Source organism: Salvia miltiorrhiza, chromosome 4, assembly GCF_028751815.1.
Source record: "Salvia miltiorrhiza cultivar Shanhuang (shh) chromosome 4, IMPLAD_Smil_shh, whole genome shotgun sequence".
NCBI classification, from domain to species: domain Eukaryota; kingdom Viridiplantae; phylum Streptophyta; class Magnoliopsida; order Lamiales; family Lamiaceae; genus Salvia; species Salvia miltiorrhiza.
The window spans coordinates 45829936-45902024 of record NC_080390.1 but is presented as its reverse complement, the minus strand read 5'-3'; the positions used below and the strand labels follow the sequence as shown (position 1 = coordinate 45902024).

At 35.8% G+C, this 72089-nt stretch overlaps 6 protein-coding genes across 13 annotated transcripts; all 6 read left to right on the top strand.

Moving 5' to 3' along the window:
- Positions 1-14380: 14380 nt before the first annotated feature.
- On the top strand, positions 14381-25224 carry LOC131023759 (auxin response factor 8-like). The gene is given in 15 exon segments (XM_057953330.1): positions 14381-15251; positions 15484-15602; positions 15711-15809; positions 15904-15960; positions 16068-16223; positions 16300-16384; positions 19794-19884; positions 19972-20136; positions 20200-20322; positions 20713-20788; positions 21763-21910; positions 23126-24078; positions 24158-24348; positions 24707-24844; positions 24846-25224. Coding segments are annotated over 15 exon segments (2667 nt in total). The 5' UTR covers positions 14381-15184; the 3' UTR covers positions 25045-25224.
- Positions 25225-37953: 12729 nt separating this feature from the next.
- On the top strand, positions 37954-39157 carry LOC131023509 (uncharacterized). The gene is made up of 2 exons (XM_057953051.1): positions 37954-38476; positions 38538-39157. The coding sequence occupies exons 1-2, from the start codon at positions 37954-37956 to the stop codon at positions 39155-39157; spliced, it is 1143 nt and encodes a 380-aa protein (XP_057809034.1).
- Positions 39158-43037: 3880 nt separating this feature from the next.
- On the top strand, positions 43038-50950 carry LOC131023760 (auxin response factor 8-like). Of its 5 annotated transcripts, XM_057953331.1 has the most exons (14): positions 43038-43696; positions 43972-44024; positions 44307-44419; positions 44524-44622; positions 44723-44779; positions 44875-45030; positions 45105-45189; positions 46257-46347; positions 46444-46608; positions 46689-46811; positions 48412-48487; positions 49106-49253; positions 49484-50534; positions 50615-50950. In XM_057953331.1, the coding sequence occupies exons 2-14, from the start codon at positions 43982-43984 to the stop codon at positions 50754-50756; spliced, it is 2349 nt and encodes a 782-aa protein (XP_057809314.1). In that variant the 5' UTR covers positions 43038-43696; positions 43972-43981; the 3' UTR covers positions 50757-50950. The 5 variants fall into 5 exon arrangements, with proteins under 5 accessions (XP_057809314.1, XP_057809315.1, XP_057809317.1 ...); XM_057953332.1 differs by lacking the exons at positions 44307-44419; positions 44524-44622 and having other exon boundaries at positions 43038-43663; XM_057953334.1 differs by lacking the exons at positions 44307-44419; positions 44524-44622 and having other exon boundaries at positions 43038-43663; positions 43967-44024.
- Positions 50951-52417: 1467 nt separating this feature from the next.
- On the top strand, positions 52418-60275 carry LOC131023761 (auxin response factor 8-like). 4 transcript variants are annotated; one of them, XM_057953336.1, is made up of 14 exons: positions 52418-53650; positions 53924-53981; positions 54265-54377; positions 54482-54580; positions 54681-54737; positions 54839-54994; positions 55070-55154; positions 55778-55868; positions 55965-56129; positions 56211-56333; positions 57453-57528; positions 58348-58495; positions 58802-59852; positions 59931-60275. In XM_057953336.1, exons 2-14 carry the CDS (start codon positions 53939-53941, stop codon positions 60070-60072), a joined length of 2349 nt encoding a protein of 782 aa, XP_057809319.1. In that variant the 5' UTR covers positions 52418-53650; positions 53924-53938; the 3' UTR covers positions 60073-60275. The 4 variants fall into 4 exon arrangements, with proteins under 4 accessions (XP_057809319.1, XP_057809321.1, XP_057809322.1 ...); XM_057953338.1 differs by lacking the exons at positions 52418-53650; positions 54265-54377 and having other exon boundaries at positions 53963-53981; positions 54482-54594; XM_057953339.1 differs by lacking the exons at positions 52418-53650; positions 54265-54377 and having other exon boundaries at positions 53964-53981; positions 54685-54737.
- A 129-nt stretch (positions 60276-60404) lies between these two features.
- LOC131023762 (pentatricopeptide repeat-containing protein At5g06540-like) lies at positions 60405-61930 on the top strand. The gene has a single exon (XM_057953340.1). It carries the CDS (start codon positions 60416-60418, stop codon positions 61904-61906), a length of 1491 nt encoding a protein of 496 aa, XP_057809323.1. The 5' UTR covers positions 60405-60415; the 3' UTR covers positions 61907-61930.
- Positions 61931-65066: 3136 nt separating this feature from the next.
- On the top strand, positions 65067-68439 carry LOC131023758 (protein LEAD-SENSITIVE 1). The gene is made up of 2 exons (XM_057953329.1): positions 65067-65541; positions 67500-68439. Exons 1-2 carry the CDS (start codon positions 65445-65447, stop codon positions 68201-68203), a joined length of 801 nt encoding a protein of 266 aa, XP_057809312.1. The 5' UTR covers positions 65067-65444; the 3' UTR covers positions 68204-68439.
- Positions 68440-72089: the final 3650 nt, after the last annotated feature.

The window sequence follows — 72089 nt, the reverse complement described above, 5'->3', positions numbered from 1 at the left end:
CTTCTCTCCTTAATGACATGTTTACCGTTTTTCCTACTATATTAAAGTGATATATTTTTTTATATATATTTTTATTTTGTGTGTTTTTAAAGAAAAAAATAAGTAAATGCCATGTTGTGTGTTTTACATGTTTTTTGTAATCATAATAGTAGTTTAGAATGTATAACGAGAAAACTATTTTGGTTCATTTTGTACCTCTTTTCTTAAATATATATATATATATATATATATATATATATATATCAATTTTAATATAACTTTTTAGGTGAATAATTAGTTATATATATTTAACATATAATTTCAAATATGGCTTTTTTATTTTTGCTTGTGTATGAAAATATTTCTTTATTTATGACGCGTATATTCTATAATAATAATGTGTAATGCTAATTTTTATTATTAAATAATTATCGAATAATTTAATAACAACAATTATCATTATATTTTATATAAAGTTGAAAATTTACGTTTTCAAATTTGAATTTTTATTGAGTAATTGATGTGGATTATTTTATTTTATTTTTAAAACATATTTTACATTTGATTGTATGTGATTTGTTTATATTTATATTTATTTAAATATGTCGTTTAATTTCAATATTCGCTGTGCAATGTACGGGCGAACATACTAGTTTACATTGATGTGGCGATAGAGGTGAGCAAACCCAAACCGAACCCGCCAAACCCACCCGAACCGAACCGACCCACTATACATGTACGGTCCGAGCCGGGTCAAATTTATAGGATCAAATTTCTTTTGGGTCCCGGACCGATCCACACATTCATAAATTAATTATTTATTTTATATATTTAATATTGATAATACTCCCTCCATCCCAATAAAAGAAAATGCACCACTTTCGTTGGGACGGTTCAAAAAAGACTACGCATCGCTTTCGTTGGGACGAAGGGAGTAATATTAATAAAGTTTAAATTTAAATTTAAATTTCTACTGTTCTACATTGAGTAAATCTGGAAACTGAAATAATAACTCCATATTTTAATAACTCATATTTATGTATGTGTATATTATGAATATTGTATATATGAATCTTGATTTTTTATGATTTCGAAGCTTCTTAATTAACCATTGTTATGCAAAGAATTGATTGATTGGTGAATTAGCTAGAATTTGATTGTATTTCGCAAACTCTAGCTCGATTATTTATGTACGTCATGTATATATGAATTTGAAAGTATGTGTATCGGAATCTGTGTGTATCAGAAAATTAAGAAAAAAAAATATTACATTGTCGACGGGTCGGACTCGGACCGAACCGGACCCGTTGCTCGGGTTCGGTCCGATCCCGAGTCGGTCCACACTCAAGATTCGGTCCATCAAACCCGACGGATCGGTCCTGGTCCAACCCGCTGCTCACCCCTATGTGGCGGTACTATTTCTGGTTACAAGAACAATTGTGTGTGCTTTCATATTTCAAGTTTCTCTCACTCTAACCTCAAATGTTCGAAAGGAACGAATTTGTTTGGTGTTGATCAATGATAAGTTGATTGTTAATTTGGTACGTATTCACCTTTCGTTAAAGAGTTCATTAATCTTTTTTAGTATTTCTAATTTGCAACCCGTATAATTCGACTGAATATCATTTTATATCACTATAATTTATAAATAACTTTATATTTGGATATAATTGTGCTAGATATTGATTGGTCTTGATTTGACATGATTTACGTGTTACTTCCTCCATCCACTAATTCAAGGCCTAGGAGAGGAAACACGGATTTTAAGAAAAAATGTATTTTTATTAGTTGAGTGGAGAAAGGGACCCACATTTTATTAAAGTCGAAGCAATTCGGATATTCATTAATATTTTAATTTCTCTTTCTTCTAATAGCAGCTGTCGGTTTTTTAAGTCACTGGGGACCCACCATTTACAATTAAAAATTGATGAATCAAACAATTAACAAAAGGAGTTTAATTTTCATTTGATAAAACTGAAAATTTATGGAAAGAAAACCTCCAAATTTCGGCTCCCTCCAAATTCAGAAGTTGATTACCTATTTAAACACATAAAGCACTATTCCAGCCTTATTTACACTGGGTTCGAATGGGAAAATTTACAGAAATGGAGTTCATGTCGAAAAGAAAAATCCTAACTATGGAAGAACAAAATGCCTTGGCTCATTGGCTTCTCGCAAATAGCAGCAATAGGAAAACCAATGATGGAGTACAAAAGGAGGCAGCTTCTATGTTTGGTGTAGGGATGCAAACGGTACGCCGTTTCTGGAGCAAAACAAAAAAGAAGCTTCAGTTAGGTACACCTATAATATTCACATCAACTCGCCTGACCTAAATGTGAATGACTTAGGTTTTTTAGGGCTATACAATCATTGCAGGATGACAAGATGGCAACAACTGTTGAAGATCTAATGCAGAATGTGTTGACATCTTTCCAAGAGCTTTCATCAGTTACACTAAACAATGTCTTCTTGACATTGCAAGGGTGTTTAAGTGAGATTATGCAAGTTAAAGGAAGCAATGACTACAAGATTCCACACATAAACAAATCAAGACTCTTGAGGATGGGAATGCTGCCCGAATGCATAGAAGTTGATGAAGGACTTATCAAAGACAGCCTAACTCATGTGATGCAGTTTGAAGTTGATGCAGGCACAAATTATGGCATTGAGGACGTTATGCATAATTTTTTTTTTGTTCTGTTTTTGTGTGCGTTTACAGTAGAAACAACTCAATAGGTTGTTTATCATGTAAACAAAGGGCTTTAGTCTCAGCCTTTATTTTGTAAAAAATGAAGCATCAGGAACAAACCAATTAGTTAGATCACCGGTCTGGGCTATCGAATTTCCATCACATGTTGTACTTTGTCGGATCCAACCTGCTCGCTCGGTCTTCGTGAAATCCATTAGATCGTCGTCTAATAAATCCTCAGAGGCATCAGAAGCAGTGCCCACCTCGAGCGCAGGATCGAAATCTTCGTCATCTTCCTCAGAATCATCATCGTCTCCTGCTGCAGCCGAGACTTCAGCTTCGTGCTCAGGTTCCTCATCTGTCCGCACCTGGTTCAATCTCTCACATACTTCATTAAGCCTTCCGGTTTGATTCCATGCAGATTCGTCTAGCGGTTGTCCATCCCATGTAAAATATTATGGTGGAGGCGAGCTCTGGCGACCATGAAACGGCATATCATGATATGGCGTCTCATACTGACTGGATTGTGCTTCATATACGTGTCCCGAAGGCTGAGCAAAATCAAAAGTAGGGATGTAGGCTTCTTCAACCGGACCGTTGTGGTGCTCAACGTACACCATGGGATAGTCGGCAGTTGCCAACAAGGCTTCAACGTCATCGTCCGTGGTCAAGCCACATTTCGTCTCCCAACCAAATAGATTGGTCGCCAAATAATACAATTGGTAGCTCGAGCTCAACGAATACGTTATCATAATATTGTTGATGCTGCATATCAGGCTCTCAATAGTTTCGTTGAGGAGGGGAAGGACCTCTGTAGCCCCACCAACGTAGTATATACCATCGACGACTCCGTTGTATCTCACATATATGTATCTCACGGATTCCATCTATAAAACCACGTAAAATATAGTATTAAAATATGCTTAACCGCATAAAAACTTCATAATGAACCAGAAAAACAAATTAGCCGCCAGTAAATCATTAGCCGGCGGCACTAGCCGCTGACCACCTTGAGGTCGGCGGCTAGTGTCGCCGGCTAATGATTTTAGGGTTTAGGGTTTAGTGTTTAACACAATCACTTAAACTAGGAACGAGTCTAATATCTCATACAATAATAGCTTGTATTTGTAAAATAATAACTTCTTCTCATAAATATAACATAAAACATGCAAACTATAAATTATACGAAGAATATGAGAAAATCACCTCTTCAAGTATAATTTGAACACAAATTGCACCACCTATCGCACAAAATCACTTGTCAAATCTTGAGGGTTTCAATTTCTCAATTTCTTATCTCAACTCACGAATCTATGAGTATTTGGATTTATGTTTTCTCATTCACAAATGCAGCCTTATTATAGACTAGTATGAGATTCATTTGTACAAATTCACGTGAAATGTATTGTTCATTCAGTACAGTTCAATCTATTATTCAATGTGCAATGGAATGCCTGCATAAAGTGTGCATTAAAGTCTCATTACAATCCAAATTTTTGGAGTCACCTTCTCTCTTATTTCATGTCGACATGTACTTTTTTAACTAAAAATTAACAAAAAAATACAAATACACAAAATAAGGATACTTATGTTACTTTCAAACATTCATAACTGGGTAAAAAATTGCACAACTATATATATTACGTCACAAATAAATATTTTATAGCAAAAAATCAATGTAGCCGCCACGAAACCTTAGCCGGCATCACTAGCCGTGGGTGAAAAAATTCACACGGCTAGTACGTCCGGCTACGAAGTTCTGGCGGTTAATACTTTTTTTAGCTATACAATATTTTTATGTTCAAAGTCCAGTAGTTTCGAACGTTTTATTTAAAAATTGCCTATTACTCCCTCCGTCTCACAAAAATATGAACAAAGAGAAATGCACGGGTTTTAAGAAATGTTAGTTGAGAGTTAAAGTAAGTGGAAAATGGGTCCTACTTTAAAAGGTGTTGTGAGAGTAATGAATTAATTAAGGAAAAGTAGTGGTGGGCCATGATGTACTAAAATGGAAAGGTTCATGTTTTTGTGAGACGGAGGGAGTATTATATAAAAAAAATTAAAATTTAAATAAAAACTCTAAATTAAGGTATTCGTGTTATAATATAACATTACAACGAAGGCTAAAAAATTCACTATTATGTATATTATGAAACAAATTTTTTTTCTGAAACAAATGGTGTAATTAGCCGCCAGAATTTCATAGCCGCGAACAGTAGCCGCATATTTTTATACCGGGGGCGGCAATTATATTTTTATAGGTTAGAAATTGACCGGGGACGACAATTATGACCCGTAATCTACTGTTTTAGTCGTCTGGGAGGGGACTAAAACTAGTGGGGAGATCGCCCTAGATAAATAGGCCATATCAAGATCAATATCTATTCCCGAAATCACTTTTATCACTTAATTAATCCACATTGTTTGTTGGAGTTTGTTTAATTTTAATTGTCTTTTAATTTGTGAAGTATTCATTAGATTACCAAACCACTCACTTTACCATTTAGTCCCTTATATTGTAACTACACCGTACACTTGCAGCGTAACAAAAGCGACCATTTTCACCCATGCACTTAGTCTCACAAACCAACTCTTAACTTATTTGTCAGTTATCAATAGGACTGAAAACAAATCAAGTTGCTCACAAATTATTTGGAGCTCGGCTCGAAAAAATCTTGTTTAGTAAATTCGTTAAATGAACAAACCAAACTTGAACATTGTAATATTTGACTCGTTACCTCGTGAACAAGTTCGTTAAATGATTCAACTTGAAAATATAAATTATTAGTAGTTACAACTTATATTTATCTACTATAATTAGTAATAATTATATTAAATACTCCATCCGTCCACAAAAAAAATGTGTGGTGGAGTGGAGGGCACGAGTTTTAATAAAAAAAGTTGGTGATGAGGATAAAAATATGCATCCTTACAATATAGGAGGAGAGTAACGGAGTAAAGGAAAGACCCCTCAGGAAGCAGCGCTGCAGAGCCACATAACAGCCCTTTTCGACTTCAAACAACGCTGTCTCCAACAAGACGAGCCTAATTTCACGGAGATGATCTTATCCCAAGAGAATCCAACATCCGCGTCCAATTATGTCGAAAATCAAGATTACGATGAATATGCGAAGATCAACATGAAGAAGTATAGTCCGATTATAACTCAAATACAAGTCATTTTCCTACTAGAATTCTTAATACTTTGCCTATAAATATATGTAAAACCCTAGTGTAAAATATCTACGATCATTGTTTACTTGTTCTCAGAGCCTTACTCTAAAATCAATATAAAGTTATGTGTTTCAACGCTTTTCTCGTGTTCTCGTTATTTTATGTTACGAGGTGTTATTTTTGGGCACAACAGTTGGAAGATTTTATTTTAGTGTTAAAGGGTAGTATTGGGCCTACCAAAATATAAAAATAAAGGGTGTGTATTTTGTAAATATTGAGTGTGAATGAGTATAAAGGAGATTTCTAAAAAGTAATTAATACTATATTTTATTAATCTGAATGATATAATTTATTTTCAATTAAAATAATCAATATTTTGAATATAAATATAAATTTAAAAAGTCCGTATAAGCTAGTGAGCCTTAAAATATTCAGTAAACAAAGTTTGAGATTTGACTTGATTCTAAATAAACCAAACTTGAGCATGACACTATTCGGCTCGGTTCGATTGATTACACCCCTAATTATCAATCCTGCTAAGAAGACGTTATAAGTTTATTAAAAACAACTTATAAACTGCTTAGGAGCTTATAAACACTTGAGAAGTGCAAAATAAGTTTTTAAACAACTTATAAGACGTAAAAATAAGTTTAAAAAACTTATAAGCTCTTCAAAATATAAGTTTTTAAACCCCAACTTATTTTTTCAAAAACTTATAAGCAACCATCTCTTCACAAAAATAATTTTAATATTAATTATTATTACTATCATTACCATTATAATTTTGTAACTTCATCTACAATTTTCTCTCCTACCCATGATTTTCTCTCTTTAGCTCACAATTATTTCTTTAACTTATAGTCTCAATTATCAAAATACCTTAACAATTTATAAGCTAGCTACTGATACATTGCATCTTATAAGTTATTAAAACTTATAAGCTCTCTAATTATCATTTGATGTCAAATGTAAACCTTCATTATTAATAATCTAGTGTAAAAGCATCCGCAACGGGGTTCAACCGAAGGGGCTTTAGCCCCACTCCGCTGCCGAGCCCCCATGCTCGATAGGCGGTTCAAAGAAACGAGCCCGACTTGTTAGCCATACGCCATATTAATCTTTTTTTAAAAAAAAAATTCGACCGTTGCAACTTTTTATTTACTTCAATCATGTCATTGAATGACTAGTTTTCTAGTTTTTTTTAAATCCTAAATTTCTTTATAAATATCAACTTATTTCATTCATTTTTTACACAAATTTAATTCGATTATGTTCTCTTACTCCATATTTTTATAAAAAAATATGTATTTTTCTCCAACTCTTCCACTCATGAGGCTTCGGAATTTTATATCGACAAAAAAAATTAGATGTGTAGCATATTTCACCAATCATACTAAACTCAATTTATAAAGTAAATATTTCCTCTATTCTAGCTATCTTGAGACAAAACTTTTGGACTCGAGATATAAGAAATTACTCCCTTCATCTCATTACAAATATCCTACTTTCCATAATGAGATGTTCCAGACTTCCAGTACAAATGTCTCATTCCTTTTATGGTAACATATTATCTCTATATACTTAATATTTAGTGACAATAGACACTTGTAGCCAAAAGCATATAGTTTATGACTTTGGTAGCCACCACTTTTAAAGAATGACTTTGGGGGTCAAAATGGAATGAAAAGACAATCTCACCCTTACTAATTGCTAAATAAAAATAAAGAAAAATTGAATTTACTCCTCACCCACCTCCAACTGCCAACTCAGCAAAAGTTACTCCTCACCCACCCCTCTTCATCTTCTCTCTCTCTTTTCATGGCTTCCATTACTCTTTCCATGGCTTCCATTAATGAAATTGCCGATCTTATTCTTCATCGTATCTTTGATTTTCGTAGGTTAAGATGGTTCGTATAGCTAAATTAATGTGATAATAAATGCTAATGTAAGGTAGGTTGGTGAAGAAATGGATGAAAAGTGGATTTGTGTTCTTCTTCCTCATTGTTTTCTTTTTTGGTGGAAACCCACGAAAATTTTCCCCAAAAAAATAGCGATTTTGTTATTTGAAAACACTTGGGTCGGACGAAATTTTTTGGGCATTCTGATTGTATTTAGGTATGTATGTTAAATTCATGGCAAATGTATCAATTGTATGTCTTATTATTCGATTTTAGTGAGCGGTGAACAGTAATTTTGCAGAACACAGTTGTATTTGTAAATGACACAGTTTAAAATATATTGATATCAAATTCATGATTTGTTGTTTTGTAATGAAAAAATTTAGTTTATACACGTCTAAGACCACATTGAGTGTGAAAAATATAAAATAAATGGTTGATTTTGAGGACACAGTTTGGGAGCTATGAATGTGTTCTTAACTACACAGTTGGGAGCTCAACTGTTCTTAACTACACAGTTGCATCCACAATAAAAAAAATGTTGTGCATTGTTATTAATTATTTGAATTTGTTATTAATTATTTGAATTTGTTAATTAATTATTATTTGATTTTGTTAATATATTCATTAACAAATTATTTGAATTACAAGCTCGTAAAAATCTTAATAATTTATTATTAAAAATTAATAAATATTTAATTTTGTTAAATTAGCTAGTTAATTAAGTGACTAATCAAGTATATTATTTATTTTTTTATTAATTAAGTTAAATTGTATAATTTAAGTGATTAATTAAGCTCATTTTTATTGAATATAATGCCTATTAATTGAAATTGCATACTTAATTTCACTTAATTGCATAAGAATTACTAAAACATGCCCCGTTTGTGGCCGACTGTGTACGTAGTTGTGCACTGTCATCGTGCACCGTAGAACTCTTGCTATTTTCCCGATTTGAAGGACATGGGGCATCGGAAATTTGGATTTTTAATCTCCTATGTCAAATTCAAGGGTTAACACATCAAATGGAATACTTGTTTTTTATCAAACACGTATCAATTACTATGATGCTATCATATGTACTCTAACACGTACTCTTAGTATACTTAACTCTCATGCGATATATGTCCAATATGTTTGAGGGGGTAATGAAATTGAACACTATTAACTCATTTTTATTGAATATAATGCCTATTAATTGAAATTGCATACTTAATTTCACTTAATTGCATAGGAATTACTAAAACATGTCCCGTTTGTGGCCGACTGTGTACGTAGTTGTTAAACTGTGTACGTAGTTGTGCACTGTCATCGTGCACCGTAGAACTCTTGCTATTTTCCCGATTTGAAGGACATGGGGCATCGAAAATTTGGATTTTTAATCTCCTATGTCAAATTCAAGGGTTAACACATCAAATGGAATACTTGTTTTTTATCAAACACGTATCAATTACTACGATGCTATCATATGTACTCTAACACGTACTCTTAGTATACTTAACTCTCACGCGATATATGTCCAATATGTTTGAGGGGGTAATGGAATTGAACACTATTGACTCATTTTTATTGAATATAATGCCTATTAATTGAAATTGCATACTTAATTTCACTTAATTGCATAGGAATTACTAAAACATGCCCCGTTTGTGGCCGACTGTGTACGTAGTTGTTAAACTGTGTACGTAGTTGTGCACTGTCATCGTGCACCGTAGAACTCTTGCTATTTTCCCGATTTGAAGGACATGGGGCATCGGAAATTTGGATTTTTAATCTCCTATGTCAAATTCAAGGGTTAACACATCAAATGGAATACTTGTTTTTTATCAAACACGTATCAATTAATACGATGCTATCATATGTACTCTAACACGTACTCTTAGTATACTTAACTCTCATGCGATATATGTCCAATATGTTTGAGGGGTAATGGAATTGAACACTATTGACTCATTTTTATTGAATATAATGCCTATTAATTGAAATTGCATACTTAATTTCACTTAATTGCGTATGAATTACTAAAACATGTCCCGTTTGTGGCCGACTGTGTACGTAGTTGTTAAACTGTGTACGTAGTTGTGCACTGTCATCGTGCACCGTAGAACTCTTGCTATTTTCCCGATTTGAAGGACATGGGGCATCGGAAATTTGGATTTTTAATCTTCTATGTCAAATTCAAGGGTTAACACATCAAATGGAATACTTGTTTTTTATCAAACACGTATCAATTACTACGATGCTATCATATGTACTCTAATACGTACTCTTAGTATACTTAACTCTCATGCGATATATGTCCAATATGTTTGAGGGGGTAATGGAATTGAACACTATTGACTCATTTTTATTGAATATAATGCCTATTAATTGAAATTGCATAGGAATTACTAAAACATGCCCCGTTTGTGGCCGACTGTGTATTCCCCGATTCACTGTGTACGTAGTTGTGCACTGTCATTGTGCACCGTAGAACTCTTACTATTTTCCCGATTTGAAGGACTTCGGGCATCGGAAATTTGGATTTTTAATCTCCTATGTTAAATTCAAGGGTTAACACATCAAATCGAATACTTGTTTTTAATCAAACATGTCTCAATTACTACGATGCTATTATATGTACTCTAACATGTACTCTTAGTATACTTAACTCTCATGCGATATATGTCAAATATGTTTGAGGGGGTAATGGAATTGAGCACTATTGACTCATTTTTATTGAATATAATGTCTATTAATTGAAATTTCATACTTAATTTCACTTTATTGCGTACGAATTACTAAAACATGCCCCGTTTGTGGTTGACTGTGTAAGTCCCGATTAACTGTGTACGTAGTTGTGCACTGTCATTGTGCATCGTAGAACTCTTACTATTTTCCCGATTTGAAGGACTTCGGGTATTAGAAATTTGGATTTTTAATCTCCTATGTTAAATTCAAGGGTTAACACATCAAATCGAATACTTATTTTTAATCAAACACGTCTCAATTACTACGATGCTATTATATGTACTCTAACACGTACTCTTAGTATACTTAACTCTCATGCGATATATGTCCAATATGTTTGAGGGGGTAATGGAATTGAACACTATTGACTCATTTTTATTGAATATAATGTCTATTAATTGAAATTTCATACTTAATTTCACTTTATTGCTCATGAATTACTAAAACATACCCCGTTTGTGGTTGACTGTGTAAGTCCCGATTAACTGTGTACGTAGTTGTGCACTGTCATTGTGCATCGTACAACTCTTACTATTTTCCCGATTTGAAGGATTTCGGGCATTAGAAATTTGGATTTTTAATCTCCTATGTTAAATTCAAGGGTTAACACATCAAATCGAATACTTATTTTTAATCAAACACGTCTCAATTACTACGATGTTATTATATGTACTCTAACACGTACTCTTAGTATACTTAACTCTCATGCGATATATGTCCAATATGTTTGAGGGGATAATAGAATTGAACACTATTGACTCATTTTTATTGAATATAATGTCTATTAATTGAAATTTCACACTTAATTTCACTTAATTGCGTATGAATTACTAAAACATGCCCCGTTTGTGGTTGACTGTGTAAGTCCCGATTAACTGTGTACGTAGTTGTGCACTGTCATTGTGCACCGTAGAACTCTTACTATTTTCCCGATTTGAAGGACTTCGGGCATCGGAAATTTGGATTTTTAATCTCCTATGTTAAATTCAAGGGTTAACACATCAAATCGAATACTTGTTTTTAATCAAACACGTCTCAATTACTTATAAATATAATAAAAAATTAATTTTAATTGAATATATTTGAGTTGAATATTGAAAAATTAAAAAGAATTCACAATTATAAAATTTCATATTATGAAAAACAAAAACACAAAAATAAGTTAAAAAATCTATATATTATATAAAAGAGCAGTTTAACGGTAATATTTTACCGCCATATTTTCTCTCTCTCACACTAACTATTCTCTCTCCCTCGATTTAAATAAACGTGATTAACTGAAATAACTATGATTAGAGTCAGTTTTCTTTCCCTACAAAATCTCGACTAATTAATAGTTATCAAATTAATAACCCATAATCCCATAATTTTTGGTAACTGCAATCTCTTACCCATTATTATCTCTCCCACAAAATGTAGTTGCTTCTCACTCATCGAGCATAACCTCTGCGGCACTGCCATCTTCTCCCTGCTCACGCGTTGAAGGAACGACGCAGCCGTTAGAGCATCTCCAATGCATGGTGTCTTAGATGGTGGTCTCCACCTAAGACACACCCCTCTCCAATGCATTGATGCTTAGAGGGTGTCTTATATCCTCATTTCCACAAAATACATATTTCTACATTTTTATTTTTAAATTTTTAATTACATTAAAATTAAACTAAAAAAATTACTAAAACTTAAAAATCCTAAAAATTACGAAAAAGAATAAAAAAATGCTATAAATTCAAAAAAATAAAAAACAATAAATTCAACATTACAATAATTAAAATAAAAATTACATAATTTTAAAAATAGAAAAAATTAACATAATTAAAATTACAATAAAAAATTAGAATTTTAAAACAAATCAAAAATTAAAATTTAAAAAATATGTAAAAGAAATTATAAAACATTTTAAACGCATTCTCTCTTATAAAAAAATTTAAACGCAATCACTCCATGGGCCCCACCTACCCCAACCCAAACCCCATCCCCACCGTCTGCAACTCTTCTTCTCCATAGATACAGCAACTCCATAGATACAACAACTCCATACAGCAACCGAAATTCACTCTTCTACATAAAATTTAAACGCATTTTTCAATTTTTTTCTTTTAAGGGGACGCGTCCGCTGGACGCGCCAAACATCTCTCGCCTTCGCCCCGTGTCTCTACTTCGCCTCGGCTTCGAAACTGACCGGGTCTTCAGCGCGGGCGGCACTCCAGCGACGCGGATCGACGCGGGCTTCGCCTCGCCCGCTGGAGATGCTCTTAGAGCCGCTTTTTCCATCTAATTTCATCGCCTATAGTGTCGAGTCGCTCAACTCGTCGGTGACCACCGCTTTTCTCTTTCGAGATTTCCGCCTCCGTTAATTTTCTCCGCCCTCTGAGTCAGCGGCCTCCCATCCCTCGATCTCTCTTCTCTATCTCTTATCCCGCTCGCCAAAACCATTCGGCTACTCATCTCTTCTCAAGCCCGGCGTTGCTACACTGAAATTGGGGGAGTCGGCGCTGTCGTGGTTTCTCTAAAACCCGGCGAAAATCAGTCGCCGTTCGTTCCCTCTGTCGAACGAGCCCTAGGCCCCTAGCTCTCTGCCGACTCAGGCGGAATTGCCGCGCCACTTGGCTCCGGCTGCCGCTGTTCCGTGAATCGACGAGAGTCGCCATCGATGTTGGATCTCCCGACTAAACCAGAGCCTCCGCTGCTGTGGATCGACGCTGCTGCTGCTGCTTCTCCGGTACTCTCAACGGGGAAGGAGAAGAAGTCTCCGTTCGGGCATCCGAGTGCCGCCGCATGCTCAAGGGGGAAGGAGAAGAAGTCTCCGTTCGGGAGAGAGGTCGTCGTTCTCCGTTCATTTCGGGAGAGACAGAGGTCGCAGTTGAGAAGAAAAATAAGAAGAGTTCCGATTTTTCATTGTGTTTTTTAATTATTAAGGACAATTTTCAGTTTTTTATTTTGTTTTATTACAAATTTTTTAAGTCAAATTTGATTTAAATTTTATTTTATTTTTATTCACTAATTAGTAAGGGCATGCTTGTCTTTTCATTTCATTTTGACCCCCAAAGTCATGGTTTAAAAGTGGTGGCTATATAAGTCTCAAACTATATGCTTTTGGTTACATATGTCTTTCTCCCTAATATTTAAATAATTTATATCAATCCACTTTATCTACTAATTACACAATTTTTAATTTTCGTGCCTAAAATTAATGAGACATTTATAATGTGACCGATGAATTAATATTTTGTATGTTAAGTGTGGTAAGTGAAAAGATTAATAAAGAGAAAAATTTTTATTATATAACAAATATACTCCCTCCGTCCGCGATATCGTTTTCACATTTGCTATTTCGGTTCGTCTACGATATCGTTTCCACTTCCATTTATAGAAGTAGGGTCCACAAACTTTCACTCACAATAATAGTGGGACCCAAATTTCACTCCCTACAATATCCACTACTATCTATTACTCCCTCCGTCCACGAAATGAGTATCCATTTGTGGACGGCAGGGTTTTAAGAAATGTATGGAGTGTAGTGTGAATAGTTTAAGGGTCCCACTTTTTGAGTGTATTAATTAAAGAGATGTGTGGGGTACACTTGCCAAAAAGAGAAATGAGTACTCATTTCGTGGACGGACGAAAAAGGAAATATGGATACTCATTTCGTGGACGGACGAAAAAGGAAATATGAGTACTCATTTCGTGGACGGAGGGAGTATTATTCATCACTTTTCTTAAAATCCGCATTGTCCACAATGTAAAAACGATAAATAAAAATACTACGAATCAAAATAATCGCGATAAAAGATAGTCGGGACGGAGAAGAGTAAAAAAAAAAACTCTTGTTTTTTGAACATCAAAATACATATTGGAAACGAAGATGGATAAGAGGAAATGAAAATATGAGGACAAAGTGGTAGCGCATAATTGGATGAGGAATTGAGATAGGTGCAGTCCACAAAAAGATGGCGAGGCGAATGGGCTTTGATACCACCTTTCACTTTCACTACATGTCCGTACTGTGAGAGCGACCATGGTCCCACGGACCAGTGATGCCACATGCTCCTGTCACCATCATTTTCCATGCGACGGCCACGATCCGCCGCACGGCTCAATCGACGGCTCATATTTTTCTCCTTTCCATTTGCTAGAGAGAGAGAACGGGGACAGTGACTGAACCTTATTGCATAGTATCTAGCATTTTAGATACTCCCATCTCTTTCTCTCTCGGCACCACTGCTACCAGGTCGAACTCGGTCGGGCGGGATATAAAAACAGAGCAAGTCTGCAACACTCTTTCGGTTTTCTCTCTCTCGGAGAAAGTTGCCAGATAGCGATTGACCATCAAAAGTTATCGACTTTCTAGCTCCTACTTAGTCTAGCTGCATGACCCAGAACCAGAATATGGAAAAAGAGGGGATTTTCCCATTTTATTGCTTCAGTCTTGATGATTAGTTTAGGAGGGATTTGTGCGCTTCTTTATGAGGTTTTGGATTTGTTTTAGTGGGTTTGCTGTGAATTTGGTGGTGGTGGGTGAAGTGGAATGTGAGCGAAGAATTGAGATGGGGAGGAGTAGAATTGGGAGCGTGAGAACGTTGGAGCCCAGGAAGATTGAATTTTTAGGAGCTGAAATATTGAGGGTCGGAAGTGAGGGTTTTGTTTGAGCAGTTTAAGGGATGAGTAGAAGGATTGTAGGTTTTATTCTAACTAGAGATTGTTCGACTATTTTTCAATGAGTGAAGTCTCAGATAAAACTATGAAGCTTTCAACATCAGGGGTGGGTCATCATGGTCATGAAGGTGCCCATTGTTCTTCTCTTTTATGTGCTTACTTTTCATTTCGCTTTTGAGCCCTTTTCTTTTGAAACTACGTTTTTTCCGCAGGCATATTGTTTTCGTCTAGTTTTTAGCTGTCTATGCATGAAATTTTAGATTATTTCTTTTTCTGGGAAGGACTCTATGTGTCCAAGATAAAGTTATCTTGCTTTAAGCAGATTAGCTTGACTGAATTGTGATTATTGATTGCTGGTAGTGTATGAGGAGAAGAAGTGCTTGAACTCGGAGCTATGGCATGCCTGTGCTGGTCCGCTGGTGTCCCTGCCAATGGTAGGCAGCCGCGTGGTTTACTTCCCTCAGGGTCACAGCGAGCAGGTTTCGTTGAATTGATCTACTGCAACCTTCTTTCTACGAATGTTAGTTTTGCATCAAGTACTCGGTTCAGGTTAGGTTTAATAGATATTTACTGGGAATGCTTTGCAGGTTGCTGCGGCGACTAATAAAGAAGTTGATGCCCATTTCCCCAACTACCCGAGCTTGCCCCCTCAATTGATTTGTCAACTCCATAATGTTACAATGCATGTGGGTTTTCTTCAGTAGATTTTTGTGTTCCCATCTTGTTAACTAACTCGTTTATAAGCCTCAATTAGAAGTTGGTTTATTTGTTTAATTTCAGGCAGACATTGAAACAGATGAAGTATATGCCCAGATGACATTGCAGCCCTTGACTCTGGTAGTTTCAAATTTCAAACTATGATAGAATGATTGATTGCTCAACATTGTTGTCCTCGACTTATTGACTCAGAATTTGTAAACATAATATATATTGCTTGGATACAGCAAGAACAGAAAGATGCATACCTTCCTGTGGAGCTGGGAATGCCCAGCAGACAACCAACTAATTACTTCTGCAAGACTCTGACTGCAAGTGATACTAGTACACACGGAGGCTTCTCTGTTCCTCGTCGTGCTGCAGAGAAAGTTTTTCCACCTCTGGTACCATATCTCATGGTCTGATTGTTCTGATAGAAACTCTGGCATTGAACTGTTCATAATTTTGTTGGTGCTTCAGGATTTCTCACAAACGCCACCTGCACAAGAACTTATTGCCAGGGATCTCCATGATGCGGAATGGAAGTTTAGGCATATTTTTCGGGGTAAATACCAGCCACTGACTTGTTAAACTGTCTTACTGCTTGAATTTAATGCTGTGAGATTTAGTGTGAAATGCAATTGCAACCATACCTTAGCATTGTAAATGTAAATTCGAGTGCTTTTGCAATTTGACCTTTATCCCTAATTCCGTATCTTGTAATGAGAACTGCATTAGAGAATTACAAAACAAATTATGAAGCAGTATAGACTTTATCTATCATTCGCAGCTCTCCATAGTGTCATACAATTATGCTGGGATATTTCAGTCGATCAGTTTTTCCCTACTGACATATCCAAAGCAATGATATGTCATTTTGTTGCTTATGTAAGGGAATAAGCTATATTTGTATATAATGGATGCATAACCTAGTCCTCCCTATTTGGTCATGGGGATTCATCAGAATAAAGTTGGTAGGGAAGTTCAAAATATGGGACAAAAGTTGCAATTGAAGGTGGTGGTCAAACTAATAGAATCCATCAATGCTTTGGAAATTAATTCACATGGATGTAATTCTCATCTGGCTATATGCCTCTGCCTTTGATTCTGTGATCTGTGGATAGCGGAGAAACTTCTCAGTGGGAAGCAAAAGAGCCATATCTGTATTACCTTTGTGTTCTAGAGATCTCTGTGTCTAGCATTTCTTCTGGTACTTAGAAATTGCGGTGTTGGCAATCGTTCTCAGATAAACATGTCTTCAAACTCAAGCTGAATCAGAACTAGAGTCCTACGAACTAACAATAAGCTTATTGCAAATTTCTGAACACAAGGTAATAAGTTTTCAGTCGTCTCTGTGCATGATAACATGGTTTGAAGTCACTAGTGTTAAAAATTTTACTGGTGAAAACTTGAAAGAAACGTAACTAATGGTACTCCTTAATCACTACAGAAATGTTTCCATGTCAGGATCTACTAGGACACCATACACCTGTGCCGGAGGAACTGTCTAAGTTGTTAAACTGACATCTTCTCATTTCAAGTTATGGTCAATGGTATGCCAGAATCTTGGTTTCAACCTGATCAAGGGAGGTGACCCTTTCTCCAGCTTTTTGATCAATTCGGCAGTCAATATTTTAGTGTAATTTTTTTACAGGGGACCGTGCTTTGTTCTGAAGTTCAAACCCTATCCAATAAAGGAATATTTTAAGAATGTTTGGTGCTATTATTGGTATTTATATGGTGTCAAGACTAAACTAATACAGATGGTAGTATAAAATTAGTATGGGAAAAGCTCAGGATCCCGACTTTGGAGTGTTGACACCGGGTAGTATTTTGATATGAAAATGTAAATATTAGGTTGAAAAGTACTAATATTGATGGCTAAGTGATAAATTAAGACAGATGGTAGTATTATGGGGAAAGCTCAGGATCCCTACTTTGGAGTGTTGACACTCAGTGGTATTTGATATGAAAATGTAAATATTAGGTTGAAAAGTACTAATATTGACGGCTAGGTGACAAATTAAGTGTCTTTCACTGTTGGCTGGTGGTCACCTCTACATAACGATATAGCATCGTTGGTTGTCTGCCTAACTCTAATTTGGTGTTTATTTCTAATTGTAGCATGGTCCACAATCTATTAGTGGTAATTATGAAGTGGCCGTTGTCTTCTAAAATATAAGGGACTCTTAGGAGTTCAAATGGTTAGGAGTACGCTCATTCCAACTTGGATTATGAAAGACTATCCACTGTACTCGTCACTTTGTATTTGTCTCCCTCTTGTTTTTGGAATGCCTAAATAATGTTTTGTTTCTAAAATCACTCCACGGGACGTTTGCTTAGTTTAAATGATACAATTGCTAATGGCTTTACTAATTCTTCAGATGGAAACTGAAATCAATACAAGTTCTGCTAAACATATAATTCAGAAGTGTATTTCGCACTTGGATATCTATAGATGAAGTATTGACCTGTTTTGTTTTCCCCTGCTTTATAAAGATCTTTCCGGTGTGCTTACAGAGAGAAGCAAACAAATGATGAGGTCCTCATGAAAGATAAAAGAAAGAGGAATGAAAGAAATCAAGGATAACTCCGTGATTGTTTGTAAATCTAAGAACACCTAAGAACAAGTTTAGGCAATGACTAAGTGATGCTGTTCTTGTGTGTAAGAGGTAATCTGCTTCTACTTAACTTGGCCTTGTACTTCCTGTGCAATCTGAGAGACCAAAAGGCAATTACTTGGCTTATTCTTTCTTTCTTTTTTTCTTCTTTTTCCCCTGCTAGCATATTTATAATTCAGAGCATTGCAATGGTTCATGCAAATTATATGACTCATTATTTCCTTTCTTGCCCGAAATCTAGTATTTGTAGTTGGTAATGGTAGCATTGCAATTGCTCATGCAAATTATATGACTCTTTTGTAATCCACTGATATTTTCTTCTACTTTTATATCCTTTCTTTTAAAGTATCAGATTATGTCAAAATTATCGGTATTTTTATGATTTGGGTCCATTTGAATTTTTCCAAGGCTCTAAAACTTTTATCAAACCTAAAGCAAAAAATATGTAACGCGATTTTCAAAGAAGAAGCATGAAGTTAATGTTAGAGCCCAAGACATTTTGAAATGTCATTGTGTTACTTATTAAGTTGTCAAATCTATGGCTAGCAGGATGTGAATTTCCTTTCAATCATGGTTTGAATATAAAATGAGTAATTTTGGATTTTGTTTGAATCCTTGAGAAGTTATTGAAATGTCATCGTGTTACTTAACAAGTTGGGAAAACATCATGTTTCTATTCAAAAAGAGGATGTTTCTCTTAGCGATTGTATTTAATAAAGTGCTATATTTATAACAAAAGCCTTCTAGAGTTTCCCAACTTCGGATTCCTTTCCTTTTTCTGGAAGCTTAAACCTCTATTTCTACTCCAATTTATTTTGTTTTTGCTTTTGCGTCTTCGTAAAATTTCAGACACTATGTAGATGATGGTATTAATTTTAGAGATTAATCATCTAGTTGGTAGAATTTTATTAGTGTTAGAAGATAAGATCACATATGATGATAATTATATTCAAGTGAAATGAATGAGCGCAGGGTTTGCAGAGGAGAGGTCAATGGCATTCTATAGAGCCCTAACTCAGTCACACTAATAATGAAACTTAGATCAGATATCCCTATTTTTCTGGGACTTCAAAAGTAAATCCTCTTGGTTTCGACAAATTAGGGAAGCAAAGGAAAAATCTAAAATGTTATTGGCATTTTGTCCTTCATGTTGCCCTGCTGTCATGATTTTTGAAAACTACTCCATCAATCCATCATGAGAAGTAAACATGTTAGGAGAAGTTCAAACTACTTTGTAATTTCTTGGCTGATGTCGTGATGACATGTGTGCTCTATAAGCTTAACCTTATTCTGTAGTGAACTCAATATTGAAGGAAATTCTACAATTTATAATGTGGTTGTTACTTCTCTCAGGTCAACCGAAGCGTCATTTACTGACTACTGGCTGGAGTGTCTTTGTCAGCGCCAAACGTCTTGTTGCTGGAGACTCTGTTCTTTTTATATGGTAACATTTACCCTGTTGATTTCCAATTCCAATTTTCAAAATTTGCACTAAAAAAGCTTAATGCTTGCTTCACCAACCTGGTTCTAGGAATGATAAAAATCAGCTTCTTCTGGGTATCCGTCGTGCCACTAGACCCCAGACTGTGATGCCATCTTCCGTCCTCTCAAGTGACAGTATGCACATTGGACTGCTTGCTGCTGCTGCCCATGCTGCTGCTACTGATAGCTGTTTCACTGTATTCTACAACCCGAGGTGGTAGTAGTTTTTCCTTTAAATTTTTGTTTTAGCGTTGCTCAAAAAACCATTTCTCATCAGGGCCAGTCCGTCAGAGTTTGTAATTCCTTTATCGAAGTATGTCCAAGCCGTATATCACACACGCGTCTCTGTTGGAATGCGTTTTCGGATGCTGTTTGAAACTGAGGAATCTAGTGTCCGCAGGTAACGTACTCGCATGGTCAATATGATTAGCTCTTATAATTGCTAATACATTATGTAGGCAGTTAATTAATATGTACGTTGTCTGGATGTTGATGTCCAAAGTCATTTAGGATGCTAAAATGAGTAACTCTCACTTGTTTCCTTGATTGGAGTTTTCATTGAATGGCTCGCAAGGATGGCTGTAGGTTTCATATTGTTTTTTTTTAACCATATTTACTCATATTGTCGTTCACTATTGATAGATTTCTGGGCTGAAACAGTAGGTTATCTCACTCAAAATGGCACTTACACCTAAATCTGACCAATACCGGACTTAGTTAAGATGAATTTTAATGAAACTTTCTTGTATGAAATCTTGGTCTTCTTACGTATCAATCACCACAAATCCAGATACATGGGCACGATTACTGGCATTGGTGATTTAGATCCTGTTCGTTGGTCGAACTCTCACTGGCGCTCTGTTAAGGTAAACAACATCTACTTTATTTTATTATTTTATTTTATTTTATTTATTTTTTATTTTATTTTTAAGGATGCAGTCTAACACTTCGCTGAGCCCCACTTTCCTGGTTTTCATTTTGTTCGCGATTTGATTCACCATTTGTTCTGTATTAAATGCTAAGGTTTTAGATTCACTTGTCATTTTCATTGCTGAACTGTATGTCATTGATATTTATGTTATGTCGCAACTAAAAAATCGGGAGTTATTGAGATCTAGAACCTAGGTAATGCGTAATGTTTAGTGAATCGACAAATATCTTTATTAGTATTTTTTTTGATAAATTAACAATTAAATAAAGAAATTTAAAGACCGTGCTACAATGGACTTGAACCCAAGACCTTTGGCCTTAGGCATTAGCCACTCTACCACTAGGCCAATACACGCGCACATATCTTTATTAGTATTAGTTCATACAGAGGCGGAGAGAAGTATAAAGCCAAAAGTTTCTTGCCTAAATGCACCTACTGCTACTGATGTAGGAATAATGTCTTCATTAAGTATCATCACATTACTCCTTCCGTCCACGAAAAATTTGTCCCTTCCATTTATAGTAGTAGCGTCCACACAACTCCATTCACATTTAAAGTGGGACCTCTACTCCACTAACAACTCTACTCACATTTTATTAAAACACGTGCCGTCCACAATGTGGCAAAACGGAGGGAGTATTATACTGCCTCCACTAACTAAATATATTGGATTATGTGAACACACCATGATGTGTTGTAAATATTGATAATGTGAATATTATCATTTGTCATCATTATCAATTACATAGTTATATTTAATAGATATATTGATAATGTGACTTTAGCTTTGTGCATTAGGTCTACGATCTGATTAGACCAACTTAATCATTCTTTGCATGTGTGTGTGAGAGGCGTCTTGACTTAGATTATCCAATGATTACTTGTTACCCCTTTTCACTAAATTTGTAGGTTGGTTGGGATGAATCAACAGCAGGTGATAAGCAGCCAAGGGTATCATTATGGGAAATCGAGCCTTTGACAACGTTTCCCATGTACCCCTCATTATTTCCTCTAAGGCTGAAACGGCCATGGTACCCCGGGGCATCCTCTTCCCAAGGTATATGACCACCACAAAATTTGCTTATCTTGTTTTCTTGGTCAATGGCATGATTACTTTTTTCGTTTGTTTTTCTCCATCTCCGGTGATAGCATTGTTTCAGCAATTATATATCTAATTTGATAGTTACCTTGTAATACCTAGTTTCTAATCAACTAGAATATTACTACTTAATATAGATTTCATATCATTATGCCAAAGCTTATAAGCTTAATTACAAAAAACTAAAAGTAAAATATAATTACTACTCTTGAAGAATCACGAAACAATTTATTTAAATGAAAACTAGCTTAAGACATGATGACCTTGCATTTATACTATTAATTTAATTGTTGTAGAGTATATATTCATAAAATATAAAGTTATGTAAGGATTTCATAAGAAAAGACAATTAACCATAACAAATCAATAGTCAGACACCTGTTGCAAAAGAAACAAAAGTAACTATTGAAATCTGTTTTCGGGAAGAATTCCTAAATAAAACACAACTGAACCAAGTGCCCATGATGTGAAAAAACTGAAAAGAACTTAGAACTTAGAGTATCTATTGTTAATCCTAAAGACTTGAAATGAAGGTAAATTAATAAACGACTTGGATCCTTGTACTAGTCATTTTCGACCTCCATGTCTGCTTCATACTCCAACTCTATCACCTTAGAATTGAAAATAGTAGGGGCAAGCAAATCCTAAATATGCTCAGTGAGGAACAAGGCAATTTTCCACATACATTTAAACATGGTATTAAATCACATTGTCATAAACACATAAAACTTTATCATAATCGCGAGGGCAGAGATTTGTGCCCTTAGGCCGTTAGCGAAGAGATTTTGTCCTCCAAAACTTATTTCATAATCGTGTGGGTAAGAGATTTGTTGCCACATACGTCATTACGATAATATTATATTCATGTAAAATCAAACATGAATCAAAAGCATGTAAAAACATCCACTGACAATATGAAACAACAACCATAATTTCCCCATCTCAACCTTACGAAAATATCTTGACATGTCCTAGTTCCTTGTCGCCTAACATAAATAATAAAGATACCTGAATATGTATACTTGGACTTGAAATATTTCTAATTTAAGAGGTTCTTAATGCTTGACTTTATATAATCTAACTTATATGCTTAAGATCTTAATCATGAACACAAATTACAAGTTTTGTGCTCCTCAAATGGTGTTACCAAGCATTCCTCAACTCCTATCTCAGTTGCTGGTAATGAAGCTATCAATGGCATGGCGTGGTTAAGAGGTGAAGTTGGTTCACAAGGATTCAACTCTTTGGATTTTCAGTCAGTTGGAATGATTCCTTTGATGCAGCAAAGATTTGATCCAATTGGCTCGAGGAACGATCTGACTGAGCAGTATCAGGCAATGATGGCAGGAGGGCTGCAAAACTTCGGAAGCGGGGAGTTGCTCAAAAATCAATTAATGCAATTCCAGCAGCCTATTCATTACCTTTCAAGTACAGGCAGCCATAATCCCGTCGCACAGCTGCAGCATGGGCCCCAGTCATTGGTTTCTCCTCATATGCATCCTACTCAGTCTCAAATGCTACCTGATAATCTGCAGAGACCGCTTGAACAGCAAATTGACAATCAAGCTGAAAAACGTGAGCAAGAACATACTTACCGGGAAGCATACTTCTCCCAACACGATCAGCTCCAACAAAGGCCAATGTTCGATATTCCATCGTCTTCAATTTCAAAATCAGATTTTACAACTTCAAACGATAAATTTTCAGCATCCGTGGCTCATTCTACCATGCAAAATATGCTCAGTTCGATTTGTCCCGAAGGCGGTGGTAATTTTCTAAGTTTCTTAAGACTTGGTGAGCCGATAATCAATGAGCAGTCGCCGCAACAATCCTGGAAATTTACTCAGTCACCAGCCAATGGTTGTTCCAGTTCGAAAACTTGTGCACCGTTTTCTGGAAAGGATGCTTCTGTTCAGCTGGAAAGTTGTAGCTTGGATGTGCAAACTCATGCTCTTTTTGGTGCTAATATTGATTCTTCTGCATCCGTTGTTGGTACTGTTCATTCTGATGTTCAGTCAGGACCGTCGGGGTGCCAGAGTCCTCTATATGGATGCGTTCAAGATTCTTTTGATGTGTTGCAAAGTACTGGAGAACTCGACCGACCTAATGCCCATGCTTTTGTCAAGGTGCTTTTTAGAAATTTGTGTTCCATAACTGCAAGCCTTAATAGTAGTTTGTGGCAAGTGATTAGTTTGTTTATTGTAGGTCTACAAAACAGGAGCTGTGGGTAGGACACTGGACATCACCCAGTTCAACAGTTATCAAGAGCTGAGACAGGAACTGGGTCAGATGTTCGGGGTTGAAGGGTTGCTTGAAGACCCTCAAAGATCAGGCTGGCAGCTTGTATTCGTTGACAGGGAGAACGACGTGCTTCTCCTTGGAGACGATCCATGGGAGTGAGTTTTTGATGTAACATTTACCTTATGTGTTTTCATTATCATTTTGGTAGTGAGTTCCCCGTTTTTATTATCTGCGGTTTTTCGGGTCCTCAAATTCAGGATACGATATGCATAGAAGCTTCCCTTCAATCTGATGATTCATTTCTCTTAAACTTTTGTTCTTTCATGTGCTCTGTTGAGAATCAAGAATCATTCTTTCACATAAAAGCATATGTTCATAATATTGATAATTGTGATATAAGATCATAAAATTTGAGTATATTCAAGAATCAAAATCTCAGGAGTTGGCTAACAATCGCTGAGCATCTTTGTTTATCTAGCAGAACTGAACTGACCATTATAAATATGTGGACAGGGCGTTTGTTAATAACGTGTGGTATATAAAGATGCTTTCTCCCGAAGACGTGTTGAAGCTGGGAAAGCAAGAGGCAGAGTCCTCAAGCAGAAGTACAAACGACACGATGAGCACTGCTGATGAGGCTCAAAACTGCGTCTGGACTCCCATCTCTAGGATGGCTTGACTCAGCTCCAACTGTTTCTACAAATACCTCGAATCTCTTCGTTTATGGACAATTTTTAAGAATTTGTTCCTTCAGTCGTGCAATTGGATTTGGGGATACAACTGAAGGTAACAGTTTACTTTGGTTTTCCCATTTGGCATTGTTGAAGCTGTCTTTTACTGCTAATTATTGAAGCATTTTCCTATTGTTTGATGGGATTCAGGATATGATATAATCTAGGACTAGAGATTATGCTGACTTCCGACATAGGTTGTGTAATGTTGGAAGCATAGCACCATGTCTTTCATCTGTTGTATGCATCATTACCCTACTTTTTGCTCATTTCTCATTCAATCTCCTTGTTATTGTTCAAGTCTCGATTCTTCCATATTGACTTGGTAAAGATTATGCTTTTAATATACTATAAATTGGAAAATCGTCTCTTATAAGGAAGAGATGATCCAGATCTAATGTGATGCCATAGTAGACCCAAGTCTATGAGGATTTGTTAGTAGCCTATAGTCATAGACAAGTCGAACTATGTTTGTAGGACATGTTACCTTACTTCCTGTTCAAACGTAATGTAAGACATAGTTTCACACAATTTTTTGGGTAAATATCACTTTAAACCCCAAACTATTTTCGCACTATCAATTATATCCTGAACTATCAAAAATAATTTTTTAAACCTTGAACTATTAATTTTGTATCAATTGTACCATTCGTTCATTTTTTTAGCTTAAAAAATTTGACGTGGCTCACCAGATACCACAATGTATTTAGAATCATTCTTTTTTTGACCTATATTATATAAAACGACGTGATTATATGTATTACTCATTAAAAATTTAAAGTATGAAAAATTGATAAAATGTACAATTGATACAAAATTGATAGTTCACGGTTTAAAAAATTATTTTCAATAGTTCAGGATATAATTGATAGTGTGAAAATAGTTTGGGGTTTAAAGTGATATTTACCCCAATTTTTTCTGTATTATTCATTTACTAATCATAACGTATATCTATATTAATAGGAAAAAGTGTCATAGATTGCCTATTATATCTCTATCACATATTTAATTTTAGGGATTATAGCCAAAAAATACACGAACTTTGATAAAAGTTGCAATTTTCACCTGAACTTTCAAATTGGCCAAAATATACCTGAACTTATATTTTTTGTTGTAAATTTCACCTCGACGGAGTTCAATCATTGCAAGTTCAGGTGAAATTTACAACAAAAAATATAAGTTCAGGTATATTTTGGCTAATTTGAAAGTTCAGGTGAAAATTGCAATTTTTATCAAAGTTCGTGTATTTTTTTGCTATAATCCCTTAATTTTAAGGATATTTATGTAAATTATATATTTAGAAGAATGTATAAATTTATTATTATAAAAATATACTCCCTCCGTCCACGAAATAAACTCCCAGTTGGGGTTCGGCACGGAGACTAAGAAAGCTTAAAAAGGTGGTGTAAAAGACTAAAAGGGTAGTGTTTATGTATTGTGATTACTTTTACTAATCTTTAACTAGCAATTTGATAATAATAATAATAATAATAACAATAATAACAATAAAAATAATAATAATAATAATAATAATAATAATAATAATAATAATAATAATAACAATAGTAATAATAACAACAACAACAACAACAAGAATAATAAGAATAAGAATAATAATAATAACAATAATAATAATAATAAGGATAATAACAATAATAATAATAATAATAATAATAACAATAAGAATAATAATAATAAGAGAAATAAGGATAATAATAATAATAACAATAATAATAATATTAATAATAATAACAACAACAACAACAACAAGAATAATAATAATAATAATAATAATAATAATAATAATAATAATAATAATAATAATAATAATAATAATAATAAGGATAATAATAATAATAATAATAATAATAATAATCATAATAATAAGGATAATAATAATAATAACAACAACAACAATAAAATAAGAATAATAAGGATAATAATAATAATAATAACAATAATAATAACAATAATAATAACAATAACAACAATAACAACAATAACAACAACAACAACAACAACAACAACAATAACAATAATAATAATAATAATAATAATAAGGAAAACAACAACAACAACAATAATAATAATAATAATAATAATAATAATAATTAGTTTAGGGGAGACTAATTACATAAGTAATGGTGGAATAAAGTGGGCTCAATAGATAAAAGTGTAGTAAATTTAAAAGCAAGGGAGAGTATAATTGTCCAAAAAGCAGAGTAGGAGTTTATTTCGTGGACAAATATTTAAGGGCAAGTAGGAGTTTATTTCGTGGACGGAGGGAGTATTAATTAATTATATTATTTTATCCAAAATTTATTTGATATACTTCATCCGTCCACGAAATAACTTTCTAGGAGGGAGTGACACGAGTTTTAATAGATTGTTAGTGTATTAAGAGTGGAGAAAAAAAGTAGTCGAGGATATTGGGGATTGTGAAAAAAGGTGTTAGTAATTTATTGTGTTGGTGAAAAAGAAAGGGTAAACAGGGTAATTTTAAGTGGTGGGGTATAATCCCAAAATATGTAGAAGTTTTTTTGTGGACGTGCTAAAAAAAATAGAAAATTTTTTTGTGGTCGGAGGGAATATATTTGAAATTCTTTTTGAATCTTGAAAAAGAAAAATTCCATAAAAATATTAAGAATAGATTTTGAAATTGACCATTTTAGAATAGTAAAACTAAAATTATCCACTAAGTTAAAAAAATTAAAAATTGATCACAATTACCATTTTACCCTTCACATAAAAAATTTAAAATCGTCACTGAACCTGAATTCACAACCAATACTATTCTTAGTTGTGAATTCACAACTAAGAATAGTATTGGTTGTGAATTCAAACTTTAAAACTCGAATTCACAACAAACACTAATTTTAGTTGTGAATTCAAGCTTTAAAACTCGAATTCACGACTAACACTATTTATAATTATGAATTCAAACTTTAAAATTCGAATTCACCACTAGCAGTACTGTTTGATGTGATTTGTGAGTTAGAGTATATTATGTTTGTAACAAGTTAGGCATAATTAATATCTTTACTCCAACTTGAGGAGTGTTAAAAATATAATTGTATATATGGTAATATTGTACTACAGATAGGACTTTTACGTATACTAGAAGAAAGATCGTACATTGTATGCATAATCAATGTTATTTTATTTGATAAAATTTAAAAAATAAAATAGATACAATATCTATTATATTTAATTTTTTAATGAACAATTTGTTCTATAGGATTTTACAACTATAGTAAACCTTTTTTAAAATAATACTCAATAAATTAATAAACTCTATAATTAATAGATTTCTTATGTCCCAACTTGGGTCAATTCAAAATATCATCAATTTTAATAAAATAATAAAATAATACTCTCTCTGTCTACAAGAAGTATGACACTTTTGTCATTTTAGGTGTCCACTGTGACACTTTCCATTTTAATACATGACCTCACCTCTTTTTCTTACTCCCTCCGTCCCAATTCAATAGGTCATGTTTTTTTATTTGGACGCATTCAATAAGCCACTTCTTAAAGTGAAAAGTCAATACATAATAAATATCCCCACATAAACTCATTATTTACACAAAATATCATTATACCCCACACATAATTATCTCGAGCCCTAGATTAATTAATCATGATATTATATTAGATAAATTTGTTTGTACATCTTCATCTTGGTTTTTTTCTATTTTCCCTATAAATTTGAATTTCATTGTACAAATTCAGAAATTGACGTGAATTTAATCAAATATGTGAGGTTGTGTGTTGTCAATTATTGTGGATGTGAATTTGTATTGTTAATGTTCATCAATTCACAACCAATTCGATAAATTCACAATTGAATAGCTATTGTTGGTTGTCAATTCGAGTTTTAAAACTTGAATTCACAACCAACACTATTTCTAGTTATGAATTCAAACTTTAAAACTCGAATTCACAACTGAATAACTAATATTGGTTGTGAATTCAAGCTTTAAAACTTGATTTGTCTTCATTTAGATATCTTCCAGTTGATCTCTAATTTTTATATATCCAGTAGCGATCATTCCTTGTTAAATCTTCTCCAAAATAATGTGACAATAATTCTTAATATGCTTGGTTCGCTCATGAAAAATTGAATTAGATGTCATGTGAAGTACAACTTGATTATTACACCACAACTTAGCTGACATTGAGACTTTCGAACTCACCTTATTTAGAAACTGTACATAATTTCACACGCGGTCTGAGCCATAATACTATACTCCGACCTTGCTCTTGAGCGTGAGACCACGTTATGTTTCTTACTTTTCCATAAAATCAAATTATCTCCAAATAAAACACAACTTAGCTGACATTGAGACTTTCGAACTCACCTTATTTAGAAACTGTACATAATTTCACATGCGGTCTGAGCCATAATACTATACTCTGACCTTGCTCTTGAGCGTGAGACCACGTTATGTTTCTTACTTTTCCATAAAATCAAATTATCTCCAAATAAAACACAATATCATGTAATAGACCTCCGATTTTCTTTTGGCTCCTCCCAATTATCATATGAGAAACACTCAATCTTATCATGATATAGTTACAATACACAATTTCACATCGAGATGCTCCCTTCAAATATCGCAAATTTTGCTCCACTACCTTCCAATGATCAGTCCGTGGAGATGACATATATTGATTTACTAAACTGACATGATGAGCAAACTAGGATGTGTCACACTAAAATAATTCTACTTTCCAACCAACCTTTTGTATCTCTCATGATCATCAAATAAACACCAACTTTCTGAAAATTGGGAACCATCGGAGTGCTACACAATTTAGCTCCTACGTTTTAATCAAGAACATACTTTCTTTGAGATAAGAAAACTCATTTCTTACTTCTCATCATTTCAATACCTATAACATATTTAAACTCCCCCCAAATATTTTGATATTAAACTGAGTAGGAAAGAAAGTTTTTAGAGATGAAATATCCTTTAGAATCACTTTCAGTGATCACAATATCATCCACATACACAACCAACATAATAGTATCGTGCTCGAAATTTTTTATAGAAAATAAAATCATCAGATTTACTTTGCTTCATGCCAAACTTATCAACAACCAGGGTGATTTATTAATTTTCATATACGGCTGTACATACTATTGTTGGAACTTAGAAATTTCCTTACTTGCAAGCTTTAAAGCTCGTGCTATTGTGCATAGACTTAATTAAGTTTCAACTTACAACAAAATTGTGTGAAAATTAAATAGAAGAATAATTTTTAAAAAAAGAATTGTTTTGTGATCTTGGTCATCATAGGCACAATATCAGTCGTTTTCTTGTCGATATCAGAAATAGTGAATCACAACTAACCAAAATTGGAATTGCTGTTAGGTCCGAAGGGTCTCGAATAGGTGTATGGGGGGGAATACACCTATGGGCTATTTTCTCCTCTAAAGTAGGGGGATCTCAAGATAGAGATCAAAACGAAACTTTACAAGCAAACTAAGACACCTGTTAACAGAAAGGAGTTTTGACCAAACAGGGTTGACGACTGATATTGAAAAATTCTTCAGTAAGGAGTTATCAGTTAAGTCACTGGAACTTAACTGATGCACGTTAAGGCTTCAGTCGAGTTTGCTAAAACAGAGATGATATCACTCTTCCTGACTATCAGAGGATAGATCAGTCAGACTAATAACATACGCAGCAGAAATAACTTTGTTTCGTAATAGCCTCGGTTGAGCACGTTGTTAGTCTTAGGTTTCTCTTTGCAGTTAATCAGAATTCAGTTTATCAAAATGTAAGAACACAAGTAAGAATGTAAAACTAAAAGTTGTAAATAACACATAAACTTTTATGTGGTTCGGAAAACACTTCCTACATCCACGGTCGGTTGATCAGACCAACAATCCACTCCGCAAGTGCTTAACTGGTGCACTGCAAACCAAACCGTGTGCTTGCCGGGTGCACACAACCGTACCACTAAAGATTCCACTCTTCAGTACCAACACTTCACTCACGTTGGATTTCTCACTCCTAGCACGACCTTGCACTAGGATCTCACGGAGTCAGAGTACCTTTCTGAACTCATTTTCACTCAAACACTCGATTCTAACTCGAAGGGAGGTTTGAAATCCTGCCAACTAAACTTCAAAGAACAAGTTCTTTGGAGCTAGTTTGACCTAGGCTTCTGGGTAAACAGAGGTTTGTCTAAGGTCTAAGAGAATGTGTGTAATCAGCAGTGACTGATTTTGGGCTTTGGAATTCTCTTATTCGATTCAAACTTTGGGGAGGTTAAGCTTTTGGCTGAGAAACTATTTTGGCAGAGTTTCAGTTTATGTTGTTGAATCGGTGAAGATTGAAGTGATCATCGAGCGCTATTTATAGGAGAGGTCTTGAATAGATCCGTTGGCAGAGAACATCTTCAAGATTTCTTCCGTTGGAGAGCTTTTCAAATTTGGGCTGAGGCTTCAATCTTCGAGGTTCCTTGTTTGGTGAGAACGGCTATATTGAAGAACAGGAGATGTGACGTCTCTGATAAAGTAGCCACCAAATAGGAATGACCTCTGGAGAGAGGGATGATCCTGAGATCTCTGCATTTAATGCGGCTGTACTTTTGGAGTACGTGGCTTCCTTTGAACGTTGGAAGTTCAGTCCGAGGAAGAATGTTTAATTGATACTTGACTTTAGTATCAGTCCGCTGAATCCACGCGGCACGCATTAAGTAATCAGTTCCGAACTGATTCTTCAACTGATACTTCAGTTGGTAACTTCAGTCTTCAGTCCTTCGTCCTTCAGTCTTTAGTCTTCAGAACCGCAAATTAAACTAGAAACGAACTCTAACACTTGAGTTCAAACAGTTCTAGTCTTATTACAATTAAGTCATGTGGATTTTGGTATCATCAAAACAAGGATTAGGATATTCCATAAAGTTCCCAACAATTGCAAATAAAAGTCGAACAAGTATCGAAACATAATCCAATACCAACATATTATTGACCCGAACACGTATACAAATCGATAGGATACGTTAAGACGGGTCGAACGGAACTGACCGAAGAGAAATCTGGTGAGCCACGCACGACAACACGCTGTTGGCAGGATTTACTCCACCAGAGTGCGTGGCTCACATGCAAGGCTTCCAGCTCTATATCTTTGATTGCGTTGTGACCGCATGTGAAGAGGATAAGTGGACATGGAGTGCGTCTCCAGCAGGGAACTACACCACTAAATCAGCCTACTCGGTCATTTTCGCGGGAGGTAGCGATACAACGACGTTACATAGATTCTCGGAGCTGAATGCGAGAGTGTAGAAAACGTCAGCGCCTCAGAAAGCAATAGTCACGGCGTGGAGACTTCTTAAAAATAGACTTGCCACCTATGACAACCTGGAAAAGAGGAAGGTGATGCTAGGCGATGAAGAGGTAAAGTGTAAATTTTGCAACAGTCGAAGGGAGACGATAGACCATCTGTTCCTCTTATGCCCAAAGACCACGGAGCTTTGGGATGAAATATAGAAATGGCTGGGATTCACCACAGTTAGGCTAAATACGGCAAGACGACACTTCGAGTCGTTTGCGGATCTGGAAAGTGGAAAGACAAATAGGAGGTTCCTTATGATGGTGTGGGTTTGCTCTATTTGGATGTTGTGGAGATGGAGAAATAAATGCAGATTTGACGATGATGGCTTGGACTGTAAAATTATCTTGTCGAAAATCAAGGTTAGGACATGGAGCTGGAACAAAATCTATGAGATTCTTCCGAAAGATCTGAATTTTTTTGATTGGTGTTCTGATAATTTGATCACCAACCTCATGTAAAACTTTGTTTGGTACCCCGGGTACTGTTTTTAATTGAATTTTTTCTTGATAAAAAAAATCAATCTATTAATCCTATTAACCAGTTTAATCCAGTTATGATGAGAGATCACTTAATTAATCAATTACTCTCGCTAGAGGAGCAACGATCGTAGATTAGTAAATTCTCTATCTCCGCTAGGTCTCAAGAAAATCTACTAACTCCCAAAAGCACATAAGAATTGTTCTCTATGATCCACCTATCTCCGGATTCTCCACTAGGTCTCAAGGTTAAGATCATATCATACATTCCTGAATCCGCTAAACAGTTATCTCCACTAGATCTCAAACCGAATAGCTAAACATGCAAACTATTGGCCATATAATCCACAAGAAATCAAGCACCAAGAATTATAAATCATAAACTGAAAGACAAAAAGGTATTAACAAATTAATCACATGAATTTAGTTAACTATTTACAAACCCTATAATCAGCTAAAGAAAACTAGCCAGACATAGTAAAAGAAAACATAAACATAATTAAAAAGAACGCAATTGTAAAAACTGAATTAAATAAAACTCTGAATAAAACTGATTAACAATCTTGAATCTTCAATCCTTGCAGAAATCCGATCTAAGCTCTAAAAACTGGAAAGCAATAATCTAAGGCTATGAAACTGAAAAACTAAAGTTGTGAATTCTAGATAGGTCAAAAAAAGACCTATATATAGTATCAGGGTAAAAAAACAGAGTTTGAAGCCCAGAAGAACTCTAAAAATCGGAAAAACTCGCAAACCCGCCCAACTCGACGCTCTTTTTGTGCTGAAAAACACCCGAAATCGGTGCCTGCCGATTCTGAAACTCGTAGTGCAAAACTGAAAGAGAGAATTCGGCGACCAACTTGGCCGTCGCCATTTTGGTCGCCGATTTTCTTCTTCAAAACCACCGAATTCGGCGACCAACTCCAGTGGGTAGCCGAATTTGGACTGCTGCGCGCGACGCTTTTGTTTCGGTCATAAATTTTTCATCTGAACTCTGATTTGTAATCCGTTTGCGCTCACGAACTCCTCTCGAGACGAACTATAACTTCTATTTCAGATCATATTTCCAAATTCGATCTCAAGATTCCTGTAAATTCCTTCAAGTTCGAGCAAGAATCACGTTTCACAAGATAAAATAATATAAACACAAAACAATCATCCAACACTCAATTTCCTATAAAATAAACATCATATGAACATTAAAAACCATGGAAACATGAGTGTTATCAACAACCTAAAATGGCAAGGGGGCCAATGCAAATGAGACGGAGGGAGTACATTATATTTATTTTATTAAGATTTTTTTCTTTGTATTTATAATTAAATTATTTATTATATTTGTTTCTCTCTTCCTATCAATTTTTTCTCTTCTCTTTTTTCTTCTTCTAAATATCGTCATATTTGATTAATGAAAAATATTCAATATTCATCTTAAATTTAAGTTCATGAAAAGATCTTTAATATGATACAAAAATCATCAAAAATAAATTTAAAATAAATAAATTATGATTTTTTTTAATTATGTTATTTTCTCTGTCCATTACTTTTTGCAACTTTTTTTCTTTCTATATTTGTATATGAAATATTTATTTATTTATTAAAATATATTTTGTATTTATTTACATTTTGATTATATTTAATATTTATATTTTTATATTATATTTAATACTTATATTTATTTATTTAAATAAATTTATTAATTTCAAAGTTCGTCGTGTATCGTACAAATGGAGGGTACTAGTTTAATCTAAACTTCAATTTACAATAAAAAAGTAAAATCACGGGATCTTAATCAAAAGCCACAAAATCTCCTGTACACCCGGGTCGTTGATAACACTCATGTTTCCATTGTGTTTAGTGTTCATATAATGTTAATTTTATAGGAAATTGAGTGTTGGATGATTGTTTTGTGCTTAATTTGCTTTATCTTTTGAAACATGATTCTTACTCGAACTTTGAAGGAAATTTCAGGTTTATTGAGTTCGAATTTGGAAAACTTATCTGAGATAGAAGTTGTAGATCGTCTCGATACGAGTTCGTAGGCGCAAACGGTTCGCAAATCCGAGTTCGGACAAGAAAGATATGGCCGAAACAAGAAAGTCGCGCGCAACAGTGAATAGTGCCCGACGGGAATTTCCGAATTTTTGGGATTTTGCGGGATTTTCGGATTTTATCAGTATTTTCGAGCTCTATACTGTATTTATCCTCTGTGCCTGTATACAGGTCCTCTTTTGACCTATCTAGGGTTCCTTTTTCAGTTCCCAGCTTTAGTTTTTCAGTCCCCAACTTTTATTTTTCAATTTCATAGCTTTAGATTTTTATTGCTTTCCAGTTTTTAGAGCTTGGATTGGATTTCCACAAGATTGAAGATTCAAGATCATTCTTTCAATTTTATTTAATTAAGTTCTTTCAATTGCGTTCTTTTTAATTATGTTTATGTTTTATTTCAGTATGTCTGGCTAGTTTCGTTTAGCTGATTCTAGGGTTTGTAAATAGTTGATTGAATTTATGTGATTTATTTGTTAATACATTTGTGTCTTCCAGTTTATGATTCATAATCCTGGTGCTTAATTTCTTGTGAATTATCTGATAAATAGTTTGCATGTTTAGCTATTCGGTTTGAGACCTAGCGGAGACAACTGTTTAGCGGATTCAGGAATGTATGATATGATTTTAACCTTGAGACCTAGCGGAGATAGGTGGATCATAGGGAGCTATTCTTAGGAGCTATTGAGAGTTAGTAGATTTTCTTGAGACCTAACGGAGATAGATAATTTACTAATCTACGATCGTTGCTGCTCTAGCGAGAGTGATTGATTAATTAAGTGATCTCTCATCATAATTGGATTAAATTGGTACATATGATTAATAGATTAATTGCATAGATTAGTTAATGAATTTACTGCCCTAGGATCAGTTGTCTTTTATTAATTGTGTTTTCTATCTTTTTTTATTTGGTTTGTTTTGATTTAAGTTATCTACTTCATTCTTATTTGTGATTGCCTGAATATTACTAGGGTTTAGTTAGGATTACTTAAGGTGATTCATCATAATAGTCCCTGTGGATACGATACTCTGCTTGCTGTTTATGTGCTACAATTATACTGTTTAGTTGCAGTTTTTGTTGCTATAATAATAGTGATCAGTCGTACCCGACCAGGATCCTGACCCGAATCTGATCCAATTGGACTATCCTACCCGAATGTCAAGTGTTAGTGTCATTTCGATATAATGTTATTGTCATTTACATGTAGTGTTAGTGTCATTTTACACGTATTATTAGTGTCATTTCAATATAGTGTTAGTGTCATTTGTAAAACAAAATAGTGTTAGTGTTATTTTCGAAATAGTATCATTTGTAAAACAAAATAGTGTTAGTGTCATTTCAAGAAAAAATGGGTTAAAATAGTTTAATTGGTTCAAGATTCAGGTCGAGTACAACCTGAGTGTACGATACACCCGAGTGTACAGGAGACCACCTCATCAAAAGCACCCCTATTAGAGTTTAGATTATTTTAATCAAATCTGAAGCAAAAGATGTTGAGATGAAAGTATGAAAACACAAAAAACTTGTAATCTCTACATTGAACGAGCTCTCACCCGCGACTGCATGATAGCTATAGTTAGTTATAAGCTCTTTTATTTTTATTTTACGAGATAAAGAATTTGTTGGTCCTCCAGAATATGCACGTGTATTTTCAAATATAAATGTAAAATAACGTAAAGAATTTGTTGGTCCCTCCAGAATATGCACGTGTATTTTCAAATATAAATATAAAATAACAAAAATTATATAGGAATATTTGCCGTAAAATACACGAACTTTCAACAAATTTTGATTTTTTCCATGATTTTTAAAATTTGAGAAGAAATATACCACCTTTCGATTTTTTTATATGAGTATGAAATACCCCAAATAGAAGCTGAGTCGGACGCCTGAATTTTCAACGTGGCGTAATCTTCGGCGAACTAAAATGGCGTCGTTCTCAATTGTATGAAACGACGTTATTTTCTGATGAAACAATATATGGGCATCTTCAAATATATACAATTTTTTTTAGGGAATCAAATATATACAAAATTAGGGCTCCCTAAACATGAGAGAGGAGAAGATTTAGAGTTTTTGACTTAGATTTTTTTATACTTAAGCATGAGGAATTTTTAATTCATAGATACATCAACTTTATTATGCCACCTCAATTCATAAAGAGTAATTTTTACTTGGCTTATTTTTCATGTTGCACTAGTACGCCCTCCCGTGCGATATACGGCTAGCATCGAAATTAAACGACTTTTTAAATAATCATAATTTATTCGTTTCAAGTCTATTTTTATATATTTTATAGTATCTGCATATGTGAGAATAATAATATTTTCAAATTAATGCATACAACAATATGAAAATTTTAAACATTAATTATAACTTCATTGTGTTTTTTATTTAAGCATGAATTAAACCTAGTAACACACACACACACACATATATATACACACACACACTCATATATATATATATATATATATAATTTTTATCATTAGCTCATTGGACCACTATGAGAAAATTATTATCCGTTTAAATTAATATTATTCTACATCACAATTTAAAAGAGAAATTTGTTTGTGAGTAATACTCCATCCGTCCCACGAATCTTGAGTCACTTTTCTTTTTCGACCGTCCCACGAATCTTGAGTCATTTCCTTATATGACAATTTTTTTTCCCTTTATTCACCTACCACACTTAACACACTAAATACTATTTTCTTACTTCTCGTGCTGAAAAGAAGTGACTCAAGATTCGTGGAGTAATACTTATTGATTATTTTTTACCTTTAAAATAATGTGATCATGTGAAAACCTATCATCTATCTTATATAAATAAGTAGCTGTAAAAAGGGACCCAAGGCCCTTTTTTTACAGCTACTTCAAGCTCTTTTGGCCAAACAGGTTTGGCGTATTATACAACATCCAAACTCTCTCTTGGCAAAGGTCCTTAAGCAACGGTATTTTAAAGATGGGGATTTTATGGAGCTAGGCTTCTATTTCGCCCAATGCTTCTTATACTTGGCGTTCAATCTGTTGGGGGCGAGAGCTGCTAGCTAAAGGGCTGAGATGGAGAGTTGGCAATGGTGCTTCTATAAAGGCCTATCGAGATAGATGGATTCCGGGTTTTGGGAAATGGGATGGTGAAGCAACGGATAGTCTTATGGTGGCAGATATGTTGAATACAGATCGTTCTTGGGACAAGGATTTTGTCTTGGCTTGTTTCCCTGATGTGGTGGCGGAGAGTATATGCTCTATTCCTTTGGATAAAAAAGCGATTGAAGATAGACGCTATTGGGGATTCGACGAGCGAGGAAGATATTCGGTAAAATCGGGATACTTATGCGGCACCAATTTTTTTGAGCCAAGAGTGCACACATCTTCCTTCTCCGAAGCTTCGTGGTGGAAGAAAATATGGGCGCTTAATGTTCCTCCTAAAGTTAAACATTTGGCATGGAAAGCTCTTCATGATTATGTTGTTTCCAACGGGAATCTGGCAGCTCACCATGTTCCGGTTTTGGGCTTTTGTTCCTGGTGCCAACAAGCTTGGGGGAGTACGGAGCATGCTTTGGTGTGGTGTGAGAAAGTTAGAGGGTTCTGGAAGGAATCAGTGTTCTGGGAATGGATTGGGCAGTTCAAGCTTCTCTCTCTAGCTGATTTGAGTCAGCTGGTGTTAGATAAGGGAGGTGCTGAGAGTTTGGCAGAGTGGTTTTTCATGCTCTGGTCGATTTGGAGGTTGTTGTGCAGCGAAAAAACATGGTGATAAGAAAGATTGGGGGGTGGCGGACGTGAGAGAGAGTAATAGACGGCTGGGTTTCTTCCAGAAAGCTAAAGAGCACCTTGCTATAGAGGGGCGGGTCCTTCCTGCTGAGGGAGTGGATTTTTGGTACCCTCCGCCGAGGAACGTGCTACGGTTGGATGTTGACGTGGCGTACCAGGAGAATGGCTGTAGGTTGTTAGTTGGTTTTATTTTTCGAAACGATAGAGGGGAGATTGTTGCGGCGGGAGCTAAGCCAGTTGGGTTTACTGAAACGGTGTTGCTTGGAGAGTTGCATGCTATGCTAATCGCTGTGGGAGTGTGTTTGTCGTTAGATTTGGGACCCGTGGTTCTTTTTTCGGACTCTCTATTGGCGATCCATTTGCTGCATGATACTTACCATGGTTCCGACTCTTTGTGTGATGACTTGCATGAGGCCTTCGTTCATGCTCGTGAGACGGTGGTGTTGGATTTTTTACATGTTCGTCGTGAGGCTAATAGAGCTGCTCATGAACTTGCTAGACTAGCTTTGTCTTTTTCCGATGTAATGATTTGGAAGTCAGATTTTCCTATCTGGCTTTCAAATATTGGTCTTTCCGATTTGAATTAATATAGATCTTTTCCTCCTAAAAAAAAGTAGCTGTAAAAAGTATAAATACTTAGCTATAAAAACTATGAGTGTAATCTCTCAGTAAATACCTGTATCATACTCCCTCCGTCCCTGAAATAAGTTCCTCTTTTTCCTTTTTGGGACGTCCACCAAATAAGTTCCTCTTTCTTTCTTTCTATTTTTGAACAACTACCCCACCACTAATAATACTTTATTTATTCTTATTTTTCACTTTTTCACAACTCCCAATACTAATTATAACACTTTTTCACCTTTTCACCACTCCCAATACTAATTATAACATATTTTTCTCCACTATCAATACACTTTACTACTTTTCCTTAAAACCCATGCCGTCCCCAAAGAGGAACTTATTTTGGGGACGGAGGGAGTATTTTATATAATTAGATCAAATAAAAATATGTTTATCTTTTTAAAAAATATTAAAAAAAATATTAACTATATATATGAAAAGGATTAAAAGTTGAATGAATAATATTAAATATATCTACTAAATTATATGAATCATCTAATTCAAAAGTTCAACATTATATGCTCACAAAGTGCACTAATGCATGCGGCACAAATAATATGTGAAATTAGTCTTTTAAATATTTTAAAATATAGTTACTTTTTTAATTTAAAATATCTTAAAGTTTTCTATTACTAAATTAATTTTATTTAATATTTCTAAAATAATATATGAAGTAATAATAAGGATAAAATAGAATAATTATATATAAGTTATATTTTACTGTAATATTTATGTAAAAGATTAAAAAATATTTTAAAGAAAAATAATAATATTGTATACAAATAAAATTTCATTTAATACACACCTCATATAAAGGAGGTTATATGACCGACCACACTAAATGAAAGTTTATATAAAAAATGGATAGATGAGCATTATTTTAGAAAAATTTTGTTGGGCGTGAATCTCTTTAGACTATATGAAAAATTAAAATGGGCCGAATTAAATAATTCAAGCTCATTATGATATACTAATAAATTATAAATTAAAGTGAATTTTAAACTACTGGATATATTAGGTGGTGAATGGTGAAGGTAGGTTAGCGGAGACATTCTCTCTAAAATAAATTGAATAAATCTATTTAATACTCCCTCCGTTTTATGAAGCAAGATCAAGTTTTCTTTTTGGTCCGTCCCACGAAGCAAGACCAATTTCTAAAAGTAGTAAAAAATTTACTCTTTATTCACCTTTTCACGTTTTCACCTACCATATTTAACACACAAAATACCAATTTCATAATTCCCGTGCCGAAAAGAACTTGGTCTTGCTTCATGGGATGAAGGGAGTATATGTAATTAATGGGTGAAGGTGGGTTGGTGGGTGAAAGGTAATTGAATGAATTAATTTTCGATAAATATTACTAACATACAACCTCAGTAAACAGCCGTTAAATATTAGGAATATTCTGTTTGAAAGATGCCGGTAAATTGGATGCTGTTAAACTGGTTCTTCATATAATATATAGATTATTATGTCACATTAGCTTTAATTTCATCAGAAAGAGTTGTCGTGGAAAACTCAGAAAAATTCCAAAAATAGTGAGCTTTTTTTTTTTTTTTTTAATTTTAAAAATCATGAAAAAAAATCACAATCACTCTTTTAAAATTAGGTGGAATGGCTTGGATTCATTTTTGATAAAGAAAAGTGTTGAAAAGTGTTGCCGAAATTTCCGATCAGGAACAGGAAACCCTTTTTCTGTATAGCTATATTGATTTCCCAAATTCTTTTTCATTATAGTATTTGAGGTATAGATTTTGACACACACAAATTAAATCAAATGGTCCTCCCTTTGCAGTCCAACGCCATGGATCACATCAAATGGTCCACATTATTAATTCCTTCTCCATTATATTACTCTTCCAAATCACATGTTTTTATTTTCAATTTTAAGTTTCGTATTTCAACTTTTTGTTTTTGGTGTTGCCGGTTGGATAAATTGAGACTCGAGCTCATCTTTATAAAAGAGAAAAATATAACTGAACTATTCTAAAAAAACATGATCAACAATAGAATCCTGCATCATTGTTCAAAATTCTACCCAATGATAAGAATTTTTCAATACAAAGATAATATTAGCCTTTTAATTTCTCGAAACAGTAAAAATATTGAATTAACATTTTAACTATAGTTAATTGCAGTACAAGCTCGTTGAAAATATAAAAAAATGAATCTCGTGAAAAAAAATCAAAAGAACATTAGATTCGCTGAGAAAAAAATTAGAAAATAATAGAAGTTCGTGTATTACATGCATATAACTAAAAGAAAATACAATCACCCCATCATTCCAAGTTGACAGTTCAGTGAACACATCAACGTTAATTTAAGAAAAAATAAATTTATGAAAAAATTCAAATGAACATTATATTTATGTATTTAGATTAAAAAAATTCATAAAAAATAAAAAATATTAAAATTTGTGCATTACACTCAAATAACTCATCTATGCCAATAACCGAAATACAAACAATAAATGAAGAAATTGTTATTTTATTGAGAATATCTGAATATGTACTCATATAGCCATATTAAGTAATGAAACTTAAATTTCGACCACCAATAAATACAAAATATGGCTATTTTTTATAATTTCGGTCCAAAATACCTTTGTTCGCGCCCCTTCTCTCCTTCACTCACTGCCCCGCTGCCACGTCGTCCCGTGGCCGTTGGCAAGTCAGCGGCCGCGCCTTCTCTCCTTCGCCCGCTCTAACTCACGACGCGTTGCCCCAGGGCCGCGGGAAACTCCACGGCCACGCCTCTTTCTGCGGCTGCGCCCTTCTTTTGCGCCCTTTCTCTGGACACAAATTGATACAATTGTGCCAAGTGTATCTAATGAATGACACAATTGACACGAATTTTTCATTTGTGCCAACTATATCATCATTTAATCTCGAGTCACATTTGGCACAAATGAGCATAATTGTGCAAATGTACTTAATGAATGACACAATTGATACGAGTTTTAACTATTTGTACTATCATAACCTGCACGCCCCAACCTGAATCTAAAGCCCAATTTACACGCAAACTCGAATTTAGTCCGCCTAATTAAAGGTAAAATAATTTTAAAATGTAAAAATAATCAAAATTTGTGTTTTTAGATTATAAGCCAAATATTAAGTTCCATTGCCATCTACCCCAAGTTGACTCTATTTTATTTCTATTTTTTCAAATTTAAATGAGACTCAAAAGAGGCATAAATGATGGCACTATTCCTCAATCCATTCCTACACTCCACTGAAAATCAATGTTGCCAGTCAACTGAGACTGTGTGGGTTGTGTGTGTGAGAAGCGAAACCCGGTTGATGGGTTAGGTGACTTATCTCCAAATTAAAGTTTCTCATTCATCATCGTCGTCATCATCATCATCATCATCATCATCGAGAGAGAGAGAGCGGTGCGTGCGTGTGGCGGGTGGATCAGGGCAGTGGTCGGAGAAGGAGGCAGCGACCGCGTTGTGAAAAAAAAAAAAAAAACAAAGTATTGTGTGTACGTAGAGTTGCAAAACAAATTAGTTAATCCGATCAAATCTTGAGATTTTCATTCATTAATCAATTCGTTGATTGAGTTGCCAGTTTACTGATTCGTACTCAGTTGCCCGTGCGACGGGTGTATGGTCTCTCAGTTCAAAAATCAACGCTTAAAACTGCTAAACTTGTTTTTTGAGATTTGAAATTAGGATCAGAAGCTCAATCTCCTTTTCCAAATCTTTTATTTAAACTAGAATGTGTATGAAATGGTAAAAATATTAAACTTAAGTTGTGCGTTACCAAAAGTGATGAGCGCAAGATTCTGAGTGTTGCCTGTTGTAGAATGCACTGAGCTGAGTCCAATGGTGCTTCTGAAAATTCCTTTCAAGTTCTTACTGCCACGGGTACAACATCGATATGCGTAGAGTACAAACGGGTGATGCAAGAAAAGGGAGAGAAGAGAGTTTGGGGCACTGGTTTTCATCCCTTTTTCTCGTCGATTGTAATGGGCAGTCACAGTCAGTATTATATTTTTGATGTCCGTACTCTGACAGCGACCACTGAATGATGGTGGCACATGCTTCCTGTCAAATCATCTCTCTTCCAACGGACACGATTCATCGTACGGTTAAATACACGGCTCAGATGTCTCTCTTTTGCTTACTCTCTCTTGATCAAAGAGAGAGAAATCAGAAAGAGGGTCACTCACTCGCTCAACTATTTGCATAGTATCACCAGTTCAGTATTTAGCATTAATAATCTATCTCTCTCTCGTGTTGCTTTCTCTCTCTGTACCTCCCTCATCCCCTGGGGTGACTGCCACCAGGTCGACCTTGGTCGGGTGGACTATAAAATAGAGGAAAGCCACAGTCTTGATAGAAAGTGGAGGGTGACAGCGATAGGCTTCACAAAGCTCTCAGCTTTCACCTGCATAATCATAAAGGAGAGGGCTTATCCATTTTCATGGGGTTTTTAAGTTGAAGACAGAGAAATGCCTCGAGTTGGGTTAGTTCTCTTGGGATTTCTAGATTAACAATGCTGAGCTCATATCCGATGATTTAAGGTTTTTGCGAGTTTCTTATCAAGTTAGACATAATTGTTGGTTTGCGTGAAAATGCAAGTAAAATATTAATACGGGGAAGAGTGAAGTAGGACGGAAAAAGATATTGGAATTAAGAAATTGCTTAGGTTTTGGGGTTTTAATTTCCAAGAATTGTCAATATGGGTTTTGTTTAGGATGGAATTATAACGAATAACTCTGTTGATAGGGAAAGAAAAATATTAACAAAAAATTGTATTTTGGTGAAGTGTAGATAAAGAACCATGAAGCTTTCAACATCAGAGATGGGTCAGCAGGCTCATGAAGGTACCAATTATGTCTTCTCTTTTTCTAAATACTTCTTTCATTTCTTTATGTGAATTGAACTTTCTTCTCCTTTTCTCTTTGGTAGAATTCTTATGATATATCTCGTTCAGCTTGTCCTTGTCGTTGAAACTTTTGTTGTCTCAAGTATGCATTTGTCCTTTTCTTGAATGGACTCTTAGTTTTAGTGTTTGCCAATCAATTAAAGAAAGAGAACTCAGTGTGTTAGTTAATTGGACTTAATTTTGATTGATGGATTTCCTTATTGATGCTGGGATATGGAAGGGGAGAAGAAGTGCTTGAATTCTGAGCTATGGCATGCCTGCGCCGGTCCTTTAGTGTCGTTGCCAACAGTTGGAAGTCGTGTGGTTTATTTCCCTCAGGGTCACAGTGAGCAGGTTTTCTGAATATTTTCTGTTGCTACTTAAGCTGTTTCAAAAGCTTCGCTTAGTGTTATGAAGTTGTCACATCTCCGATAGATGTTAACTGGAATTGTTGGCAGGTTGCTGCAACAACTAATAAAGAAGTTGATGCCCACATACCCAATTACCCGAGCTTGTCGCCACAATTAATCTGTCAACTCCACAATGTTACCATGCATGTGGGTTTTCTTCGGTAGACGTTTATGGCCTATCTTGTTACCTAACTCATTTTAGTCAAATGAACCTTAAAATGTACTTGGTTTGTTTATTGATTTTCAGGCAGATGTTGAAACTGATGAAGTATATGCTCAGATGACATTGCAGCCTTTGACTCCGGTACGCTCTTTACTTAGGAATGCTTGATTCTTCAATGTTAATTTCCCTCTAATCATTCGACCAGAATAGACTAAACGTGCATTGCTTGGATGCAGCAAGAACAAAAAGATGCATATCTTCCGGTGGAGCTGGGAATGCCTAACAGGCAACCGACCAATTACTTTTGCAAGACTCTCACTGCAAGTGATACAAGTACACATGGAGGCTTCTCTGTTCCTCGTCGTGCTGCAGAAAAAGTTTTCCCACCCTTGGTATATTATCTTGTCTAATCATCCTTGATACAAACTACTTTTGTAGTTATTCTCATTTTCCTCTGGTGCCTCAGGATTTCTCACAAACACCACCTGCTCAAGAACTTATGGCAAGAGATCTCCATGATGTCGAATGGAAGTTCAGGCATATTTTTCGGGGTAGGTTTCATCTTTGACTTGTCAAACCAAATTAATGCTTAACTTTAAATCCTTTGATGTTGTGGTGCTAGCAAATAGCAATAGTTATATGTGGACATTGTCATTTTAGTTTTCAGCTATTTGTCTTTTGACTGTCCTGAACTACAGAAGTGAGTATGCGATTGGCTAAAAGGCAAGATATAACATTAAATTGTAAGAACTTGTTCGTTCACAGTTATGCACATAGATGCCGAGTTATACTTATGTTTTAGTTTCCTGCTAATCCCAAAAGGTCCAAACAGATGTAGTGTGACACTAGAAACTTTGAGTTGCTCAATGTTTGTGCTGAATTTGGGTTTATGAATGATGAAACCCAACTGTAAATACCTTGTTAATGGTGAAAAGAAGAGGTAGAGTAAAAACTAGTCTGTCCCCTTAGTCTGATGTCAATTAAATGAGGCAAGTGGGAAGTGGAAAGTTGCAAATTGGGGAACTCTCCTTTATCTTGTTTATATTGTCTTCGCCAATCACATAATCCCATGTGCTTTTAGATAATGGCTGAGCATCTTGCTTGGCATTTTCAAATTGCTAGAACTTTGAGTGAGATAGAGAATCACAATTTGCAGAAAACGCTTGATCCATTTGCTTGTCTTCTTCTTCTTCTTCTTCTTCTTCTTCTTCTTCTGGAAATTCAAGTTGACATTGTTTGGTTTCTCCTACAATTTTTGCGTTTCTTAATTAGTCAACTCTCTAACATCATTTCTTCCCCATAGTATCCTAAAATTAAGTTCTTATGATAGCAAGGTGTTTGATTTGATGGAACAGCTTCGGCTTACTGGTCTTATCCCCACATCAATATGTGCACATGGAAAGCTATACACCATGTATGGTTCTATTCTCATATTAAAAATCACATGATTCAATCTAGAAGAGCACTATAGATTAAATACAGACTAATCTATAAGTCTTAGCTAGAGCATATGAATGACCTACATGGCTAATTGCTCATGCATTATGAAGTCATTTTTATATTTTGTTTCCATTTATTTTGACCTGTTGATTATCAATGTTGGCACTTCTACACGCAGGCCAGCCTAAGCGTCATTTGCTCACTACTGGCTGGAGTGTCTTTGTCAGTGCCAAACGTCTTGTTGCTGGGGATTCCGTTCTATTTATCTGGTAAAAGTTACATATAGACTTCCAACTACACATTTTAGTTTATGCACTTGAGATCTTGTTGTCATATAATAGAATTGCACTCTTGATTGATTTTAGGAATGAGAAAAATCAGCTCCTATTGGGCATTCGTCGTGCCACTCGACCTCAAACTGTGATGCCATCATCTGTTCTTTCAAGTGACAGTATGCACATAGGACTACTAGCTGCAGCAGCTCATGCTGCTGCTACTAATAGCTGCTTCACTGTTTTCTATAACCCCAGGTGGTAATACATAATTCTTTGTGTTCCTTTTTCTTTCTTTTTCTGTGTGCACACCTTCTGATAGAACCTTGTGACATCAGGGCTAGTCCATCTGAGTTCGTCATATCTCTTTCAAAGTATGCCAAAGCTGTGTATCATACACGCGTTTCAGTTGGGATGCGTTTCCGCATGCTTTTTGAAACTGAAGAATCTAGTGTTCGCAGGTATATTTATCAGTTTAGAATATCTTATTTTACTTTTGAACCATCCATTATCACACTATTATTCTACTTGCAATAAACCAATATACACATGCCAAGGTAGAAAGAAGATCTGCAGATCATCCATTTAATGAAATATCATGGATTTATTTTGTTGAATCGACTTTTGTATATTCTCAGATGGTTTCTATTGTACCAGATAAGAATCAGATAGCACTTGGATGGAATCGTATCATCTTCAACTTTTATCATTACAAATATCATTTACTATGGAATTTGCCTTTTATTCCTTCTTGCCTTTTTCTGGTTAATTCTTTTGTCTTCGTGTATCGCTCCACTTGTTTTCCACTGCTCTTTAGTTGTTGTCCTCTTATCCATGATTGACCTGTCATTATTGTCAACATGGTATGGTTTAATTTCCTTTATACTCCCTCCGTTCTAAATAACTTCCTAGGAGGGAGGGACACGGATTTTAAGACAAGTTTTTTAGTGCATTGGAAGTGGTGAAAAAATGTTATAATTAGTATTGAAAGTGGTGAAAAGGTGAAAAATAGAAAGTTATTTGCGGGACGGCCCAAAAAGGAAAGGTAGGAAGTTATTTGGGGGACGGAGGGAGTATTTATTTTCCTCTTTGCATTTCATTATCATTGTATACTCCCCCCCATTTCTTCTTTTAGCTAGCTGCTGTCGTAGTGTTGTGCCATCCCTTTTTATGGATTCGTTTTGAGCTTGATACTATTTCCTTGTCATATTTTATATCTTTTCATTCATAATTTATTTTTTATATCTTTTTCATCTTTTTTCTTTTGTTGTGTAATCGTTATAAGACATTTGTGGTGCAACAAACCCCCCTAGACTGCTCTGTTGTTTATTTTTGTCAATTACCTTGCTGATATTTTCTAGCCAATATCGAATCATGTGTCCTTCGTGGGTAAAGATGCCTTATCCACACTAAGTGCTCGTTTGGTTCAAGTAGAAGAATGAAATCAAATAAATGAGTTGAATGGTAACAATAATCATTACTTTTATTAAGTGTTTGGTTTAACAAAGGAAATGAATCATTAGTAAGGGATTCCCTTTCTTTTGTTTTTCCTCTATTTTGAGGGGTAACAAATTGAGTGATTGGGTTACCCTCATGTAAGGGTAATGGTTATCTCATTATTCAAACCAAACAACAAGTTAATGAATTCAATTAATTGAATTCATTTCCAACCTCTAAAAACACTCAACCAAACGTGGGCTAAACAAGGATTTGGGTTGGGATTGGAATAAATTCCAAAGCACTCTTTTGATATTGGCAATGTACTGATTCGGGGATCCTAAAAGATCTAATCTAATTGATGAGTATTTAGCTGCTTAGTAGTAGATCCCTCTTAAGTTCACATATTGTCGTATTGTTTATCACTTAGGGAAGCTTTTTTCTCAAGTTGCAAATTTCCTGCTCTCACACATGTCTATTTGATGGTATATCATACCCTACTTGTAGCTATTATTCTATTATTCAATGAAGAGCAAATATTAGAGCGCAAAATCTGGTCAATTTAGTTTGTTCGTGCCATATTCTTTTTTCTCATTTTTGTTCATAAATCATTGCACGTTCCAGATATATGGGTACGATTACTAGCATTGGGGACTTGGATCCTGTTCGTTGGGCCAATTCTCATTGGCGCTCTGTTAAGGTATTTAACTTTACTTTATTGATTGAATTGCAGCCACGTGCTTTTTATTTTCTTTTTCTCAAAGTTGTGTTTAATTCTTATGCTATCTGTTTAGATTTATAGTATGAGATTTTTAAGACTAGGCCAAAGCAATGTAGATAGTGGTCTGGAGGAATTTTTTAACATGCACATTAGCTCGATCTCATTTATTACTGAAGTCTGTATAGTCGAAAGATGCAGATCTGTTACTGTCTGGTAATCAAGACAGTAGTTGTAACAAATGAAAGCATTATAAGAGTGGTCTTGCTGAGTTTCCCTATCCCTTTGCGTTGTACTAACCAAGAAATTAGGACATGTTTTGGACGCATAAAAACATTTATATCAAACTCACATTGTAAGTATAGAATATGAAAAAATGATAAATCATAGCTATATTGTTATGACTATTATTTAACCATCATAAACCATTTTTACGTTAAAAAATATAGAGCCTTTTTAAGCCTTTTCTCTTCCTTCTGTTCTTTGCTCTATATGTTTTTCTCAAGTGCTTAATCTTTCTTGATGATTATAATACCTTTGGTTTACTTTGATCAGTTGATTTTTACGTACTCCCTTCTGTGTTTTCCCGGAAATTTTTAGGTGGGTTGGGATGAATCAACCGCAGGTGAGAGGCAGCCGAGGGTATCATTATGGGAAATTGAGCCTTTGACAACATTTCCTATGTATCCTTCACTACTTCCTCTCAGACTAAAACGGCCGTGGTATCCTGGCGCTTCATCTTTTCAAGGTACAAGTCCCACCTCAAGTTCAAACTGGTGCGCAAGACCAGAATTTGGCCAAAGTTCGATAATGTAATTGACTAAAAGATTCTACTACCTGCATTCTAGTTCTAGTTCTGAGATTATCTACTTGAGTTTGTCAAACATGTGCAATAATATATGACAGGAAATAAGATTTGTTTCCATCAATTATCATTTATACCCTCAAACTGGACTGATTCCAGTACTTCCATCTCAGATGCTGGCTCTGAAGCAATCAACGGCATGCCATGGTTAAGAGGCGAAGTTGGTGAGGCAGGTTTCAATTCCATAAACTTTCAGTCTGTCGGAATGTTACCTTGGATGCAGCAGAGGTTTGATCCGATAGCCGTAAGGAATGATCTCAACCAGCAATATCAGGCGATAATGGCTGCCGGGCTGCAAAACCAGTTTCAGCAGCCCGTCGACTATCTTCAACAGTCAGGTAGTCACAATCCTCAAACACAGCAGCAGCATACCATCCAGCCATCAGTTCCTTCTCTCACACTTCCTCTGCAAACCCAAATGCTGTCGGATAATATGCAGAGACCGACACCACACCAAGTCTCCGAAGAAAATCATACTTATCAGGAAGCGTATTTAGCGAGGCACCCGTCAGATATCCCTTCCCCTTGGTTTACAAAATCAGAATTCACAAACTCAGCATCTGTGACTCATCCCTGTGTGCAGAATATGCTGGGTTCGCTTTGTCCCGAAGGAAGCAGTGGTACTCTTGTTAATTCATCGAGAGCTGGCCAGGCCACGCTCGATGAGCAGTCTCCCCAGCATTCCTGGGTGGCGAAATATTCTGGAAAAGATGCTTCCATGGAACAGGAAAACTGCACCTTAGATGTGCAGGATCATCAGTCTCTTTTCGGTGCCAGTGTCGACTCTGGTCTCCTGCTACCCACTACTGTCTCCAGAGTGAGTACTTCATCGGTTCAAGCAGATATGTTCCCTATGCCGTTAGGATCATCTGGGTTTCAGAGCCCTCTATACAGCTATGTGCAAGATTCTTCCGACTTGTTGCACAACACAGGACAAGTTGACCAACCAACACCAGACCGCATCTTTGTGAAGGTGTATAAGATGGGATCTGTTGGTAGGTCAGTGGACATCGGCCGGTTCAGCAGTTACGAGGAGCTGCGACAGGAACTGGGTCAGATGTTTCGGGTGGAAGGGTTGCTTGAAGACCCTCAGAGATCAGGCTGGCAGCTTGTATTCGTCGACAGGGAGAATGACATTCTTCTCCTTGGAGACGATCCGTGGGAGTAAGCATTTACCTATTTGTTTCTTCTTCTTCGTAGAGAGTCGAGTCCTTTGGCCTTGATTATTGTTTGAAAATATGCAGGGCGTTTGTGAACAATGTGTGGTATATAAAGATCCTTTCGCCTGAAGATGTAGTGAAGCTTGGGAAGCAAGAAGGCGATACGGGTTCGGTTGAGAGGACCAACAATGCTGATGTTCACAATCTTCCATCTCTTCATTACTGATGCTCTCTCTCTCTCTCTCCCTAACTGCGCCTTCATAGCTGAACCTCTCTAGTATCGGTTCGACATTAGCACTTAGTAAGCTAGATTTGATACATTACTTCTGTATGCACTCATTAACCACTGTTTTTTTCATTTTGACGATGTATTTCTCTTCACCTCCAACTCTATAATTCAAGGAAACAATTCTCCTGAAATAATGGTTGTCGGCAAGTATTAAAGCTCATCGTATCAGCAGCCATTGTTGATTGTTGGAGGTAATGAGCAGCTCCTTTTTCTTTGTTTGATAACTGTGAATCATAGGTGAGATTTTTTTCGAATTCAAATTCTTCATCACAAACTTTGATAGTAGTCAACCGTTGTAGATATCCACGGATCATCATAGATTCATAGTTATTGGGTTGCTTGAGCATTTAGTACCTTGAGGGGGCGATTACTTTGAAGGATTAACCTTGATAGATAAAAATAGTAAGATTAATTCCTTGTTTACTTTGTTGGATTGAAACTTTGGGATATACCAAGACCTTTTAATATTTTTATCATTTAAGCTAGTTTTGCTTTATTATTATCCCATCAAAAGAATGAGATTGGAATAATCCTAATCTTGAGATAAAAATACTCAATCCTCTATTTTATCATGCAAAGTAAACGTACCCTCAATTTCTTATTCTGACATATATGGGAACTTGTGAACAGACAAGATTACCCCCGGGAGGGAAAGTCAAGAGTGCTATTAATCTGGGTGTTGTGGATAAGTATTAGTTTCTCGTCCATTGTATTCAAATAATTTCGCATTCTCCAAATTGTAGACGTTTTTCTCATGCTATAAGAGTTTTTCTCTAGTTTCCTCTTAAGTATTCATTGTTTTTTCTATTTACCTTCTATCTTAATTCGTTATCACAACCTTTTTGTTTCCAATTATATTTGTCTTCTCCGATTAAATAATCGAAATCCAACCCTAGTACTTCTCCGATCACTTGAATTTGGGTACAACCGATTGTACCGTACAATTGGATTGCACTCTGACCCGCATCCTGGCCCGCATCTGCATCCTAATTCAAACTGTATATAGGCCTGCTTGATAGGGGTTATAAGGCCATATAGTTAAGTTATTTGTCCTTGTTTCAGTGTTTGGTATCCCGACTAAATAGATTGGAAGACCCGCCTTTATTCAAAGCCCGCACTAAATATATTGTTCCTCTTTAGTAACTAGAACTAATGTATTTGGTCGAATTAGATTTCTTCCTAAAACAATAATTTCAGTAAATTACCCTCTTGTTCAAATGTTTGTTTTTCTTCAAGAAAAGAAGAGACTCCAAAAATGGATTGGATTTGTGGACGGATGTGTGTGAAATATCAATTATAATTAATTGATATTTCAAAAATTTGAAATTCATGTGTTTATTGAGATTATGCCGTTTATAACTTCAATTTTGTTTATTTATTGAAGTTCATGTTTGTTTTTTTAGTTATATTTAAATTATATTTAATATGTACATTTATTTATTTAAAATATCGTTCTATTTCAATATTAGTCATGCATCGGGGCGTACTAGTTTGAACGATAACTGAGTGAGATTGTAAAAAATAAAAATAATTAAATAATTTTAATACAAATTTTTAAGTTGATTTGTAATGAGAATGGTTTGAAAATTCAAAATTATGTAATTAACTTTTTTTTAAAAATCCCACGTCCGGTTTCTCTCCACCTCATCTGACATCTCCCTGACTCCCTCTCCATCTCTCTTCCATTTCCAGACAACATCATCCCATCATCTATCCTTGACTCACCAGTCCCCATTGTTGTACAAGATAATCCACACGCCGGAGATATTTGGGGCTTGGGAGTTGGGACTGACGTTGCTGGAGTAGTACGTCGGTCATTTTCCCTACCTGGCGCCGCGGCAGATGCCCGATTGGGCCACTCTAATGTCCGCCATATGCTTCGGCGAGCCGTCGAGCTTGCTGGAGGACACGTCGAGAATTTCAGGAGCTTTGTGTAGCGCTGTTTGCAGAAGGATTCGAGCAAGCGGTGGATCGCCAAATAGCTGCTGGCGCACCATTTCGTCAGCGTAAAGTCACCTGAATTTTTTTGGGTCAAGGGCTTTCTTAGCGAGGAAGAAAGATATAGATGAGGGGGATATGGAGGGAGAGGTTGCGGTGGCTGATGGCGGAGATGTCGCCGGAAATTAAAGAATGAGCGGCAGAAATTGAGAGATCGAACTGTATTTGGTTTTGCTGCAGAGAGAGAAGGGATGGGAGTTGAGTTGGAAATTTTCTTTCTTTTTTTCGATTTTTGCTTTTAAATTTTAACAATTAAAACGACTTTAATGTCATGGGCAGTCAGTATTATATTTTTGATGTCCGTACTCTGACAGCGACCACTGAATGATGGTGGCACATGCTTCCTGTCAAATCATTTCCCTTCCAACGGACACGATTCATCGTACGGTTAAACACACGGCTTAGATTTCTCTCTTTTGCTAACCTCTCTCTTGATCAAAGAGAGAGAATCAGAAACAGGGTCACTCACTCGCTCAGCTATTTGCAATTGCATACTTCACCAGTACAGTATTTACTCTCTCTCGTGTTGCTTTCTCTCTCTGTATCTCTCTGCCTCATCCCTGGGGCGACTGCCACCAGGTCGACCTTGGTCGGGTGGACTATAAAATAGAGAAAAGCCACAGTCTTTGATTTTTCTCTCATTTCATTTTCTTGAGAGAGAGTGGAGGGTGACAGCGATAGGCTTCACAAAAGCTTTCAGCTTTCACTTGCATAATCATGAAGCGGAACTAGAAATAAAGGAGAGGGCTTATCCATTTTCATGGGGTTTGTGTCGAAGGCAGAGAAATGCCTCGAGTTGGGTTAGTTCTCTTGGGATTTCAAGATTAACAATGGTGAGCTCATATCCGATGGTTTAAGGTTTTTGTGAGTTTCTTATCAAGTTAGCCATAATTGTTTGTTTGCGTGAAAATGCGAGTAAAATATTAATAAGGGGAAGAGTGAAGTAGGAAGGAAAAAGATATTGGAATTAAGAAATGACTTAGGTTTTGGTGTTTTAGTTTCCAAGAATTGTCAACGAGGGTTTTGTTTGAGATGGGATTATAACGAATAATTCTGTTGATAGGGAAAGAAAAATAGTACTAACAAAAATTTGTATTTTGGTGAAGTGTGGATAACGAACAATGAAGCTTTCAACATCAGAGATGGGTCAGCAGGCTCATGAAGGTACCCATTATGTCTTCTCTTTTTCGAATTACGTTTTTCATTTCTTTATGTGAATTGAACTTTCTTTCTCCTTTTCTCTTTGGTAGAATTCTTTTGATATATCTCGTTCAGCTTATCCTTGTCGTTGAAATTTCTGTTGTCTCAAGTATGCATTTGCCCTTTTCTTGAATGGACTCTTAGTTTCAGTGCTTGTCAATCAATTAAAGAAAGAGAAATCAGTGTGTTAGTTTGTTGGACTTAATTTTGATTGATGAATTTCCTTATTGATGCTGGGATATGGAAGGGGAGAAGAAGTGCTTGAATTCTGAGCTATGGCATGCCTGTGCTGGTCCTTTAGTGTCATTGCCAACAGTTGGAACTCGTGTGGTTTATTTCCCTCAGGGTCACAGTGAGCAGGTTTTCTGAATATTTTCTGTTGTTACTTAAGCTTTTTCAAAAGCTTCGCTTAGTGTTATGCAATTGTCACATCTCCGATAGATGTTAACTGGAATTGTTGGTAGGTTGCTGCAACAACTAATAAAGAAGTCGATGCCCACATACCCAATTACCCGAGCTTGTCGCCCCAATTAATCTGTCAACTCCACAATGTTACCATGCATGTGGGTTTTCTTCGGTAGATGTTTATGGCCTATCTTGTTAGCTAACTCATTTTAGTCAAATGAACCTTAATAAGTAGTTGGTTTGTTTGTTGCTTCTCAGGCAGATGTTGAAACTGATGAAGTATATGCTCAGATGACATTGCAGCCTCTGACTCCTGTACTCTCTTTACTTAGGAATGCTTGATTCTCCAATGTTAATTTCCTCGGCTCATTCACCCAGAATAGAAACTGACCTAATCGTCTATTGCTTCGATGCAGCAAGAACAAAAAGATGCATATCTTCCGGTGGAGCTAGGAATGCCTAGCAGGCAACCGACCAATTACTTTTGCAAGACTCTCACTGCAAGTGATACTAGCACTCATGGAGGCTTCTCAGTTCCTCGTCGTGCTGCAGAGAAAGTTTTCCCACCTTTGGTATATTATCTTGTCTAATCATCCTTGATACAAAACTACTTTTATAGTTATTCTCAATTTCCTTTGGTGCCTTAGGATTTCTCACAAACACCCCCTGCTCAAGAACTTATGGCAAGAGATCTCCATGATGTCGAATGGAAGTTCAGGCATATTTTTCGGGGTAGGTTTCATCTTTGACTTGTCAAACCAAATTAATGCTTAAATTTAAATCCTTTGATGTTGTGGTGCTAGCAAATAGCAATAATTGTTATGTGTGAACATTGTCATTCTAGTTTTCAGCTATTTGTATTTTGACTGTCCTGAACTACAGAATTGAGTATGTGATTGGCAAAAAGACAAGATGTAACATTAAATTGGAAGAATTTTTTCGTTCACAGTTATGTACATAGATGCCAAGAAATGCTGATGTTTTAGTTATTTATGTGAGAGATGAAAGGACAAATTAGATAGTTTTTAGTTAATTATAGAAATTTTTAATGACATAACATGTTCATGGAAATTCAATGTCTTTAGTTTTCTCTAGATCTCTGTCCGGGCTGTGAGGTATGTGCACATGGAAAGCCATACACTATGTGTGGTTTTATTCTCATATTAAAAATCACATGATTCAATCTAGAAGAGCACTATAGATTAAATACAGACTGATCTATAAGTCTTAGCTAGAGCGTATGAATGACCATACATGGCTAATTGCTCATGCATTATGTACTATGTAGTCATTTTATATTTTGTTTCCATTTATTTTGACCTGTTGATTATCAATGTTGGTACTGCTACACTCAGGCCAGCCCAAGCGTCATTTGCTCACTACCGGCTGGAGTGTCTTTGTCAGTGCCAAACGTCTTGTTGCTGGGGATTCCGTTCTATTTATCTGGTAAAAGTTACATATAGACTTCCAACTACACATTTTAGTTTATGCACTTGAGATCTTGTTGTCATATAATAGAATTGCACTCTTGATTGACTTTAGGAATGAGAAAAATCAGCTCCTATTGGGCATTCGTCGTGCCACTCGACCTCAAACTGTGATGCCATCATCTGTTCTTTCAAGTGACAGTATGCACATCGGACTACTTGCTGCAGCAGCTCATGCTACTGCTACTAATAGCTGCTTCACTGTTTTCTTTAACCCCAGGTGGTGATACATTATTCTTTGTGTTCCTTTTTCTTTCTTTTTCTGTGTGCACATCTTCTGATAGAACTTTTGTGATATCAGGGCTAGTCCATCTGAGTTTGTCATACCTCTTTCAAAGTATGCCAAAGCTGTGTATCATACACGTGTTTCAGTTGGGATGCGTTTCCGCATGCTATTTGAAACTGAAGAATCTAGTGTTCGCAGGTACATTTTTCAGTTTAGAACATCTTATTTTACTTTTGAACCATCCATTATCACACTATTATTCTACTTGCAATAAACCAATATATATATGCCAAGGTAGAAAAAAGATCTGCAGATCATCTATATAGAGAAATATCATGGATTTATTTTTGTATATTCTTAGATGGGTTCTACTGTACAGTCTGTACCAGATAAGAATCAGATAGCACTTGGATGGAATCGTATCATCTTCAACTTTTATCACTAGAAATATCATTTAGTATGGAATTTGCCTTATCTTGATTCTTGCCTTTGTCTGGTTAATTCTTTTGTCTTCCTGTATCGCTCCACTTGTTTTCCACTGCTCTTTAGTTGTTGTCCCCTTATCCATGATTTCCCTGCCATTATAGTCAACTTGGTTAGGTTTTAATTTCCTTTTTGCATTTCATTATCTTTGTATCCCCTCATCCCCCCCCCCCCACACACACACCCATTTCTTCGTTTAGCTAGCTGCTGTTGTACTGCTGTGCTATCCTTTTTTATGCTTCCATTTTTAGCTTTGATACTATTTCCTTATTTATTCATTTTATTATTGCTTTTTCCTCTTTTTTCTTTTGTTATAAGACAGTGGTGGTGCAACAAACCACCGTTAGGTGTTCTGTTGTTTAAATTGTGTTGGATAAGTTAGTTATTTTTGTCAATTACCTTTGTGATATTTTCGAGGCAATATTAAAGCATTCGTCCTTCTTCATGGCTAAGATGCCTTATCCCCACAAAACAAGGACTTGGATTGGGATAAATCCTAACCACTCTTTTGACATTAGCAATGTACTGATTCGGGGATCCTAAAACATCTAATCTAATCAATGAGTATTTAGCTGCTTAGTAATAGATCTCTCTTAAGTGACCATATTATCATATTGTTTCTCACTCAGGGAAACGTTTTTCTCATTTTGCAAATTTCCTGCTCTCATACATGTCTATCCTATGGTATATCATACCCTACTTGCAGCTGTTATTCTACTATTCAATGAAGAGCTAGTATTAGAGCACAAAATCTGGTGAATTTAAGTTTGTTCGTGCCATATTCTTTTTTCTCAACTCTTGGTATTTTTGTGCATAAATCATTGCACGTTCCAGATACATGGGTACGATTACTGGCATCGGTGACTTGGATCCTGTTCGCTGGGCGAATTCTCATTGGCGCTCTGTTAAGGTATTTAACTTTACTATATTGCTTGAATTGCAGCCACAGACTTTTTTATTTTCTTTTTCTCAAAGTTTTGTTTACTTCATATGATATCTGTTTAGATTTATACTATAAGGGGCCGTTTACTTTGCATGATTGATAAAATTATCCTCGAGACTAGGATTACTTCAAGCCCACCCTTTTGATGGGATAAGAATCAAGCAAAACTAGCTTAAATGATAAAAATAATCAAGGGCCTTGGGATATTCCAAAGTTTCAATCCAACAAAGTAAACAAGAGATTAGCCTTACTATTTTTATCTATCAAGGCTAATCCTTCTAAGTAAACGCCCCTTAAGATTTTTAGAGTAGGCCAAAGCAATCTAGACAGTGGTCTGGAGGAATTATTAACATGCACATTAGCTTGATCTCATTTCTTGCTGAAGTCTGTATAGTCGTAAGATGCAGTTCTGTCACTGCTTTGAACTCTTGTAATTGTTACAGTAGTTGTTATAAGAGTGGCCTTGCTGAGTTTCCTGGTCCCTTTGCGTTGTACTAACCAAGAAATTAGGACATGTTTCGGACGCATAAAAAAAATTTATATCAAAGTCACATTGTAAGTATAAAATATGAAAAAAATGATAAGTCTTAGCTATATTGTTACATGACTGTATTAATAATGGAGCCTTCTTAAGCCTTTTCTCTTCCTTCTGTTATTTGCTCTATATGTTTTTCTCAAGTGCTTAATCTTTCTTGATGATTAATAATACCTTTGGTTTACTTTGATCAATTGATGTTTACGTACTCCGTTCTGTGTCTTCCCGGATTTTTTTTTTTTAATTTTTAGGTGGGTTGGGATGAATCAACAGCAGGTGAGAGGCAGCCAAGGGTATCATTATGGGAAATCGAGCCTTTGACAACATTTCCTATGTATCCTTCACTACTTCCTCTCAGACTAAAACGGCCGTGGTATCCTGGCGCTTCATCTTTTCAAGGTACAAGTCCCACCTCAAGCTCAAACTGGTGCGCAAGACCAGAATTTGGCCAAAGTTCGATAATGTAATTGACTAAAAGATTCTACTACCTGCATTCTAGTTCTAGTTCTGAGATTAACTACTTGAGTTTGTCAAACGAAGTGAATGACTTAAGACTAATTAGTGTGTTCACTTTTACTCATTCTCTTTTGTTGGAGAAACATGTGCAGTAATACATGACAAGAAATAAGATTTGGTTCCATCAATTATCATACTTGTTTTGTGGTGATTGCTTATATCCTCAAGACTCCATTACTTCCATCTCAGATGCTGGCTCTGAAGCAATCAACGACATGCTGTGGTTAAGAAGCGAAGCTGGTGAGGCAGGTTTCAATTCCATAAACTTTCAGTCTGTCGGAATGTTACCTTGGATGCAGCAGAGGTTTGATCCGACAGCCTTAAGGAATGATCTCAACCAGCAATATCAGGCGATAATGGCTGCCGGGCTGCAAAACCAGTTTCAGCAGCCCGTTGACTATCTTCAACAGTCAGGTAGTCACAATCCTCAAACACAGCAGCAGCATACCATCCAGCCATCAGTTCCTTCTCTCACACTTCCTCTGCAAACCCAAATGCTGTCGGATAATATGCAGAGACCGACACCACACCAAGTCTCCGAAGAAAATCATACTTATCAGGAAGCGTATTTAGCGAGGCACCTGTCAGATATCCCTTCCCCTTGGTTTACAAAATCAGAATTCTCAAACTCGGCATCTGTGACTCATCCCTGTGTCCAGAATATGCTTGGTTCGCTTTGTCCCGAAGGAAGCAGCGGTAATCTTGTTAATTCATCGAGAGCTGGCCAGGCCACGCTCGATGAGCAGTCTCCCCAGCATTCCTGGGTGGCGAAATATTCTGGAAAAGATGCTTCCATGGAACAGGAAAACTGCAGCTTGGATGTGCAGAATCATCAGTCTCTTTTCGGTGCCAGCGTCGACTCTGGTCTCCTGCTACCCACTACTGTCTCCAGAGTCTGTACTTCCTCGGTTCAAGCAGATATCTTCCCTATGCCGTTAGGATCATGTGGGTTTCAGAGCCCTCTATACGGTTACGTGCAAGATTCTTCCGACTTGTTGCACAACAGAGGACAAGTCGACCAACCAACACCAGACCGCATCTACGTGAAGGTGTACAAAATGGGATCTGTTGGTAGGTCAGTGGACATCGGCCGGTTCAGCAGTTACGAGGAGCTGCGTCAGGAACTGGGTCAGATGTTCGGGGTGGAAGGGTTGCTTGAAGACCCTCAGAGATCAGGCTGGCAGCTTGTATTCGTCGACAGGGAGAATGACATTCTTCTCCTTGGAGACGATCCGTGGGAGTAAGCATTTACCTCTTAGTTTCTTATTCTTCGTAGAGTCGACTTCTTTGGCCTTGATTAGTGTTTGAAAATATGCAGGGCGTTTGTGAACAATGTGTGGTATATAAAGATCCTTTCACCTGAAGACGTAGTGAAGCTTGGGAAGCAAGAAGGCGATACGAGTTCGGTTGAGAGGACCAACAATGCTGCTGTTCACAATCTTCCATCTCTTCATTACTGATGCTTTCTCTTTCTCTCTCTCTCTTCTTAAACTGCTCCTTCATGGCAGAACCTCTCTAGTATCGGTTCATTGACATTACCACCTAGTAAGCTAGATTTGATACATTATTGCTGTATGCACTCATTAACCACTGTTTTCGCGTTTTGATGATGTATTTCTATTCACCTCCAACTTTATAATTCAAGCAAACAATTCTCTTGAAATAATGGTTGTCGGTAGGTATTAAAGCTCATCGTATCAGCTATTGTTGATTGTTGGAGGTAATGAGCAGCTCCTTTTGTTTGTTTCATAACTGTGAATCATAGTCGAGAGAGAGATTTTTCTCGAATTCAAATTTCAACTGATGCCCATATCTTCCTCCTCCCACCATTTAAAATCACTTCACCGAGCGCTGTCCCTCCTATATCAACAATGCTCAATCCCTCAACTCAAGCAGATCCACTCCAATCTAACTGTCTCCGGCGTAATCCTCGATTCCTTTTTCGTCGGAAAACTCAGTGCTCGTTTCGCGATTCTCGATTTCTCTCATGCGCTAGCCCTATTGCGCGTCTCGCCTCATCGCTCCGCATCCGCGTGGAACACTGCCATCAGAGCTTCATCCGAAAACCACCGCCCAGAAACCGTGTTCCTACTCTGCAAACAGATGATAAACGGTGGTTTCTCACCGGATAATTACACTCTTTCGTTTATTTTCCGGACCTGTGCTGAACTTTCCGACATTATTCCGGCGTCGATGTGCCATACCCTAGTAATAAAATTGGGGTGGGAGCGTCACGATTACGTGCAAAACGGGTTGGTGCATTGTTACGCTAGTTGCGAGTCCATTGAATCTGCGCGGAAGGTGTTTGATCAAAGTTCTAATCGGGACGTAATCACGTGGACTGCTGTCATCAATGGGTATCTAAAGAGTGGAGAGCTCAAGCACGCACGGGAGTTGTTCGATGAAATGCCTAACAGAAATGCAGCTTCTTGGAGCTCCATGATAAATGGCTATGCACAAATGGGGATGTTTGCGGAGTCCTTGCAAACTTTCAAGGACATGCTGGTCTCAGGAACACAGCCTAATCATTCTGCGATAGTCGGAGCGCTCTCTGCGTGCGCATACCTCGGCGCGCTGGCACAGGGCATGTGGATTCATGCATACATTGATAGGAGGCAGATGGTGTGGGATGCAGTGTTAGGAACCGCACTAGTTGATATGTACGCAAAATGTGGATGCATCGGCATCGCTCGTGACGTCTTCGAAAAGATTTCATGTCGAGACGTGTTTGCTTACACCTCATTGATTTCTGGATTGGCTGATCATGGCGAGAGCAGTGATGCTCTCAAGGTGTTGAGAAGAATGGAGGACGAGGGAGTTCGTCCGAACGAAGTGACGTTTATATGCGTGCTGTGTGCGTGCAGCAGAGCTGGCTTGGTGGAAGAAGGGTTAAGGGTATTCAGAAGAATGAAAGACGTGTACGGGATGGAGGCGAGGCAGAGACATTACGGGTGTTTGGTGGATCTTCTGGGTCGTGCAGGGATGGTGGAGGAGGCGGAGAAGGTGGTGGCGGGGGCGTGGAGGGAGGGGGATGATGCGGGCATGGTGGGAGCGCTGGTGAATGCGTGGAGAGTTCATGGTAATGGTAGTTTGGAGAAGGCGTTGGTGGTTGAAGGATTTGGTGTTGTTGTTTCGAATATGTATGCGTGTTTGGAGAAATGGGAGGATGTGGAGAGAGTGAGGAAGGAGATGGCGGAGAGAAGGGTGAAGAAGGTTGGTGGATGCAGCTTGGTTGAAGTAGATGGTGTGGTCTTCGAGTTTGGTGCTGGAGATTCTTCTGTCTTGTGTCCATGAATCCAACTACTTTTGATTTTGGAATTTTTAAGCAATTACTTTAAGCAACCAAGTCATGGACCAAACCAATTACTAGCTACAAAATAAAGCTAACTAATGAGCAGCTCAATTTACATTACGACAAACATGTTGTATATAAATTATAAATTCTTTTTGTACTGAATCAAGATCTTTGAAAAACACAAAGGCCTTGTGTGCAAATCTTACTACCTTGATTTTGGCAATCTATTAGAAGTTAGAACTTAGAACTAGGGTGGTAAACCGGTCGGTTCGGTTATAACCGAACCGGTTTACCGGAACTGGTTAAGCACAATCTTCCTAACTGATAACCGAACCGGTTTTCTGATCGGTTAATCGGTTAACCGGTCAGAACCGATTAATGCATTGTTTCTCAATTTTGCCGAATTAACCGAATTAACCGGTTAACCGAATTTAACTGATTTTTATTTAAAAAAATTCAACTTTGTAGAATATGTGCAATAGGAATTGAACTCTTGACATTTGAAAGAAAGAATAAGGTCTTATCCATTGCACCAATTCATGATTTGTGATAATTTAGAACCAAAAATAAATTTATAGACACATGTAATTTATATTAAAAAAAAGGACAATGAAATATTCAAACACAAATTAAAAGTGAAACAACTTAACAATGGCCGCAACTCATGCACTTTTTTAAAAAAAAGGAAGAAAAGAAAAAATGTTAACCTCACAGTATTTGCTCACTACCACTAATTAATTCCAACTTTTTCAACAATCTTTGAAAATTTAATTTGCATGAATATGCACAGCTACGATGCATCACTTACAGCCATTTACTTGGCATGATTTTATCTTGGTTAAAGTAAGTGCTTTATAATTCTTGATTAAAATATTATGATTTAAAAAATGAAAATAAAATTGTTTTTGTCCGACATTCACAGAATATATATCCTGATATTGCACAATTTATGTTTTGCGTAGCATTTTCAGCACTCAAATTCTTACAAAACAGGAACAGCCGTGGAGGAGGCTGGTGGAACAGGAACAGCGGCTGGATGCAGAACAGGAACAGTCCTAAATGCCTAAACGGCTAAATCCTAAATTAAGTATATTAATTAATTTTTTAAAAATCGGTTAATCGGTTTAACCGGTTAACCGACTGATTAACCGGTTTACTATGACAGTGCTAACCGATAACCGAACCGAACCGGGAAAAACCGGTTACCGGTTAACCGATAACCGGTTTTTCCGGTTAGGTTACGGTTTTAACCGAAAAATCGGCACCGGTTTACCACCCCTACTTAGAACCAACAATTTGTAGAGTTGAAATTCTTTTGTTTTCAAAAATTGATCCTTTTTCCCTCTGGGGTTCGTTCTCTTTAATTACTTCCTCCGTCCCATTAAAGTTGGCCACATTTTCTTTTTGGTCTGTCCCATTATTGTTGGCTACTTTCTAAAAATGGAAACATTTAATTTAACTAAGCCCAATTAATTAATTTAATTTAAACTTTCTACCTAAACCCTCTCCCTTCTCTCTCCCGTTTCATCTCTCCCTCACTCTCAAGTCTGGCGACACACACACACACACGTCGCCTACCACCTCCAAAAATTCGGCAGCTTTCTTCTCCGACGAGGGTCACTGTCGACGGCAATCTCCTCCCCATCTCATTCTCATCATTTCCCCCGCTCTCTCTCTTCTGCCGTTGCCTTCTCCCCTCCTCTGGTCAGACAGCAACAGCCCCACGGCCGCCGCTTCCGCCCCTCATCTCCTCCATTACTCTCCATCGACAGCAGCGCCGGCTCCATCGAACCAGAGCAGCGGCGGCTTCGATTCCGTCAAGAGGGTGGTTCGAAACCCTGCGGCGGCCAAAACCTAGATCTAAGGGGGACGCGATTTGGGGGTGGTTCTGCCTTCTCTCTTCTTCTCCGGCGGGATCTGGTTGTTTAATTTTGGGAGCTCGTCGTTGTGGGTTTCTGGTTTTGGTGAAAATTGGATTGAGGAAATTGGAACAGGGGCGACGTCTGGCTGGAGAAGATGGAGCTGGCCAACGGCTGCTCGCCGGAGATGAAGGCGGCGCAAAGGGGAGATAGAGAGAGGGAGAAGGGTTTGATTCGTGAGGGGAGAGAGAGAGAAAGAGTTGAGAGAGAAGGGAGATAATACTTTAATTAATTCTTTTATTTTGATGGACTACACTTAATTAAAACATAACCATCATCTTCTTAATCTTCGTGCCGAATAGAACGTAACCAACTTTAATGGGACAGATGGAGTAATAAATTTATTATAAAAAAATTAAAAAATTAAAAAGATTAATGACTTTAATATTATCACTCTATTTTTGATGTGATAATCATTAAAATGAATGAAAAATGGTGAACTTTTCTTTTGTAGAAAATTAGGGGAAAAAATGAAGCATTTAGAGGCATAACTTTTGTTATCTCTCATTTTTCTATAATAAATTTATCAACCAAAGATAACACACTTTAAAAAAAAGATTAATTGCTAAATTTAACACCACTTTTTACTGAATTTGTAATTACAATATAATTTTTTTAAATGATATAATTACATTAGAGCTTTCCAATTTTACAATTGCAACAATTTCCATTTTTTTTTATTGAATAAACAAATATTTTCAAAAAACTATATGTCGTTGGACTCAAATTTCAATATTTGACATCAAGCTATGTCTTCACTAACATATAGAGTCAACCCTCGCAAAAATTAGTAAACACCAACAATTATATAATTTGTGAATTTTCTATGAATTTTTTCGTGTGAACAAAAATAAGAATGTTAAAATTGCAAAGATTAAATGAATTGTTGTGTGTAAAACAAAAAGACACCCATACAACTGCGCCAAAAAGATAATAAAGGCCCCACCAATCGGACACCTTTAATTTGAACGATAAGATATGATTAATAAAATAATTCAATTTAATTAAATAAAATTTACATAATTTGGCTCGTAATAAATAATTTAATCTGCACCCTAATTATATAATTAAATAATTATTTATCATATTAAAATTAAATTAATTATTTATCATCTTAAAATTGAATTAACTATTTAATCACACTCAAATTTTATTAATCTTATTTATCTGGTTCACCAAACCAAATGCCCTCCACTATATCAGACCAACCTCATCTGGCCCAGCCTAGACAAAAAATGGAGCTGGTAATTCAAAAAAACAAAAAACAAAAATGGAGCTGGCTTTTTAGTGTGAAAATGGAGCTGGCCCATCGGTCATGATGGATTTGCAGACGCAAATTGTGTTAATTTAATTGCGTTCGATGTTTTTTTTTTGAAGCCCAATCCAACTCAATCCTAAATCTGGGCACCTCCATTTTGTCAACTCTAATTTAAAAGATACTCACACGTAATGCAAATTTCGGTAATTTAACCATCCATTTCATTCAAACTAATTCCATACGCTATATTTAATTTTGAAGCGAAAATGATCTAGCGGGTAGAGGTTTCTGCTTTTCTTCTCCGATTAATAAATATCAACTGCTCTCACCCGAGGACCAAAGCTTCATTCTTAAGCAACAATGGTGGCACTGTTCTCCAATAAGATCGCCAAGGATGAACTCAAACCCGCCGACCATATTTATTCATGGAGGCACTCTTATCTCTACGCCCACCACGGTCCATTCCCATCTCCTGCTCTCTAGAATTTTGCGTTTTTTTCATATGTGCGATTTTTGTATTTGTGATATCTCCGTTTCAGTCCGGGGAGCTCTCAATTTTATGGTTATTTTATTCTGTCTCGATTAGTCGATCGTATTGCTATTTGATAAATTTGGGTAGCAGAAGAATGCAAATAAAATTAATTCATTTATTTTTATTTGGGGATTGCGAACTAGGAAAGGAATATCGAAGGGATTTTGTTGGAATTGATTTGTCAGAAGGCTCAGAAATTTGGCAACCTCACAGGGAAAAAAAAAATCCTTTTCTGGTTTCTTTAAAAAAAATATATATCTAAGGACACTGGAAAGGTATATATTTAGCTTATGGGCATCTCATATTGTTGATCCTTACTTGCAAACTGATGAGATAACTCGTCCTGAATTGCTCATAATAATGTGTTCTTGATTCGCCCGTAATTTGTTGATTGGCCGTTCTACACTTCCTGCATTTCCCATGGTCCTGTTTCTGTGTTCAGATTGCAGGTATTGCATTCCAGTGAGTATGTGTTAATCAGGTGTATGAACTCGAATCAATTTCAGGGAGTGAAGGTTGTTTTAATACTTCATATTTATATGTGCTATATTAGTCATTCTAGGCTTAGCCTAATAAATGATCTTGGCCCGATTCATGCTGCCCATTACTTTCGCCTTGCTCTTCTATTAGTGGTTAAGGAAGTGAGTCAAGAACCCGAAGCTTCTTCTAGTTTAACAGAGTGTTCATGGGCACATAGGAGAGAAGCACACAGATGCTCCTTGTGCTTCCTTTTTGTTGACAATGTGACATCTTGCTAGGTAAACTGTCATTCTAAGCACACAGATGCTCCTTGTGCTTCCTTTTTGTTGACAATGTGACATCTTGCTAGGTAAACTGCATTATTTTTGTTCTTTCTTAGTTCTAAATTACTGTTCCCTTATTTGTTTAGTATCAAACATGAATTGGGTTTTGATAGAGGAATTCAAGCATCGTCCATTTAAGTGCTGCGTATTTTGAAGCTTTGTGTAATAGGATAGATTGGATTTGGGGATCCAGAATATATATATATAAATATTACTCCCTCCATCTCATTAGTAATGTCCCACTACTTTTGGGCACGGAGATTAAGAAGAGTGTTAGTGTATGAAGTGAGTTGGTAGAAGCCTAGAAGGTATTTAATGATTATTTTAAGTGAGTTAGTGGGTTGGGCCCACTGTTAATAACATTTTAAGTGGTTAATTTTTTACTATAAAAGCTATGGGACATTACTAGTGGGACGTCTCAGTATAGTAATTGGAACATTACTAATGGGACGGAGGGTGTAATTGGCTGGGGCAAGGAGGTTAGTCAAACTAGTAGTTTGCTATGTAATTACTTTGAGCTGGGCAGGATCTTTGGTCTGATGGAAAGACTCCCGGTTTGTTACCATCTCCTTTTAGTTCTATCGGTTTCCTTCACTAAAAGCTTTCAGTTGTTTGTCTACTCTTATACGGTTTCAGGGTACTTGATAATGAAACATCTGCACTTTATTAAGAGTTTCTCCACGACCTCGAAGTAAATATCTATGAATGAAGAAGATTGATTGGCATTCTTTTTCTTCCTTCCCCTTTCTGTGCTGCTTTGTCAATTTCTTCGGAAGATTGATTGAAATTCTTTTTCTATTAAGAGTTTTGCCATGTATTCACTCTCTACATGTTATGCTGCTGCGCCAACTAGTTATATATGCCTATTATTCCTATACTGCTTATTGCTAAAAATAGCTAAAGAATAAAATTGATTATTTGCCTGTTTATTCTTGATGGATACGGAATACCTTCTCTTGGACCTTTACTATCCTTTTGAACTATCCAATTATTTCACTAACTCGTGGAGAACTCTAAGTTTTGGCATTTACAACATATGCAAGTTCCCTAACATGCTATCCTTCAACATTTAAACATCAGGAATATATGTTGGAAACGGAAAAGTGATCCATTTCACTCGTGGGGCAGGACAGGAGATTGGTACAGGAACGGTGTTAGACAAATTCATTTTTAGCTCATCTCCATCTAACCCCTCCGACTCTCCATGCCCAAGATGTGGTGACCAGTCTAAAGATGATGGCGTCATATCTTCTTGCCTTGAATGCTTTCTTTCTGATGGAGAACTCTATCAGTTTCAGTACGGTGTCACACCAGCCGTATTTATTGCTAAAGCTCGTGGTGGCACATGTACCCTTGCCCGTGCCGACCCACCTGAAGATGTCATCCACCGTGCTGAATACCTCCTTCAGAATGGTTTTGGTGGCTATAACATTTTCAAGAACAACTGTGAGGATTTCGCTATCTACTGCAAGACGGGGCTGCTGATCTTCACGACTGTCAGTGTAGGACGGAGTGGTCAAGCAACATCGTTCATAGCTGCAGCCAGTGCCATCGTATCATCACCACTTCGCTTTATGACAACAGGCTTTGCTGGTCTCACAGCAATGGGTTGTGGCATTTACTGCATTAGTCGAATTGTATCTGACATTGGAGTACGACGTGATGTGATGAAGATCCCGGTTGAGAGGCTCGTTTGCCATTCTGGCCTCGATGAGCCTGAAGCTGAAAGCCTTGTCAGCCTTGATGAGCCAGAAGCAGAAACCAGATCTCCCAAAGAAAAGTAACTACTCATTGCAGCTACAGTTGTGTTGTCCCATTGTATATGGTGCTTCCCCTTCCCCATTTTACCCGCTATTGATCATGATGCGTCATGTAACATTAGATGGCATCTCTCAATCAGACCTTGTTTGATTTTCATTCACTTGTTCGGACAGTTTTCTGATTTTTATTTGTTGGTGTTCATGTAAATGTGTTAAACTGGGTATTTATTGTAGTAATTTGATATTGGTTTGAGTTTTCATATTTGGCCATATTTTCCGATCCTTTGTTCATTAAAGAACTTTCTACTTTTGCTTTCTTGGGACATCCACAAAAAAAACTTTCTATCTATTTTTGGATTATACCCCACCACTTATAATATTCTATTTATTCTTATTTTTTTATCTTTTGACCACTCAATACTAATTTTTTTTTTGAGGAACACTCTCAATACTAGTTACTATTATAATTCTTTTTCATCATTCTCAATATACTCAATATTTTTTTTTCTCAAATATGTGTCACTATCTCTTATGAAGTTCTTTCGTGAACGGGATGAGTAGTTGCAATCAGCTACAGCTACTGTCTTTAAAACAGTATCAAAATATACGATGGCTCCAAGTTCAGAGCATCGATCAACTTTCTCGACCAAATCTGTATCATAACATTGGACAACAGTTTATAACTAAAAATCTAGCTACCAACAAAAATACAATGTGAAGCATCACCAAGGACATAAAATAACTGGAATGCTATTTGTTGATCTCATTTTGGATAGAAGCTTTCCATAATTTTTTTTTTTTTTTTTTTTTTTTTTTTTTGAGAGGAAGCTATATTAACTATTTCTGGTGATATTAGTCTATATCTGAAAGATTGCTTTTACGACAGCACATCTGTGCTTGGTGTTTTGAAAGTTGAGAATTTATGTTCTGATATATGCTTTTCTCATTTTGTTTTTTCTTGAGTTGGGGATGGCTACGGTACACAACACAACCACTCTGGAGCTAATTCTTGAAAAATGCATCAAATAATACAAGTTCTGAACTATAAAATTGTATTGATACACGTGAGGTGAAAAGGCATCTTCTAATGTGTATGTTTTTTTGTTTGATTACTTTATATTCTTGGATGTGGTGTTAGGGCGACGACGACGAGTCGTCGTGCCAACCTCTAAATCATCCTATTCAAAATTTTGGGAGTTAAAATTTTTGCTTTTCTACATGGAATTATTCTTTGCATTAAGGAGAGCATAAGTCCTATTCAAGTATAACGTTCAATTATAATTGTAACACCCCAATTTTCATAAACTTTTCAATTTAAAAGCCATGAAAACATGAGTGTTATCAGTTCCCAACATAAATATTTAAAATTATAATAATTTTTAATGCAATTAAGCAGAAATTGTATTAATTTTGAAATGAATTTGTAAATAAAAAATTAGCTATTCCTCCTAAAATTAGAATTTGAAATATTATATAGATTTATTTAATTATGTGTACAAATTATTTATTTATTCATATTTTTAATTTCAAAATTTTAATTAGTTTTGGGCTATTTAAATATGAACTTTTAATAATAATATAATTTGGACTTTTAAGAGCCCAAAATTATTATATTAAATGAAGGCTATTAATTTTTTTAATTGATGATTTAATGTTATTTGCTGAAAATGAGATTGGCTTAAATTATTTGCTTTACATTCTATAACGTATTTAATTATTATTATTATACAATACTCATTAATATTAATATTATACTCATCAAGTAGATAATATTGTTATTATGCACTATTTTACTAATATTTATATTAACATAATTTTTTAGTTACCAATTAATCTAATTAATAAATAATGATATTTTAATATTTTTACATAATTTAAAATTTTAAAAATAAATAAATATATCATGGCTCGTGCATCACACAAATGAATGTATTAGTATGCATTAATGACCCATGTGCGCTCACCCTAGCCTAAATGTGAATTACTATACCGTAATAATCTACAAGACATCTATGCATGTTATGATATACTTGTTGAGCACCCTAGTCCCTAGCCTAAATGTGAATAATAACTATACCCTAATTAAAATTGTAATTATCTGCTAGAGGACATCTATGCATGCTAGTGATATATTTGTTGACGTAACATCTAATATGCTCTAAAACAGCACTCTTGTGCGCACACCCTACCTTACCTTACCCCACCCTATCCTACCCTAAGTGTGAATTATTAAAATATAATTAAAATTTTAATTATCTATTTAAACAGTGCAAACTTTCATATGTAATAGCATCTTCAATGAGGAGATGTATTGAACATGCATCCTCAAGAATTATCATTGAGGGAGTATACTTTGACAAGGTACTGAGAGGAGAAAGGAGAATTACTGCCATTTTCTCTTAAATTAATAGAAATTGATATAAAATATTTTTATTTTTTATGAAAATTATAGTGGTTTGAATGCTACTGTAATAAAAAATATATATTGAAGAAAAGGCGGAAAAGAAAAAGACCTAAGGAGAACCCATCGAAAGTGGGGAGGCGACCTAGAAAAATTATAGAGGTTTGAATGCTACGAGTATTAATAAATTATTTTAACATGTGTACATTATGGAGAAAGAAATCCATTAAAGTTATTGCAATACACATGAACCCTTGTTAGTTCTGTGTGTATTTGTTTGTTATAAATATAATATTGTTAAATGAAATATATTAGTTATTTTTAAAAAAAAAAAAAATTGAGCCTGACTAGCCTGAAACCCGAACATTTAAGGTTAGAGTTGGAAATTTCTAACCTAATTTTTTTCAACTCGATTAACCCGCACTCGAATAACCTGACAATTCGATAGGGTTAGCTTGAAATTCAGTGGGCTGGCCCGATTGACATCCCTAATCATAATAATCAATTATTAATTTATATACTCTAAGTTAATATAATAAATTTTAATTGATAATTAAAAATTGCAGCAAAACACAAGAAATTAAATTAAATTAAATTATAAAAATTAAATAATAAAATAAAGTAATTGAAAATGAAACACATAACATGTCAAAAAATACTCCCTCCGTCTCCCAAATAACTTCCTATATTCCCTTTTTGGGATGTCTCCCCAATAACTTACTATCTCTTTTGGACATTACACCATCACTAATAATACTTTATTTATTATTACTTTTCATCTTTTTATCATTTTCAATACTAATTAATAATTATAACACATTTTCACCAATTTCAATTAATTATAATATGTAATAACTTTTCTTTAAAATCTATGTCATCCCCTCTAAAAAGTTATTTGAGGGACGGAGGGAATTGAACAAATGATCTCAAGTAAATCTAGAGCTTTGGCGGAAAAAAAAGGAAAAAGGGAAGAAAGGAACATAGGATGTCGCCGTTAGGACTCTCAAGTCCAACAAGTTTATCGTCACGCACTTCACGACACTTCATTCAAACTAACGTGTTAGAGCATCCACAGTGGGGGTGACCTGATAGCTGACCTGATAGAGGGGGACCACATTGGATCAAGGAGGTTGTAGTGGGATGACATGATAGCTGACCTGATCTTTTTAGTTTTGATTTTTGTATTTTTCATTTAATTTTAATTGCACACATTTAAATAACACAATTTACCTAAAATTAAACTTCATTAATGTTAAAAATCCTAAAAATTACATTAAAAAAATCTAAAGATATAATTTAAAATTACTTAATTAAAATCTAAAAACATAATTAAAAATTATATATTTAAAACCTATCTAGTTTCCACCAGCCCTTCGCCGAGCTATGATCTCCGCCACCCGTTGCTTGTGCCATTTGAGCAACTCCGGAGTCATGTCGGAAGTCTTCATGAACATCACTCGATCGTCGTGAATCTCCCTCTTCAGCTCGTTCTTCTTGGTGTACTCGCCG

Coding starts and splice junctions, on each gene's coding strand:
- LOC131023509 (XM_057953051.1), top strand. CDS start 37,954: ATGGTGGCAGATATGTTGAATACAGATCGTTCTTGGGACAAGGATTTT. Junction 38,477..38,537: donor GCTGGTGTTAGATAAGGGAG/GTGCTGAGAGTT, acceptor GTTGTTGTGCAG/CGAAAAAACATGGTGATAAG.
- LOC131023760 (XM_057953331.1), top strand. CDS start 43,982: ATGAAGCTTTCAACATCAGAGATGGGTCAGCAGGCTCATGAAG. Junction 45,190..46,256: donor GTTCAGGCATATTTTTCGGG/GTAGGTTTCATC, acceptor TTCTACACGCAG/GCCAGCCTAAGCGTCATTTG. Junction 46,609..46,688: donor ACTGTTTTCTATAACCCCAG/GTGGTAATACAT, acceptor TTGTGACATCAG/GGCTAGTCCATCTGAGTTCG.
- LOC131023761 (XM_057953336.1), top strand. CDS start 53,939: ATGAAGCTTTCAACATCAGAGATGGGTCAGCAGGCTCATGAAG. Junction 54,738..54,838: donor CATTGCAGCCTCTGACTCCT/GTACTCTCTTTA, acceptor GCTTCGATGCAG/CAAGAACAAAAAGATGCATA. Junction 59,853..59,930: donor CTTGGAGACGATCCGTGGGA/GTAAGCATTTAC, acceptor GAAAATATGCAG/GGCGTTTGTGAACAATGTGT.
- LOC131023762 (XM_057953340.1), top strand. CDS start 60,416: ATGCCCATATCTTCCTCCTCCCACCATTTAAAATCACTTCACCGAGCG.
- LOC131023758 (XM_057953329.1), top strand. CDS start 65,445: ATGGTGGCACTGTTCTCCAATAAGATCGCCAAGGATGAACTCAAACCC. Junction 65,542..67,499: donor TTATCTCTACGCCCACCACG/GTCCATTCCCAT, acceptor TTTAAACATCAG/GAATATATGTTGGAAACGGA.